We start from the raw sequence: 72,089 nt of genomic DNA, 5'->3' as shown, positions 1-72,089 counted from the left end.
GAAGAATTCGGGGCCGATGTTGATCTCCATGTCTCGAGAGGGAAAGTTTATCCGCTTACTCTCTTTGGGGAACATAATCGGGAACTCATCTCCATGTCTCGAGAGGGAAAGTCTATCCGCTTACTCTTGTTGGGAAATATAATGAAGGCGTGTCGAAACACCTGTGAAGAAACATCTGCTCGTTGTGACAAGCAAGGTCTTGGAAGCGATAAATAACGTATGATAGTCTGCTGTTGGCTTAGAAATACGGACTGAACGAAAGATAATCGTCAAACGGACCAAAAAGATAAAATAGCATTGGGGAAGAGACGCACCAAAGATGGGCCCACAAATAACGAACTCATAACGAATTTTTGAAAACTCGTATGGAGGGAACACCAGGAAGAGGCACAGCAAGAGCTGCGTCTCTTGGAATAGGCGCAGCGCCTGCTGCGTCTGTTCCCAAGGGTGTATTTTTTGCCTAAAAACGCGATAAACAGCGGGATTATTTCATTTGTTTCGAAACATAAATCACACAATGCTCTCTCAAATCTCAACTATTTCTGCCAAGGTTTGATCCAAAAGCTTGCATTAATCATGACTAATCGAGGTATGTGTCTCATTCTTGCATTAAACTTCTATATTTGCTCAATTTAGATCGGAAAAATTAGGGTTTTCAACCCAATTATTTCGAAAATTTGGGGCCTTTCCCCCAAATGCATTTGCCTTGTAAAATTGACATTAGAAATGGATAATTGGTAGTATAAGGAACATAACCATGTATTTGTTTTGAATTTTCGTTAAGTTTTGAGCATTTGAGTGAAATTGAGACGGTTTCACAGCTGGATCGTAAATTGCTTCGAAAATAGCCTTAGGATTGCCCATTTGCGATGAAACTTGATATTTGGGAACCTTGGATGATGGGTAAACTTTCTACCATCTCGGAATTTTGGTTTGTGACGGCTTTTTTCAGGAGACTTCTCTAGGGCATAATCGTCGTTATAACGAAATGCTGCCGAAATTTCGATTCGAACCCGGAACTAGGCTTCAAATTAGGCTTGACTTGACCCTAACTACCATATGAGTGATCGGGTTTGTGAGAATATAGCCAAAGATGGCGAGAAAGGAGCGATTTCAGGGCTTCTGAAGGCTCGAAAATCCCTTAACCAAGGCTCGTCGTCACGTGACGCGGCCTAAATTCGCTTTAATGTTGCAGGTGATGAGGCTTCTACTTTTGGGAGAGCTCCCATGGAGATAGACGCTGCTGTTGTTGAGGAGGCTTTGGAGCAGGCTTTCATCGCCGCGGTGATGGCTGCTGGGGACAAGGTCCACGAGGAGGAGGCTGTTGAGGAGGAGGAGGCCTCGAGGCGGGCCAACATCGGATGAGGAGGTCGTCAGCTGAGGGGAGCGCCCGCGTGGTCTGAGACCTGGGAGAGTAGGCACTTTCTTTGGGCTGCAGAGGGTCACCTGTCCTACAAGACGGTGAAGAGTTTGGTAATTTTGAATTCATTACTCATCACTCACCTTCTTTCATTTCATTTGCTCATATCTTATCCAACTTTCATTCAAAACTAAAGATAGCTTTTGTTTCAAATCACAATAGGAGGCCAGAAACATCAGGCCGTTCTCGGGTTACACGACAGCGATGGAGTGCTACGAGCGGCTGTCGGCGGAGGAGTGTGCCATGATCGAGCGTGGAGCGTTCGGTGCCTTGGTGCAGGCTTGGGGGGATATCGCGAGGAGGAAGTTGCGGGCTAACCTTAGCCTGGTCCGCGCTTTCTTGGACCGATTCTGGGATACGACTTCCACGTTTCACATGCCTTTTGGTGAGGTGGGAGTCACTCTAAAGGACTACGGCATGATTTCTGGTCTGCCGTGTGAGACTGAGGCGGTGGAGTGACCGGAGACTGCCATGAGGGTGGACTCGGCCGAGGAGAGGAGGTTGTTCGGTTGGAACTTGTCGCCGAAGGCTGTTATAGTGCCAGGCTTGGTGCCTAGTTCCTACGTTCGAGACTACTTTGCGGGAAAGATCCCGGCGCTGGTGAAGATTGACGGGAGGGAGACGGCTCCTCCTCCCTGTACAGCTGAGCAGAGGGCCCGCTTGTGGCTTTGGTCGTTTCTGTCTTCGATTTACCTCGGAGACAAGGGAGAGAGGCTGTCGACGGAGCTTCTTCCCTTCCTTTCTGACCTGAGCTCCCTGGGGCGTTGGGACTGGTTCACTGCTGGTTTTGCGGTCCTCATCCGCTTCATGAGGGACATGGTTCGTCCGGAGTTGATGGAGAAGGGGACTTCTCCTGGTGCTGTCGGACCTGGACTGCTGTTGGAGGTATGAACCTTCATCAATTTTTTTCCTTATCAAATTACGAAAGATCGTTATTGACTGTCTTGTTTCACAGGCGTGGGTGTACTCCTACTTTCCGAGCCTCTCGCCCAAGAGGACGGAGCCGCTGGAGAGGGCCTATCCCGTCGTGAGGGATTGGGTGATGTGCAGGACGAGGAGCAAGCGTTCCTCTCACGGTGTCTACCGGCGGGACGTGAACGCTCTTCAGGTGGACAGCGTGAGCATCTCACTTATATTCATTTTTCTTCTTTATTGCTTTTAATCGATCATAGACTGATTCCTTGTTTGTCTTATCCCAGTGGGTGCCCAGGCCTTGGGCGGAGTATGCGGGAGCGCCTCCTTTTGTGGCTGAGGTCCTTCGACCTAGGAGCTCGAGGCGGCTGCTGCTGAGGACGTCGATGGGTCCTGTGTGGTACTTGGGCGAGCGCTTGGCTCGTCAGTGCTCTCGGGACGTTTTGACGGTTCCCATCGATCCTCCTAAGACGATGTTCAGGGAGCCTTCCGAGGCACAGAGGGAGGCTGACTTGGCTGGCGTTGGTGGTGACGCTCTCGTTCTTCCTGGCGAGGACTACTCGGCGTTCCTCTACGGGAGGTTGGCGTACTAGCCGGTAGTGGTGAGCATTTTTACTCTTCTTCTTTACTTGATTTTAAAACTACGATGAAAGATCATCGATTAACAAGAGTCATTTAAGTTTGCAGGAGGTTGAGGCGGCGGGCATCGAGCCCCCAGAGTACCCCGAGACCCTCGAGTACACTGACGCGACCGGGAGGACGACGATCTCTGAGCTGCGTGACTTTGACGTGGCTGTGACGGATGCTGGCCTGGACGACTGGCAGCATCTGATTCGGAGGGTGAGCCTCTAATTTGCATAATTTTTGTGTAAGAACACATTTAGTTGAACCTATTAAATTATTGAGAACTTCTTTCTTGAAAATGCAGGTTGCGCCGTCTCGGTTCGTGGCGTTATGGAGGGTGGCCAACCGGCTGCGAGCTACTGCCGTCGAGGCACTTGTCGGCGGTCGAGGTCGTCAGGTATGAACCTTGTGCCTATTTCATTTTTGAATTTTGATTTCCCTTGTAATTGTTTGAAATGATTGATATGAGCCAATTTTATTGTTTACAGGGGGACCGCGAGCTGGAGCGAGAGTTGACCCAGTCTCGGGAGGAGACAGCTCGCTTGTTGAGGGAGCTCGAGGTTCGAGATGCCGAGATTGCTGCTCTCGCGGCAAGAGTTGCGGAGCTGGAGGGTGACCGGCAGTAGTCTCGTTTTGTTTTTGTTTGTATTTTGCACATTTTGGACCTTCATTTTGGACATTTTGGACTTTGCTTGGGGATCGAGCCCCCAGTTTGTTGTACATTTCCCTTTTTTGGTGTATATATGATGGCCTGAGTGCCATTGCTGCTGGGTTGTGTTACTCGTACCTGCAGGTTAGCTTTGAACAGGTTTGGTAGATGACGATTTACGCTGTCATGCTGCCGAAATTTACATAGAAATCACGCAAAACATACATTTGTATATAAATATGGCTTGAATTAGCGCAAAGCGAATGACTCAACAGAACGCAAAAATGCAAAAAATTTGCCGAAAATGACCGGACGGTAGGGAGGGTTACCCCCGAAAAAAAAAGAAAAAATAGAACCCTATAAGTTAGAAATGAAATGATGAAAAAGACGTAAAAGAAATATATAAATGAAATAAATATATAAACTTTGAAATGAATTAAATTGGATTTGAAAATTATTTTCTAAAATGAAAATGTACAAGTGTGATAAAATGACGAAAATGTCGATATCACCTCGAGATGCGTGCCCGCGGGATTAGGAAACACGAAATATGGTAATTTCCTCGTATTTACCAAAATAATAACCCGTAGGAATAGGAAATTCTTCATCACGGAATTAGGAAAGATCCAACGCGGAAAATCACAGAAACCTTGGTGAGGAAGAGGCGCAGCATGAGCTGCGTCCCTTTGAAGAGGCGCAGCAGGTGCTGCGTCTGTTCCCAGGTGTGTCTGCTCTGGCAGATTTTAGAAAACAGAAATTAGTATAAATAGAAACGTCGATAGAGCTTTTATTCACACAACTCTTCCGTCTCTTCTTCGTCTTATTACATAAAATTCTCAAAACAAGCACTCATCATGAATACTTTGGAGATTCGCCTAAAGGAGTGGACCAACGAGTTTTCCAACATGGAGAAACACGACATGGGCGCCTATAATCTTGGATCATTGTTGAGTTTGAAGCTTATCAAGGTTGTCAAACCGTTCTTGGATGCTTGTCTTGATTACTGGGACCCGAATTATCATGTTTTTGCGTTCCCTGGAGGCGATATTTGCCAATTTCCTGAAGAAATTGCTGCGATTGGTGGGTGGGACCCTGAACACTTGCCTGCTATTCCTTCTACTTCACAAGGGTATAAGAGCAAATTTAGAGACTTGCTTGGATTGACTAGACTTGAGGTGGACCGTCTAGTGACCTCGAAAGGAGTGCCAATGTTGGACTTCATTGACCGATTTATTAATAGGGCCGACCCCACCGTTTCTTATGTTGCTAGGCGAAGGGCATTTGGATTTTGCTTGTTGCATGTGTATGTCCTCCAAGGGCATGTTGATGAAGACTTGAGAGGTGATCCTCGTCTTTTGGGCCTAGTCGAGCAAATGGAGCTGCGCAGGAGCCCAGCTTGTTTATGCTTAGGAGAGATCTTGTTGGGTTTGGATAATAGGAAAGCCAACCGTGACCTACCGTATTTGGGAAGTCCCGTTATCTTGCAGGTAAAAGAACATTTTCTTTTTCTTTTTTTCTTTTTTTTCGTTTTTCGTTTTTTTTTCGATGTCTAATACCCGCTTTTGGTAGGTCTGGCTTATGGAATGGCTTCGATTGATCGAGCCCCCAGTTCATGTTCCTTCTTATCATGCTCGTTTGATTGCAATGAGGACACGGTTGTACATGGTGGACTTCACTCGAGTCTGCGATTACTGAAAGAATAAACTGAAGAGTGATGATGGCCCCTTGATTAGGTGGATTGTACCATGGTGGCACCTCAAATATATCATTGGAGTGTCTTCTTTGGATCCTACCCGATCTGTGCGCATTTCTGGCTTGGAATTCATGGTGTGCATCTTCCCGGAAAGGCTGATGAGACAGGTTGGACTAAAACAGACGATCCCGAAGCTTGATACCGTCCCGCAGACCGCTGTGGCGCTTACTAATGACAGTCGAAGGGAGTGGGCCATTAAATGGGCCCAAAGAAACATATGGTTCTTGAACTCTTCTGCTAATGCCTTATGGGTGTCGGATTCTTATATGCGATGGAGGAAATCTACTACTCCGGAAGCGTGCGAGAGATTGAGGAAGTGCAAGCCTGTTGACTACAAGGTGCGCGAGGTGGAAAAGGAGAAAGAGAAGCATCTGACCGAGGGAGAGGAAGAAGCCGGGTTTCGAGTTGTTCATCCTTCGAAGAAACCGAAGACTTCTCCTGCCGTGGAGATGGTGATGGGTAAGAATGGTAAGGCTAGGCCTCGAGAAAGACCGTTGGTGATTAGGTCTGAAGTGGCGCAAGAGCGTCCGGCTCGAGGTCGTGACAAGAAATATGACAAGAATGACAAGGGCAAGGGGAAGATGGAGGAATAGCCCTAGTTTTTATTATTATTATTATTGTTGTAATGAAAAGGTGGGGTTTTTAGAATCCTAGCCTATTTTTATTTTATTATGTGGCGTATTATTATTAGAAAAAGAATGAAATAAAAAGGTTAAATGGTTATGAAACCGTTGTGATTTTCTATTTATTATTCTTGTCGAATTCCAAATGCAATGCAAATGTCCTTCTATTTACATTTTAAAATAATGGGTTGTATCCCGTGAAGGATTGCCTACGTATTCATTAAAAAAATGAAATCAAACCCTTGCGCGTAGTTCGAGTAAATGTAAAAGAATAATTGTTCTAAGCAAGAGCTTGTAATGAACTTAGAAAATAAGCATGAGCTTTTGCTTACTCTAAAGGTGCGAATTTAGTTTATTTGATGATATGAGGACGACAAAAATTGTCAAAGTGCAAGAGCAGAGTGACATTAGCTTATTTCAGCTTGGCCAGGGGCCGTTTATTTAGTGCCACAAGAGCGACACGTGAGGTTACGCGAGGCGCGTTTTTGTTCCCATTCTAGGCTTAGTATCGTTTTAATTGGTCAAGGTTTGTCTGGTTGGAAAACTCATTCCCCATCTAGGTCTGTGATTCTAACCGCACCCCCTGGAAGTATGGATTTAACTAGAAATGGTCCGGCCCAATTAGGTTTGAATTTTCCCCGTGGATCGGCAGGTAAAAGAGCTCTAACCGATTTGAGTACTAAGTCTCCTTCTTTGATGTTCCTGGGCCTAACCCTTTTGTTGAAAGCGCGTTTGATACGTGCTTGATATGTTTGGACGTTGTGCATGGCGCGTAGCCTACGTTCATCCAGGAGGACGACTTCTTCATATATATCCCTCTTCCAGTCGGCTTCTGGGATTTGACTTTCGAGTAGGATGCGCAAAGATGGTATCTCTAGCCCGACTGGTTGTACAGCTTCCATGCCGTAAGTCAAATAGAAAGGGGTAGCCCCAGTGGGCGTCCTAATGGATGTGCGATATCCCCACAAAGCAAAGGGTATCTTGCTTGGCCAATCTCGATAGTTGTCAATCATTTTCTTGAGAATTGTGACAACATTCTTGTTTGCTGCCTCTACCGCGCCATTAGTCTGTGGTCTATATGGCGAAGCGTGGTGATGTCTAATTTTGTACTTGGCTAGCAATTTCTCCGTCTCAGCTTGGAAATGTGATTTGTTATCACTAATGATCTCATGTGGGCAACCGTATCGACAGATGATATTGTTTTTTATGAACTTTGCCACGTTTTTAGCTGTGAGACTAGTGTAGGAAGCCGCTTCTACCCATTTGGTGAAATAGTCAATTGCCACTAGAATGGAATAGTGACCTCCTATTCCGGCTGGAGTTATCTTCCCGATTATGTCGATACCCCAGGCAGAAAATGGCCAAGGAGATGCCATTGTAGAGAGCAATGAAGGAGGGACATGTTGTTTGTTCCCGAAGATTTGGCAATTGTGGCAATGTCTTACGTATTTGATGCAATCGGATTTCACTGTGGTCCAATAGTACCCCAAACGTGTGATTTTCTTTGCCATCATGGTGTAACACCCCCATACTCCAAGTGCCTTACCAGGACCACTCAGGTATAAGGATGCCACCATCTCGGTTACCCGAGGCATGATATTCATAAGACAATAACGAAACAACTTTAAAAGTAAATAAAGTTTAAAGTGATTACATAGCAATTCCAAACTGATAAAAAGAAATACAAGATTCTCGACGATCTCTGCTAAAACTATCAAAGCTATAAAACATCGTCTGACACAGCGGAAGACTTCTAACTGCCACGTGATGACTCATCCCAACTATCCCATACGCGTCATATCATACCTGCTCAATAACTGCTCACCACTCCCGAATGGATCACCACAGTTTTTAAAATATTTAAACGAGGTCAGTACTAATCACACAATTCAATATATATCAACAATAAGATAAACAGACAGCTTAACCGCCACACACACAACCACACCAATTCCAACAATCTCAATCACCGATCGTCCACTTTGGACCACCCGCGATGGGGGACCGCAGTCGTACCCACCAAATCCCCGCTCCTCATAATGAGCGATAACCCTGTCAATTAATGTGCACATCCCTTCTGTGGCGGGTTCCACAGAAGGAGAAACTAGGGCGTGAAGCCACTCCCGCAAGTGACCCCACTCAGCCGAGGGCACGCCTCGAGAAACATAGACAACCAATCACAATCACAATCACAGCCGTCACAATACGATTACTATAGCAAACAATCAATCTCAACACATCAACAATCATCCCATTATGGGACTAATACTGAGTAGGAAATCCTACCTGGAAAGCACAACAATCAGACGGTCTCAACAGCTGTATCAAAAAGCCTCTTCTACAAATCCTTCTCCTATCATACATACACATAATCACTACGAATCATTATCTACAACAAAACCCCCAATTCTCCATATTAGGGTTTAAACAACTTAAAGGAAATACTATAAAAACGGTACCCTCGACGCAAGGATCTCAACGGTATAAAGAAAGGTGAAATCCGACCTTCCAAACTCCGGGATTTGCTAACAATGCGATTAAGATGATGAACGTACTTGCTTTCTCTCTTTGACAGTAAATTAGGTTTTGCAAAAGTGTTTAGAATGATGACGGAAAAGGTTATATATCTTAATCGCATAATTAACAAAACCCGAGAAATAACTCCTCAGAATGGCGGCTACTCGATCGAGTAGCTAAGGTACTCGATCGAGTGCCCCCTTACTCGATCGAGTATCCTAGTTACTCGATCGAGTACCCAACAGGTCAGAAACTATTTTAAAACGCAACTCACCCTTACTCGACCGAGTAAGGCCTACTCGATAGAGTACCCAGAGACTCATAAATACGGAGTATTACAGTCTTCCCTCCTTAAAAAGAACTTCGTCCCTGAAGTTCAACCCATACATGAAACAACCATGCTAACTCGACGAAGACACAACAACATAACTAAGAACTCAAGAACTCGACCAAACATAAAAAATGAACTCTTAACACCCACTCCACCAACTATGTTTCCTTCCTTAACATGACTCACGATATCGTATCCACCACATATATATCTCTCACGACACCAATTCCATCCTCTAACGCTGCTAGCTCCATAGTATCATCCACTATCAAATCCAAAATCAAGACACTCATAGACATCAAACGGAATGTTACATTCTACCACCCTTAAAAGGAACTTCGTCCTCGAAGTTTACTCACACTCATAACCTCATCATCCAACTGTCAACACTATCGAAGTATTCTCGCATTCCTAACATCGAACTACTACAAGCACGTCCATGACCTTTTAACACTATCAACCACAACATATACAAATCCATATCTTATGCTACACCAACACTCTACTTCCAAATATACTACCATATGAACAACCATCAAAATCTCTGTTATCGCATCCTACTCCTCTTAAGGTAAATGTTACGTCCTCGTAACTCACTAATACTAAATCCTAGATATATCTTTTCATTATCCTCATCACTACCGCATGTCAAAGATAACCACCTATAATCTAAACACTCGACATGCATATATCCAAGGCTCTCTTACTTAAACATTTTTCATACCTCAACTCATACGGCACACCACCTAACCTATACCATAAAACTCGTAGCAAAATCACCATACTAACTCTCCATTCTTACTGCAAAACAACATACCTCTCTATGTAAGGCACCTATCTCCCAAAAGCATAACTCACGATCCACACTCGTTACGTACACTCACACTAGATCCTCAAGTTCTTTTCTTTATTACCGCAAAACTCATACAAAACTTAACATGACACTAATTCCCAACACCCTACCCTCACTGTCCCAAAATCTGATTATGAACCACCTGCAGCGTCCAGATCAATACAACACATGTTCTACCGATCACTTACCATGACTATGTCTAAAGCCTCATCTTAAAACAAGATCAAAAGTACTGTAACAACTTCTGACAACTGTGTCCCATCAACAGAATGTCACTATACCATGACAACAACGAAAACATACTCAACTTTCTCCCCTATCATACTCTACCCTCACACCCAAGTTGAAACTGGTAAGAAACATCAACAAACAAAACAACAGTCTACATGTTCAACCAAAACTCACAAAGAACAACAGCAAACAAAACAACAATCTATGTATAACTGGTATGCACTTTCGAAAACTTCTATCATAATCATCCCGCCTACTCCACCACAAACGGTGACGGCATCACAACACCGTCACCAACAACCGCACCGCAGTGCGAAAATGGCCGCATCACAACACGAAGTACCGTGCCCGGATCACCACCCGAGGCACCACAACCGCACCGATAGACATCACAACTTACTCAAACCCATAAACACTGACTCAGCATAACTTCTCAGACAAGAAAAACTTACTCAAATCCACTTTATTAAATCACAATGCAACATATTATATGGATAAACAGATAAGCACCTCATGAACATCATCTCTACCATTTCACGGAATACGCATGTGTTATCAATACACATAAAATTATAACTAGCCATGCTAAATCAATCAAATTATTACCTTTTTAGCCTCATTCCATCAGATTGTCGTACCCTACATATATCACAAACATTCGTATAACATCTTTATAACTATCACACCATACCGCTTCTCGTGAGGTCAAAACCTCACACAAACATTTATACACATCATAAACCCATAATCACATCCAACTAGTCAATCCTGATCACGTAAGTTACCACTCGATAAAGGTTACCTGTCGCCCGAGCTTAACTCATATGCCCCTCATAACATATTCTCCCATTCGCATAACCATCACCTCATGCCATACCATTAATATTCAACCACTAGCGCTCGCCTCATATAACCACATCTTATACTCTCCTACAACCATACATATCAATCCGGCCTTTATAAAATCAACCTCTCTAGGACTGCTGTCTTTCTTATCTATCATCACCCTTAAACACTAGTGACAACACCACAATACCACCACTGCTCGTATATCAAACCTCTTACACTCATATCAAAACAACACGGTTTTTCTCCTATCTTTGGTTAACATCCCCAAATAAAGAACATCAAACACATCAACAAAATTACCTCAACATTATTCCCAATACTATCTTAATTGTATCGTCATCTAACTTTCCACCACAAATCACATATCGTGTAAATACTCCACCAACTCTTACTCCCTTAATTCCTCGAAACTCATTATTAATCATGTTGCCCTGAAGCTCCCATATAACCATTAACTAACATCCTCAGGATAATATCACACCTTTCGATGATTCCTTACCTTTATATCACATAACTCCGGTGAAAATTTTCCTTAGCTTACTTTTATCCATCTTTTCTTTTTATACTCAACAATTCCTTTTAATATCTCAACTCCTTATTACTTCTACCTAACCCTTTAGTGCTCCAATTACCTTCTCATCGCTCCAAAACTCAAATCTCATTATTTCATATCGATATCATCTCACTCTTCATTACCATGGGTCCCCTCTCATCACTCCACTTACTCACACTTGTCACTAATTTGTCCATAAAAATCAACGTTTAAAGTTCAAACAATTACATCTCCCTTTTTACATCTCTAGAAATCAAAATTCTTTTTATACCGTTAATTGCCCAAGGAAATCACACATTGGTTTCGTCTCTCAACAACAACAACAACATCAGAGCCTTAATCCCAAAATGATTTGGGGTCGGCTGACATGAATCATCATTTCGAACCGTCCATGGGTGAACGCACGCCTCAAAATGTGAATAAAAAAAGGGAAGATGAAAAACAAAAAGGAAGATCGAAAATGTAATGGAAAGTCAAGGTAAACTTAGGGGTTTTAAAATAGAATTCCGTCTTTCTTTATAAAAACTTAAAATTTAAATCGAGAGAAAAGATTAAAACGATTTTTAAAAACCGAAGTAGAGTTAAGGCTCCGGAATGAACAAGCAAAATCTATAAGAAAGTGGTTGGTGAAAAAGTGTAATAAAGGAGAGAAAAATAAATAATTTAATTTTTAAATTAAATAAAAAACATTAAATCTGTCAAAAAAAACATCAAATACTAAAAATTCACATGTATCCTTTCCCTCCATTGTGCCCTCTCCGTCACCATACTCTCCTCAAGCCCCAGAACTCTCATATCGTGCTCTATCACTCTCAACCATGTCTGTCTCGGTCTTCCTCTGCCTCTAGGGACCTTTTCTGTTCTCCAAGTCTCCAGCCTCCTAACTGGTGCGTCCATAGGTCTCCTTCTCACATGGCCAAACCATCTTAGTCTGTTTTCCATCATCTTGTCCTCTATTGGCGCCACTTTTACCTTTTCCCTAATCGCCTCATTCCTTAACCGATCTTGCCTTGTATGTCCGCACATCCACCTCAACATGCGCATCTCCGCCACACTCATATTTTGAACGTGACAATGCTTCACGGCCCAACACTCGGAGCCGTAAAGTAGGGCAGGCCTAATTGTCGTGCGATAAAATTTTCCCTTTAATCTTTGGGGCATATATTTATCACATAGAAACCCTGAAGCACTCTTCCATTTCAACCAGCCCGCTTTAATTCTGTGAGCCGCATCTCCGTCTAACTCTCCATCTTTTTGAATAATAGATCCTAGATATCTGAAGAAATCCGAACCCTCAACAACATTCCCATCAAAAATAATACTCCCCGCCTCTGTCAATCTCAACCCCGCCACCTTAGTGAACTGACACCTCAAATACTCAGTCTTACTCCTGCTCAGCCTGAACCCCCGAGTCTCTAAAGTCTGCCTCCACAATTCCAACTTTTTCTCCACCCCCTCTTTTGTCTCAGCAATCAACACAATATCATCAGCAAACACATGTCTCCATTAAGTTCACTATATACCACTCTTCTTAACCCCTTTAAAACGAACTTTCATTACATATATTCTTGACCCACACGACTCCTAACCATCTCACTCCATAATTCTTTACACATCTCAAGTTGCCACTATCCAAACCTTTCTTTCAATCATTTCATTCTCACGTTCCTTAGACCCACATCATCCCTTACCCACTTTCACTTACTTTTACATCACTTAATTTCGCGAATAAATCACTCACCACGTCTCACCAAAACTTGCACCATGCCTCAATCAGCTCATCAATATTCTTTTTCTTTTTCCACTTCTCAGCACAACCACATATAGCTCATCTCCTCCCACCAAACTCATACTCACCATAAGGTGCCACTCACCACCCCATAAGATTTGGTAACTTACGTATCAAGACCAACTTACATGTAAAACAATGCATAAAGAAGTAAAATAACAACTTTGAATTAAACATAATATGCAACGAATGTCAAAAGATAAGCATATGACCCAAAACAGGGGTCACTAGATCGAGTACCGGCCACTCGATCGAGTAAGGGACTTACTCGATCGAGTAGGTGAAGATCAGAAGCACGTAAAACAAATCACCAGGGCTACTCGATCGAGTAACTAACGTACTCGATCGAGTTTCCTCCTTACTCGATCGAGTACAAAGGCTACTCGATCGAGTACCCCAATTCTCAGCATTGTCCAGTTTTCGTAAAACAGTCATAACTCACTCATTACTTGGTCGTTTTGGGCGTGTGACCTATCGTTAGAATCGTAAAAGGACAATATATCACCTCCAATTAGAATCACGTCAAAATCATTTATGCATCTCAAGTTATAACAGTTTAAATACAACCTCTTTATAATCGAAAAACACAACTACTTGATTTTACTTCCAAACAACTTAAACAACAACCAAGCAAACAAAACCAGTCCAAAACTCATAAAACCAGTATTCATAATCATATGTTACTATTTTCAAAAGCCAAGCAACAACATTAATCATGCTCATAGATTATTTAACTTGTCAATCACGATTTACCACATGCTTTTATTTTATAACTTTACGTACACAATAACATAATATACAACATAAAATCACCTATTCACATGTTACTAACATTGCAACATTATACAATCCATTACCCACATAAACATGCTCCACACATGAATTTCATATTCTTATGCAATTACTTACTTAATCTCTTCCAACCAATTCATCCATTACAGCTTCACACTCCTTACAACATATACACATGAACAATCGTGGACAAGTACATAAACTTATCATACAACTCTATGCAAACAAAATATACCTATACAACACAACATTCTATTCACATGTTATTATTATGTCACATTATGAACCATCCATCCCGCAACATTATTACTCATCACATATCCTCACATATGAACTACTTCCTTTTTCTACCACATCATTCATCATTCTCATATACTTTTCCTAACATTGTAAACCAACTATCATACTTTCAATCAATGGCTTACGAAATCACATCATCACCATCTTTTCTACACATTCCCCATTCTCCACATACATACATCCACTGATTCATGCCACACATCACCATATAAGTACACAATTCACAAGATAAACACATAGCGATCCCGACTCATATCCCATGGTGACCGGTTCAAAATTGTAGGGCGAGTTCGCGACTTTAGGACGTCTCCCAAGCCTTTGCATTAGCTCCTACAACTTTTACCCCGGGTTCATTTTAATTTGACTCCCTATATTCATTAAGTTCATTGGTTACAGGTTTCAGGATTGTCGCTCTGATACCATTTGTAACACCCCCATACTCCAAGTGCCTTACCAGGACCACTCAGGTAAAAGGATGCCACCATCTCGGTTACCCGAGGCATGATATTCATAAAACAATAACGAAACAACTTTAAAAGTAAATAAAGTTTAAAGTGATTACATAGCAATTCCAAACTTATAAAAAGAAATACAAGATTCTCAGACGATCTACTGCTAAAACTATCAAAGCTATAAAACATCGTCTGACACAGCGGAAGACTTCTAACTGCCACGTGATGACTCATCCCAGCTATCCCATATGCGTCATATCATACCGCTCAATAATCGCTCACCACCCCGAATGGATCACCACGAGTTTTTAAAACATTTAAACGGGGTCAGTACTAATCACACAATTCAATATATATCAACAATAAGATAAACAGACAGCTTAACCGTCACACACATAACCACACCAATTCCAACAATCTCAATCACCGACTGTCCACTTGACCAGCCCTGCCAGTGGGGAACCGCAGCCGTACCCACCAAATCCCCGCTCCTCATAATGAGCGATAACCCTGTCCATTAATGTACACATCCCTTCTATGGCGGGTTCCATAGAAGGAGAAACTAGGGCGTGAAGCCACTCCCGCAAGTGACCCCACTCAGCCGAGGGCACGCCTCGAGAAACATAGACAACCAATCACAATCACAATCACAGCCGTCACAATACGATTACTATAGCAAACAATCAATCTCAACACATCAACAATCATCCCATTATGGGACTCATACTGAGTAGGAAATCCTACCTGGAAAGCACAACAATCAGACGGTCTCAACAGCTGTATCAAAAAGCCTCTTCTACAAATCCTTCTCCTATTATACATACACATAATCACTACCAATCATTATCTACAACAAAACCCCAAATTCTCCATATTAGGGTTTAAACAACTTAAAGGAAATACTATAAAAACGGTACATAGATCTTACCCTCGACGCAAGGATCTCAACGGTATAATAAAAGGTGAAATCCGACCTTCCAAACTCCGGGATTTGCTAACAATGCGATTAAGATGATGAACGTACTTGCTTTCTCTCTTTGACAGTAAATTAAGTTTTGCAAAAGTGTTTTGAATGATGACGGAAAAGGTTATATATCTTAATCGCATAATTAACAAAACCCGAGAAATAACTCCTCAGAACCGCTACTACTCGATCGAGTAGCTAAGGTACTCGATCGAGTGCCCCCTTACTCGATCGAGTATCCTAGTTACTCGATCGAGTACCCAACAGGTCAGAAACTATTTTAAAACGCAACTCACCCTTACTCGACAGAGTAAGGCCTACTCGATAGAGTACCCAGAGACTCATAAATACGGAGTATTACACATGGGCCCACTCATGTGAGGACCGCATTCTCCATCGTGGACTTCTTCCATCACTTTTCGTGCCTGTGAATGATCAAGGCAACGTAGGATTACACCAAGAGGTGTTCTTTTGTACAACTCTCCTTGCATGAGAACGTATTGGGAAGCTAGTAGGCGTATAGCACGTTGTCCCCTTTTGTCCATATCCGGTGGATAGGTACCGTTGAGCTTGAAATTTAGGATTTCTTGGAACCAGGGTTCCTGTGCAATTTCCTCTTGATCGGTGATTTGATGGACATAAGCCGGCTCTGACTGTCGTTCGATACATAACGACATTTCCACCATGTCATCTGGCATATTAATCAAAGATGCGAGTTTTGCAAGAGCATCTGCAAATTGATTTTCTTCCCGAGGTAGGTGTAGATATGTCACGTGATCAAAGAATTGAGCAACTTGGTCTATTATGGCTTGATAAGGTGCTAGGCTTTCCCTTAGGATTTTCCAAGATCCCGTAACTTGGTTGATGATCAGGGATGAATCCCCATGTACTCGGAGGTTTTTAATGCCTAAGCTCACTGCCGCTTGTAGTCCAATGAGACAAGCTTCGTATTCTGCAGCGTTATTTGTCACCTCGAAGTCGAGTTTGACAGAGATTTGTGTATGCTCACCTTCAGGATAAATGAGCAACACTCCTATTCCAAATCCTCTTAAGTTTGATGCTCCATCAAAGTAAAGGTCCCAGAAGTCTATGTCAGTTTGAAGTATATCTTCGTCTGGAAATGACCAAGTGTCTATTGTTTGTTCATCATTGATGGGATTTTCTGCGAGGAATTCGGCGACGGCGCATCCTTTTATTACTTTCAGAGGCACATACTTGAGATCGAACTCTGAGAGCATCAAAGTCCATCTTGCTAGACGTCCGTTGAGGACGGATTTTTCGAAGAGGTATTTGACTGGATCCATTTTGGAGTATATTTTGACGGAGTAGCTAAGCATGTAATAGCGTAGCTTCTTCGTTGTCCACACAAGAGCGAGGCATCTCTTTTCGAGTTGTGAGTATTTGCACTCGTACTCCAAGAACTTCTTACTGAGGTAGTAGATAGCCCTTTCTTCGCTTCCTACAATTTGAGCTAGCATGGCACCCATGGCTGTTTCGGTTACTATGAGATATAAACCAAGAGGTTGATCTCGTTGAGGTGGCATGAGCACTGGTGGTTTAGCCAATATCTCCTTGATTCGATCAAATGCCTTTTGACAATCATCATCCCACATGGTGTGATCCGTTTTCTTGAGCTTCTTGAAGATAGGCTCACAAATCATGGTGAGTTTCGATATGAATCGACTTATATATTGCACTTTTCCCAGGAATCCTCTGACTTCTTTTTCAGTTTGAGGTTGTGGCATTTCGATCAGAGCCTTGATCTTGGAAGGGTCTATCTCTATACCTCGTTGGCTAACGACGTATCCCAGGAGTTTGCCAGATGTTACTCCGAATGTGCACTTCTGAGGATTGAGCCTCATGTTGTACTTTCGTAGCCTTGCGAAAAACTTGCGAAGGTTCGCAATATGACCTTCTCTATCCTTGGATTTGACAATCACGTCGTCTACGTATACCTCAACTTCTTTGTGCATCATGTCATGTAAGAGCGTAGTTGCGGTGCGTTGATATGTAGCTCCGGCGTTGATTAGCCCAAACGGCATTACCGTATAGCAATAGGTTCCCCATTGAGTGACAAAGACAGTCTTATGCATGTCTTGGAGTATGTGGTTGACCACCAAGTTGGAGTAGGGATCGTAGTATAAGGGTGCCAATTCACTTTCTATGACATTTATGCTTTGGAAGCCCCCAAGTTCATATACTGGGTCTACAAGGACTTGATTGTTTGACTTCTTTTCGATTATTGCCTAGATGGGTGACGAAGTGATCATCACCACTTTGCCATTTAGTGGGATCTGATCTTTTGATGAAGGGTGGATGTGACCGCTTTGGAAGCGTGAATCCAAGGTCTTCCTAGAAGTATGTTGAAGGAAGCTTCAATGTCCACTATTTGGAAGTTAACCTTTCGTTCAATTGTCCCTGTGGCTATGGTTAGGTTAACGAGTCCCACGACCTTTCGTCGTGTACCATCATATGCGCGAACACCTTGATTGGTAGGGGTCCAATCCGACTCTTTCATGCCTAATTTGTATGCCGTTTTGAGAGGTATGACGTTGACCGCGGAGCCATCATCTACCAAGGTCATTGGCACGTTCTTCTTTAGATAAATGACCGTGATGTAAAGAGCTAAGTTGTGACTAGCGCCAAAAGGTGGCAAATCTTCGTCTGAGAAAGTAATAGGATTACTTAGCTTCGGTGATTCTTGGAAGACCAAGTTGAATACATCTTCGGGTGTAGAGTTATGTGCTACATTTAGCTTGGCCAAAGCTTGCAGTAAAGCTTGGCGATGTGGGAAAGAACTTGCTACCAATTGCCAGACTGAAAGATTAGCCTTTGTCTTTTGTAATTGCTTGAGCAAATGATCAGTGGAGTCATCTTCATTATCATTTGGCGTGACAACGTTGGTTGGACCATTTTGAGTAGTGTTTTGATATGGACGGCCCGAACGAGTTAGGTGGTCCACATCTTGGTCTTCACCATTTTGGACTATTTCTTTGACTAGGGAGTTTTCAATGAGATACTCGTCCTCATCGTCATCGGCCCATACTCCGTTGATTGTAACTAGTTCTCTCATTCTCATGATCTCGTCTTCTAATCGTGTGATTTGGTCGACTAATTTATCAACCACGGCGACTATTTCTTGCATAGTAACATTTTGAGAGAAGATTAGTGGCACATGCTCCTTAGGTGTTGGTTTGGGTCATGTAAAGTTGTCACCACTTTTTCTAATTCCCAAGCTTGTCTATCCACACTCCTTGCCCATGTGATGAAATCGGAAATGGTAGGAGAGATAGTAGAGTAGAACCCTTCATTCTCAATCGCGTGGATCTCGTCTTCAATTGGAGAAATGAGGTGTGAACAATCTAAGGTAGATTCTTCACTTGTGATCACTAGAATCCCAAGAGGGTTCTGTGTGTTGTTGGGTTTACCTTCCGGCGGTATTGGTAGTCGACCATCTTCAATCATGTCTTGAAGCACATTTTTCAATTTGTCGCATTTTTCTGTGTCATGCCCCTTGCCCCTATGATATTCACAGTACGAGTTCTCGTCCCAGAACTTGGATTTCTTTTCGGGTTCGGGAGTAGGTCCTATGGGTTGGAGTTTGTCTTGCTTCATTAACCTCTTAAGAGCGTTGGAGTAAGTGTCCCCAAGGTTTGTCAATTTCCTTGGTGGGGTACTTTTCTTGGATGGCTCTAGAAGGTTAACTTCATCGGTCTTGCTAGTGGAGCCGTATGAACGACTTGTTGAGCCTTGATATCCTCGACCTACCATTTTGGACAAGAGCCCTTTACGGATGTCATCTTCAATCCTTGTTCCTAGTACGGTTAAGTCCTTGAAAGTTTTGATGTTTTGGTATCTCAAATGATTGGCATAGATGGGTTTGAGATTATCCACGAACTTCTCCACAAGGGTAGCCTCATCCGGGCGTTCAACTAGTTGGGTACTAGTCTTCCTCCACCTACTTAGGAAGTCGGTGAATCCTTCTTTGTCATTTTGGGTAAGAACCTCTAGAGTGCGCATGTTAACTTGGATCTCGGCATTATCCGCATATTGCTTAGCAAACTCGAACGCGGCTTCTTCCCAAGTAGCGATTTTCTTGTGTTCTAAAGAGTAGAACCATTGCTTTGGGATGGTGTCAAGAGATGAAGGAAAGATCCTTAAGAACATCTCGGGTTTGATGCCTTTGATATACATGTAATCCTTGAAGGCACGGATGTGGTTCAAAGAGTTTTCATACCCCTTGAATTTAGGGATATCCGTCATATTGAAGTTGGTTGGCAATTTGGAATTGACGGCCTCATACTTGCGATTGTTCTCCCTATAAATGTCATCCCCTTTAAGGTACATCAATTGCTCCTCTAAGTATTGGAGTCTTTTCTCAGCTACAGTCATTCCTATGAGAGGATTTTCGTCCTTGGATTCACTCGCGAAGTCACCTACTACTTCACTTTCGTGAGGAGGCAATCTCCCCTCTACGGCATAGATCCGGCCCTCGATGGTGTCAAGGCTATCATACACTTGATCTTGAGTAACTTGGATTTGAGCTAGTGCGGCTAGGATTCGATCATTACCATCTTGAAGTTGGTTGAGGTTCGCGTCACTGGTTCCAGGCATCTTGAATACTGGATAAGAGATCGATGACGAATCAAAACACGATCGACCATTCTAAGACACTTGCAAAGAGAAGAAATGTTTTGACTCTTGAAGTGGGTGTGTGCCACTTGTGTTGAGTAAGCTTTGAAGAAAAGACAAAGTTTTGAAAATGTGTATCCTAGTCAACTATAGTGTAGTTGTAGGAGTGGACTCGAAGTGACGTTTTGAAATGGGCTTGGGCCCGAATTTTGACTCGACAAACGGGCAGAATTTTGACTGGGTTTTGCGCTAATCAATGGCCTTTTTTTCGAAATTTCTGCTTAAAAAAGGGTTTTGATTTTTTTTTTTTTTTTTTTTAAAAAATCGTCATGGTTTCGTTTAGAAATGGTGATCACGTAAGGTACAAACATTCATACAAGCATTATAACGGGATGCTGTGTAACACCCCGATTTATAAAGGAGCCTCTAGCAAGACATTCCTAATAAACCGGACTGTTACCATCTCGGTTTCCCGAGGTAGTGAATAACAAATTAAACTCCAAGGCAAATTACATAATTTCTTTAACTTAACTTTTTACAAAACCTCATTTACATCAAATTACAAGAACTAACATAAATAAAAGTGAAAGTCTTCTAAATGATGATCTAGCTACTAAGTCTTCTGATCCAGTGTCTCACGCCCATCAAGCTCCCATCCTATCTCATAAACCTGTCAAGTCTGCTCCCCAATATTTGGATCGTCACAGGTGTTCACGAATACACAGGGTCAACCACGAGGTTGAGTAGGGAATACAATGAAACAACAAAATATGATATGCATGCTCCTCCGTCACCTCCACCTCCATCTCAACTCATATCTCATAACCCGAACGCCCTGACCATACCGATCCCGGTAGACTATATATATCGACCGTAGCCGATCTGCCATTTCGCTTGTTGAGGACACCAGGGCAAGTCTGCAGAACCCGCCTGGGCCTTATCACAACATCATCATCACTACACCACATCACCACAACATCCTCCATCTCCAATGCATATCAATGCGCAACATTAAACAATGCAACACAATATGTATATCAATGAATGAAATCATGCCAGCTACCAAAAATGTTGTGATAACATACTCAACACGATCAGATCAGTCAACCACATTCCAGTATATAAATCATAACATAAATCAACAACCACGAAACAAGTCAACGTTCACAGTTTGGTCATATGAAACACAACAAGTCAACACAACTTAACAACAACGCTGATAAGTCAAGTGTATTTCCCTACCTTTTCGCAATCCAAGCTCACACAAGCAATCAATTATGAACCTTCACATATCCATCACCTACATAACATAATTATATATAATTACCACCTACTCAATCAAATAATCATGCACATAACCTAGACTCATCATAACTTAATAGGAATATCAACTTAAAGAACAAACACGATTTTTCCTGATTTTCCAGCACATGACAGACTCGGAATAAAATACATAACTAATTCCAGAAAAATCAAATTGATACAAGGCCAATTGAATTGGAACCCCATGAGTCTTAGCTATAAATTATATCTAACGTGTTTTTCCCAAATTTCATACTTATCAAGGTTTTCCAGACTGATTTCCAAAAACTGACAGAAACCGTCGCATAAAAAGTATTGATTCATAAAATGAGCTTAAAACATTATTTTTCAGAAATTCCAAATCCTATTATCATCTAGACTATACAAAGATTATGTATGAAGAAGCCTCATAACTGAATCGACATAAAAATTAAGGTTTCAAATCATTTTCCACAACCAAATCAGATTCGCGGACTTTTCAGCGACATGTTCATAAATAAATCACCTAGGACAAACCACAAAGAATTTGACTATGAGATTTTATATGCATAAACTAGACATCAAATAAATAGGACTCTCTTTTCAAACTTTTCGAAAAAGACGACTTTAAAACAGTATAAACAATGGAATGAAATCGACTTACAAACAGGGAATCGAATTAGGTTGGAATCGATGAGCAATCATCAATCAAATGCAAGGATCGTGTGTGTGTGTGTTGGTGTGCGTCGAAAAGAGGGAGGCGGGTGAGATGAGGGTTGTGTAGTGTCAGGGTAAAAATTAGGTTAAGAATTAGGTTAAAACATGATGTTGGGTGTTGGGTTAAACATGTTATTGGGTAAACTCCAATGGGTCGAGGGTAAATGGGTTAGCTCACATCTCGAATTCCATGTAAACCCGTCTCAATTAACTTACGAAACAACTCTATCTTACGATACAATGCGAGTCAAGTAAAATAACTTAACGTAATTATCGTCTAAACAATTACCCGACTTAAATAGTAAAATAAAATACGGAGTATTACAGTCTTCCCCCCTTAAAATGAACTTCGTCCCGAAGTTCGCTCATCTATCAAACCTCCAAGCATCACCGTGGGTACCAAAACAGATTTTCTAGTATAAGAACTCAAGAACTAACTTTGGCTCATAAAACAAAATGTTACATTCTACCCTCCTAAAAAGAAAGTTACGTCCCGGAACTTACTTCATGCAAACATATCACCACGAATCATTCCATCATCCTACTACCGTTGTTCACCTCGACCTATTAGAGCACCATACCAGTAGTTTAACTACACGCTTCTCTTACACATCAACCAACTAACAGAAGTAAGAACACAACATAGAGAACTCATTTGCATGGGTACACCCAACGAAACATCAACTTAATCAAACCACAATCTATAAACAAGTGCAACATAACATTAAGATTTTACAATCCTACCCAACTAAAAACATGGTTACGTCCTCGTAACCTCTTTTCAACTTTCATATACGTATGCAACAAAATCACTGTCAACAACATGTAACAGAAAAGAACACATGATAAGAGACTGCGCATTAACATTAAAGTCGAAAACAAGGTTTTATTATGGAATTAACTGATTGTCAACAAGTAACACTTATTACTTAGCTCATGCTTAACTTAAAAACACAACATCAAACTAAAAGAACAACAAGAAAGGAGCTAAAGGTTTACACGGTTTCATAACAGATCGATCATGGTGTTACTAGCTCTAACCTAACAGTCCTAGGTCGTGCTTACTCGATTCTTGGTGACTTCTATGTCATTCCCTTCCTGGTTCACCTCTTCCCCAAAGTCTGGTTTGGGTGGTTCAGTCGTACTTTCGGCATCAGGTACATTAGCATAAAATTCGTATCTCAGGTCGCCTGATATAAAGTCAAAGGTATGCTCGGGCGGGTAACTAGCCCCGCCAGAATTGGGGTCACGGCATAACCTCATGCAATGGGTGGACAACTCTCTCATATAGAAGTGTTTGATGTCCCTTAGTATGCCAGTCGGGATAGTATCAATAAGGGTATACGCTCTTAATCGAGTATTAGTTAAGTACTCGGGGGTGCCCATTATGGCCATACTTGTCCATGGCAAAGACAAAGTTTCTCACAATGTTCATTGAAGTCGTATCAAGTGACATGTAACAGTCTCGCTGGTGTACATTGTAGGGATCCACCCTACAGAGTTGAAAGCTAAACAAATTAGGACACAAGGGTGATACCGTAGAAGGTGTTAAGATACAGGATTCATTCACGTGGTTTAAGTGTGCGAAAGTTATATAACAAGTTTTCAGAGTAGCTGTTGTAGTACCAGGGTTTTGGTCAACTCAAGATTATCACAGTTCGCATTATCTACTAGAGAACAACAACCTTAGAAAGATCAACCATAAGGATATACGTATACCAAAGATACAATTTTAACATTGACCCCACCAAATTCCTCTCTCAAGTCAAAACTATTACTAATTCCGAACAATTGATCCATATGCGCATTCATTCCGCCCTACCACTAACAATCACCAGGAGTATTAAAACATGTTGCACATACGCACTACTTAAACACTTTGAAACCACAGAAAACATAACATGTAATCAAAACCATTTGACTCATCAGCTATGCAACACGAATTAGTCAGTTTGCATGATGTAAATTCTGAAAACATATTTCCCAATAAAAGTAACAACATATGATCCATGACAACAACAACATTACTTCCATATCACACATGTGTTTAACCTTTTAGCAACCTTATCGTTCAATTGTGTCCAGCAACGTAGTATAATTCATTTTCAGCAAAACAAAAGATATCGCATAATTAGCTTAAACATACACATTTGCCTTCATATACTTTGTAGGACATTATCTATGATAAAATATTAGCAACTTGAACAACTTCTCTGATTTGCACGATTTGGATAATTAGGCAACTCGTAGGCTCAACTAATTGTATCTATAACGACTATCATTTAAACCAACGCATATCATGTGAATCATAAAAGGGTTATCCCATTATAATTGGCCAACATAGCTGCATAAGAAAATTTCCGTCAAAATAATCACCTTAGCATTTCGTGACAATACAACTATGAACATATCCAATAAGGAACAACGACACTATTTTATTATCATATCATAAGTTTAGGTTCAACTGAATAAATTAATGCAATGAAAGTAATAAATATAACTATAGGCACACAGACTCACATAAAAGACATTAGAACCCAGATGACATCCTACATGTGAACATTTAGACATACTCATTACTACCATCCATGTGTAAACATTTAAACATAATTATTATAAATATTCACGCGAGTATATTAGAACAGTCAAGTTAACATTTAACGCCACCAATTTTACCAAGATATGACAATATAGTTTTATATTTATATATATCCGACCACTATACAAGTATGATGAACACACCAGAGATATTACAACATGCCAAACATATATAAAATATGCAACAACTGGACTCGTATAAAATATTTCACCTCGATTAAGGATCGATTAAGCTATTCAATTTCACTCATACTATCATGCCAACAATGTTATAAACTAAACTTTAATTTTTTTTTTATCACTTGTTAAGATACATAACCAATGAATATGTGTGCTACTATCATCATATAAGGACACTATAATTTCACATTAATAAGGCTCATGAAATAATCGAACAACTGTATGAAAACTCAACATAGAATTCACATTTTAAAAGTTATGATTCACGTGGTAACTTCCAAAAATCACGAATAAATAACCGTTCAACGAAAACTTGAGTTATATTACATTTTTATAACATACAGAGAGTTAATAATTCGTGAGAAAAAGAATGAGGTCCAAAGCTCAAGAATTCAATTTTTAAAGGATTTTACAACTCAGTTGGTCCAAACAAGTATGTGACAGCAATTGGTCCGAAACTTGGGTCAGTTTGCAAAACTTACCATTTAATATAGAGACATCAAGAATTTTCGTGGCTTATCAATTTGAAAACATATGCGAATCTTCTGATCGATGGAGTTGGAATTATGCAAAAATTATTAATACAATTTAAATGAGGATTTTTACAAAATCGTTGGTCAAAACATCACTGCACAGGAACTTCCTGACTACAGCCCACTAAAATATTTATTACTCCTAATCCTTATATCCTATAAGTATGAAACTAACGCCAAATGAACATAACTCACGAGGCTATCTCTCAGAAAATTTTCATCCATAGGCGACAAACAGAAAACGAATGGCAGTAAGATCAATTAGAGAGTAAAATCAAACAAAACGTGTTTCAGCACTAGGTCATTCATTTACTATGTTCCAAGCTCTTACAACCACACTATCGATACTAACCCATCCTAACTTAAATCTCACACTTTTTACTTACGTAAACATCTATCCCATAGCATCCCTAAGCATCTCGATCTACTCCTTACATCTAAATCACGATTGCTATGACTAGAAACATGCAATTCAATAGTGTTTCTCATTACTATCACAATACTATACTAGCATGGCTTCGGAATCACATAACCGCATATCACGAGACATAATAGCACTATTAACACGTCATTCGACATCCATCCAGATAAATATCATCAATTCGCAATTATTTTCACGCTCACGATTACCACAATCCAACAATTATCAACCTGAACACGAAAATTTTAATTCTCATCTCCACAACATCACATGATCACGCCATCATTCATACAAAATACTTACCGTAACGTTGTCATGCAGCATGGTTAGAATATATGGGTCTCAAGGTGTACATCCACTCGATTATATCCAAGGTTTTCCTTCTAACTACCCCATTCACTCAATTTCTCTCGGGTTACCTGGTTCAAAACTGAGAGGGCAAAAGAGCACGTATTAAGGGCACCTTCTTAACCGCACTGTGAGCTCCTAACAGTTTATTCCCAAGGGTTCATTTTATTTAGACACATCCTACGTTCATTGGGTTCATTGATTTAGGCCTGAGGATCGTTCGCTCTGATACCACTTTGTAACACCCCGATTTATAAAGGAGCCTCTAGCAAGACATTCCTAATAAACCGGACTGTTACCATCTCGGTTTCCCGAGGTAGTGAATAACAAATTAAACTCCAAGGCAAATTACATAATTTCTTTAACTTAACTTTTTACAAAACCTCATTTACATCAAATTACAAGAACTAACATAAATAAAAGTGAAAGTCTTCTAAATGATGATCTAGCTACTAAGTCTTCTGATCCAGTGTCTCACGCCCATCAAGCTCCCATCCTATCTCATAAACCTGTCAAGTCTGCTCCCCAATATTTGGATCGTCACAGGTGTTCACGAATACACAGGGTCAACCACGAGGTTGAGTAGGGAATACAATGAAACAACAAAATATGATATGCATGCTCCTCCGTCACCTCCACCTCCATCTCAACTCATATCTCATAACCCGAACGCCCACCATACCGATCCCGGTAGACTATATATATCGACCGTAGCCGATCCGCCACTCGCTTGTTGAGGACACCAGGGCAAGTCTGTGAGAACCCGCCTGGGCCTTATCACAACATCATCATCACTACACCACATCACCACAACATCCTCCATCTCCAATGCATATGAATGCGCAACATTAAACAATGCAACACAATATGTATATCAATGAATGAAATCATGCCAGCTACCAAAAATGTTGTGATAAAATACTCAACACGATCAGATCAGTCAACCACATTCCAGTATATAAATCATAACATAAATCAACAACCACGAAACAAGTCAACGTTCACAGTTTGGTCATATGAAACACAACAAGTCAACACAACTTAACAACAACGCTGATAAGTCAAGTGTATTTCCCTACCTTTTCGCAATCCAAGCTCACACAAGCAATCAATTATGAACCTTCACATATCCATCACCTACATAACATAATTATATATAATTACCACCTACTCAATCAAATAATCATGCACATAACCTAGACTCATCATAACTTAATAGGAATATCAACTTAAAGAACAAACACGATTTTTCCTGATTTTCCAGCACATGACAGACTCGGAATAAAATACATAACTAATTCCAGAAAAATCAAATTGATACAAGGCCAATTGAATTGGAACCCCATGAGTCTTAGCTACAAATTATATCTAACGTGTTTTTCCCAAATTTCATACTTATCAAGGGTTTCCAGACTGATTTCCAAAAACTGACAGAAACCGTCGCATAAAAAGTATTGATTCATAAAACGAGCTTAAAACATTATTTTTCAGAAATTCCAAATCCTATTATCATCTAGACTATACAAAGATTATGTATGAAGAAGCCTCATAACTGAATCGACATAAAAATTAAGGTTTCAAATCATTTTCCACAACCAAATCAGATTCGCGGACTTTTCAGCGACATGTTCATAAATAAATCACCTAGGACAAACCACAAAGAATTTGACTATGAGATTTTATATGCATAAACTAGACATCAAATAAATAGGACTCTCTTTTCAAACTTTTCGAAAAAGACGACTTTAAAACAGTATAAACAATGGAATGAAATCGACTTACAAACAGGGAATCGAATTAGGTTGGAATCGATGAGCAATCTTCAATCAAATGCAAGGATCGTGTGTGTGTGTGTGTTGGTGTGCGTCGAAAAGAGGGAGGCGGGTGAGATGAGGGTTGTGTAGTGTTAGGGTAAAAATTAGGTTAAGAATTAGGTTAAAACATGATGTTGGGTGTTGGGTTAAACATGTTATTGGGTAAACTCCAATGGGTCGAGGGTAAATGGGTTAGCTCACATCTCGAATTCCATGTAAACCCGTCTCAATTAACTTACGAAACAACTCGATCTTACGATACAACGCGAGTCAAGTAAAATAACTTAACGTAATTATCGTCTAAACAATTACCTGACTTAAATAGTAAAATAAAATACGGAGTATTACATGCTGAGTGCATTTAAAAGGATTTTGGTTTAAAGGGTGGGTTGCCATACCGAACAATCAAACCCGAAGTCTGTGGAGAGGCTCGTACCAAACAAGAGTAAGGCCGATTACTAGTCCATTTCCTCAAGTAGTGAAGGTCCTTGATACAAACAAGAGTAAGCATCATGGTATGGATAGCGTCAATCGTTATCCATCCTTAGGCCCAAATAAGAATTAGGACCGTTTAGACGGGACGATTGGTCGAATGGGTTGGGTTGGGCCTAGGAATGCCGAATAAAACGGTCTAGGAAGACCGAGTTATGAAAACCGACAATTGTCTTGTACAAATTATTCCCTAACCTTGTTCAAGTTTCACCCTTGCTACACGTAAGTTTATCCCCAGCGGAGTCGCCAAACTGTGGACAACGGGGGCCCACGGGGGCGCTTGGGAGGAGAGAACAAGCGTTTGCATTTGTTGGAGTCGCCACCAATTTTTATGGGAAATTAGAACCGTTCGAATACTTCGTGCCATGTCAAGACACAAAGTAGTGACATGAACACTAAGCAATCGTTACCCTTAGCGTTCTATGTCTAGAATGACTCTCGTGGATGCCAATGAACACGGATGTTCACAGAGATCTGGAGTAAGGGGTGCGGGTACGTATTAGGAAGCTCTTTTGATCGAACACCTAATCCCGCCCGCCTCGATAGCGGCCTCTACTAATGATTAGGGACGTCGTCTATACTCGATATATCGTCGATTATATGCATGCAATGCAACATCCAAGTTTTAATCCTCACATGTGAGAATTAGACTAAGTCGGTTAACAATTAGTTTAGCATACAATTGGGTCGAAGTAGGATTTAATGCTCAATTACATGTGAAAACATACAATGGATACAAAATACAATGATAAAAACAATAATGAAAATTACAATAATTACATCGGGTTTAATGATTTATGTCGAAAATACCTTTAAAACGGATGATTTGAGGAAAAGGATAAAAGGAAGAATTAACGAACAGATCAGCAGGTGATAATACGGTTAATAGTCAATTATACGTAAGCTAATCAAACTAAGTCAAGCAACAACGGAGTTCAGAGACAGAACTCAACCTGGAACAGGCGCAGCAGGACTGCGCCCTTTGGAAGAGGCGCAGCAGTTGCTGCATCTGTTCCAAGGGTGAGTTCTGGCTGTGAAGCCGGAACTGCAAATCGTTATGTAAATTGGTGATTTTAAGGGTTGATTACGATATTCGACTCGGATGGAAGTGATTAATAGGTTGTTTACATGTGATTAATGGTCATAAAAGCAATAAAACATGGATGAGACGGATGCAAACGGATTATTTACATGAACGAAAGATTGATTAGTGACATAGGTGAACAAAATAGGTTAAACAAGACAAATTAATGACAAAAACGACAAAAGACAGATGAAAATATATCAAGGATCGAATTCCAGAAACCCGATATGAACAAATAGAATCCCTACAACCCGGATTGAGTTTAATGACGAAAACCCGCAAATATGAGATTATAAGGGATTTAAGTCGAATCTAATGATGAATTATACATATGAATGAATGATAAATAATATACATGAAATTATTAGACTATTGTATCGAAGAATTAAAGAAAACAAACGAAACAAAACAAAGACGAACGAATTACAGAGGACGAAGGAAGAAGAAAGGAAGCAGGAACTGCGGCAGCCTCACGAAGAGGCGTAGCAGGAACTGCGTCCTTTCTCGACGGTTTGTCTTCTGGAAATCCGTAAAAAGAGGTTTTAAAGCACGGTTTTAGAAATCGGTTTTAAGAGGTGTTTTCGACATAAACCTTACATTAGTGATGACAAAAAGTAAAGAACAATAAATGAAATAGGGATTTACACCCTCAGACTTACATGTTTGACGAAACGAGATGAACTAAGTTATCGATTAGTGATGCTCGACTCGAATGTAGACGAAAGTGCCCTCGTAAGAGGAAAACGATTAGATTAATTAAGTTGATTGAGGTGGAGTTAGTCAAATTAGTCGGTCATGCAAACGAGGCTGGTACTCAGAAGGATCCGAGCTTACGTGGTCGAAAGTTCAAGCACGTAGACGCCAAAAGTAAGAACAAAGGTCTAGAATGCAAAGGGAGAAGAGAAGGGCGGACACTCGCGTGAGAAATATGAGGAGCGAAGGCTCCTATTTATACTAATCACGTGAAGGAATTAGGGTTTCGGAGAGACTTTGGAAGTGAATCTCGGAAAGATATGAAAAAGATACGAAAAACACGCAGAAAAGGACCTGGGAAGAGGCGCAGCAGTCACTGCATCTCTTGGAAGAGGCGCAGCACCTGCTGCGTTTGTTCCCAAGTGGTTTCCTCCTGCGGAAGAAAGATTTCCATGTTTGAGTTATAGAAGGACGGAATAATTTGGTTTTCCTTAATATCTTGTATGAATATTACGGGAAATTGTTTACCAAAGAATAAATATTGCGAAATAATTATAAAATATGGAATAGAAATATCCGAAACATTCCAGAACATTCTGACTCGGGATTTAACGGTTATCAGAAAATGAAGACGGTTTTAGGCCCGGACTCCAAATGTACTCTAATTACTGTCAAAACGACCGTATCGGCACGTAAATGACAACTAAGAGGTAGACATTAGTATTTGAGCAATCACTTGACGATAAACTTACGAACTGTCACAAATCGTTCCGCGTACCAAACATGCGGCCAAAGCATCACCGGGTGGTTTTCGAGAGTTGCAGAAATTAGGTATCTACAAGTGGTGCAACAAGGGTTCCAAACTTGACCTGATCGCGTACGAGTGCATGTAATATCACCCTCTCATACGGTCTCTACAAAATGTCCTACAAAGAGAAAAAATAGGTTAAGTTTACACATGGTAAAAGTAATCTACATTCTACAATCATCAGTAAAAACATTAATCACATTCATCTAATATTCAGTAAATAGGAATTTTACTATTTCACTACTTCACCAGACGCTACAAGAGTACAAGCCTACATAACCTGCGAGATAGAAAGACTAAAATAGAAAGAGTGAGTTTTACCTCATCAGATAGATTATCAAGAATTTCTTTCACATCATCCAAGTATTTGGGTTTCTTATTTTTGCTAATGGGCGACACTGCATCGACCAATGAATTCATGAGAGGTGCCTCACCAAGATTTATCTCTATTTTGAGGGCGGCTTGGAGCTTGGGGATCCGGATAAGGAAAAAACTCTGCACATGAAAATTAAATAAACGATTAAAAAAATAATTAACAAAAGAAAATAAATAAACGATTAACAAATAAATAAACGACTAACCAAAACGATCCAAATGTTTCCGTCTAGCGTCCTTTTCGAACTCTGTACATTTTTTGTTATCCCATGGTACAAATAGGACAACAACGTTGCCCCCATGCATATGTGTCCACATCATCTAGCTTTTGGAGAAATTGCGCAAATGTCGTATTACATATTTGCCCATTTTGGTTTGGGCAAATTATGCAATCGACAATGAACAAGAGGATTGCTTTCTTTCTTTTTTCTATATCCGCGCCGACATCAATTGCAGTAGATTTCAATTTTTTTATTGAAACTTTTTTTTCATAAATATCAAACAAATCAACAAAAGCTTTTAGGTCACGACATGTTTCCGAAATGACTGGTTCCCCTTGAATGGGCAAACCAGTTAAAAACAAAACATCTTCTAACATAATGTTGAGAAGATTTTCATTAATTTCAAAACAAAATTTATCAGGGTTGTATTTGGCCATTAATTTCTAAGTCTCTCTGCTGAACTTTCTACCAAAGATGTCCACTTTCTAATGGATCTTAAACCGTATTTTATTTTGATTTTCCTCTTGTAATCATATTTTCCAGATAATGTTACCCTACCGACTCTGCGGTCGCAACGTCCATCCTGTCTCATCATTGGCGCTACCGATGGACTCACGTAGCCCGCTTTCACTTGACCTTTCTTAATTTATCCAACTACCACTAGTTTCACTCTTTTTTAACCAGTGTTGACAGCATTCTCCAAAAACTCAACTTTACCACTGTATACAAAAATATCAGTGGTACCAAAAAGTAATGACTGTGCGTAAAAAGAGTGAATAAACTTTCAAGAGAAATTCTTCAATGATTTTATCGAGAAGATTTACGAGGCAACAACTGCCGAGAAAGCAAGTTTGAGATCATGCAGCAGCAGGAGCAGAAGAAAGTTTCATTATTTGACTTTAAGGATTATGCTATAGATGCTCTTGATTTCCTAAGAACATGTCAACCAAAACTCGACATTAATGCAAGAAGAGAACTTGTTACAATTAAAAATTTCATCAGCTCGCCTATATACCCGACTGGGAATATAATATAACCGATTGGGAATATAATATACCCACCTGGAAATATTATTTGGAAAATATGATTACAAGAGGAAAATCAAAATAAAATACGGTTTAAGCTCCATGAGAAAGTGGGCATCTTTGGTAGAAAGTTCAGCAGAGAGACTGAGAAGCACAAAAATTTCCTCTTTGTAAGTTCTGCAAACAGTTGCTGATAAATTACCTGTAAAAAAAGCGAACAGGAGAAAATAGACATCTGAAATATTTACCACAATCTTTAGGATCACAGAAGAAAATAGACATAAAAAATGACTTCATATACAGAAGTTACCTTCAGTACAGAAAAACGACTGTTTGAAACGACTGTTCTGCAAACAGTTGCTGATAAATTACCTGGTAACATAAGGAAAATGAGGTTATTTAGGAAAAGGTGGAAAAGTGAGGGATAAAGTTGGAAGCTTTGAATGAGTCCACAAGAATAATGTATTGTGTAATACTTTAAATCTGTAATTAACATTGAGTGGGGGTGAGTGAGTTATTTGATGGCAAACGTGTAAATAGGTAGTGGGGTATAAAACTAACTTAGTCATTTTTTAGACCAAATAAGGTATGTTACCATTGGTGACTTGGTGTGGATTGTCCGTTTTAGGTAAGTGTTATCATTTGTCTGAATCGGAGGGACTACGGGAGTAATAAAAAAAAGTAAAAAACAATAAACATAGAAAACTAGCAATTGTCAATTTATGTGTGCCTAGCTTTTGAAAATTACCTCGAAATCAAACAATCCCTAAATTCCCAAAATCAAACAAACAATCTCCAAGTTAAAAACCCAAAATTTAACAACAACAACAACAACAACAACAATAATAACGATTGATTTTGATTTATATGATTAATTAGAACCTTATTATTATGCAGAGATTAATATAGAAATTAAACCTTGATTGAGAAATTAGAGAGAAAAGTGAAAAGTAAGGCACCTGGTGAGCACTGAGTAGACTTCGCTGACGAGGAAAGGCGGCGACAAAGAAGACCGGCAGTCGGAGGAGGCAAGGGAAGGCTGACGGTGTGGAAGGAGTAAGGGGAGAAGTGAGATCAAATTGATTCTTCTAAATAAATGTTGATACCCAAGTATAAGATATTTGCACGGTGGTCTTCATTGTTTAAGCGGATGAAATTTGCACGATTTAGGAATTCGTGAGGGTTTTAAGTTCTGAGTTTCCGACGAAGGGGAATGAATGTTTGTTTTTCTCAAGTCTTTGATTAGGGTCTAAATGGTCTTCACCAAATTAGTTACTTCGTATTAAACTATTTGTCACTAGACTGGTCAAATGAGTCGGTGGATCGGGTTCGGGTTACACGGGTCGGATTAGAGTACGAGTCGTCAACGAATGGGTTTTGGGTTGGGTTAGGGTCAGAACACGGGTTGAGAATATTTTCGCGCCTTTTTATTTTCTTAATTTTTTTAATGAAAAATAATTTATCAATATTATTTTTTTAAAAAAATTATTGTATTTATTTTAATTTATAGGGTTTGGGTTTATTTAGATTCTAAGCCAATCACTGGACCTGAAAGAAATTATTAAATCTGAATGCTCCTAGCTCGAATTTTACTGAGCCTCAATTTGATTCGACCAAAAACCACCGGGTCCCAGTTATGACTCGGTCCAAAACGACCAATTTATTATTACACCCAAATTTTATACATAACAAATGATACAAATGGTAATAATCAAAGAATGTTATGTCCCATTTTAGAACCAGTTTGCGTGATTAAGAATTATTCGATATGAAATGACTCACGCCGACCTAAAGTGCTTAATATAACTGAAAATGACGCGATACTGGGAGGGAACTTAAGACTTCATTTATTTTTCATATTTCACCCCTATAGTTATATTACGAGGAAAAAAGTGAACCGGAATACTATAAAAAGAATTGAATGAACTGACGAAATGTATATTTTAATGATTTTTTAGCACAAAACTAATGATTTAAATTTATAATTATTACTAAATAATTTTTATGATTTTTTTTTTGTCATGAGACTAATAATACCGCTTTTTAGTTCTTTTTATACAAAGTTCGTATATGTTAAACATTCTCTAATATTGAATAATAACATTACTAAAAGATTTACGGATTTATAATTTTTAGATTTATACCACTTTTGTTTAGTTTTAATTAAATGATCATAATTTATAATTTAGAAAAGATTATAGTTATTAAAAAATTATTTAATGAAAAGATGATGATAATTTATTGAATGAAAGAATTGTTTCTTTTTATTTATTCGGATTCCTTTTGGAGAAAAAACTTTCGAGAATTTTTATTCTCTTAGTATATAGGAAATTATTTGCGATCACTATATTTGAGTTTTATTTACCTCAACATGGATTAGAAAAATTTAAGATCGTTATTGTGGAAGCCTATGATGCTCAGACTCTTCACCTGACCCCGAGGATCCGGTGGACGGGATCCGGACATGGATCCTTGACGGATCCTTCTATGAGAAATTGGTGTTAGAATGTTTTGTTCTTACCCTATGTTTTGTACAACAGCCCTATATTAGGAGTGACCTTGACATGAATTTTGATGCGTGTCTTTTATATGATGTTTTACATCCCATTTTACACGCATTTCAGAGCTCAAATGTGCAATATATGCCAATATTTCTCTATTTTCCTCTACTTTCGTGTTTTTGTACATTATTGCAGAAATGTGAAGAATTCAACGGGAAATCAAGCCAAATCCGTCCCCGAGTAATCTGCATTGCAAATGACGTAAAGGAATTGCTTAAGGAACGAGCCTGGTGCGCAATCCAAGGCCCAAAAGACAAGTCCACGAGTTAAAAGAAGTCAAGTAGCAGCTCAGCCAGTCGATCGACTACCACCTTCAGTCGATCGACCAATGCTCGGGTTCCAGAAGCTACTGTTTGCTGAGGCGCAGTCGATCGACCAGCCTTATCAGTCGATCGACTAGATTTCTATTCCAGACGTGAATTGAAAGACCGTGAATCTTGAAGCCCGTGAGGTTTAGGTTTAGGAAATAAGATGTTACGTTGATTGCTATATAACGTAACATAAAACCATCAGTTTGAAGGAGTTTTTTTATCCAAGTTCCTATCACAATTTCATATAGTTACTTTCAGTTTTAGATTATTCGAGTAATTAGGGTTTGGGATATCGATTTTAGCATTGGAATTCTGCCCTTGTTCTTAATCTTTCCTCTTAAATCTCGGTATTCATTCTGCCCTAATTTTAGTTTATTGTTTTACTTTCTTTATTAGTATAGATTTGATAGTTAGTGTCCCGGAAGCCAATTATCGTATTATCATTGTTGTTATTTACTTTAAGCATGAATTCAGTAATTATTATTAGTTTTATTGTTGTTTTTACCTTTAGCATGAGTAGCTAATTCTTTAGTGCTAGGATGTAGGCGATTTATGGCATAGGCGGCATTAGATCAGAGAAGGTTGTTTCGCGTGTTGGTCGATCGACTGACATTGCCAGTCGATCGACTGACCTCGTAGGGTTTTCCCTCGTTTTAATTGAATTTAATCTTATATTTAACGAATCGAATGCATGCGACCAGTTAGATACCTATTTCGTGACTGACCCATTAGATCGAAAGGTAGGGGAGGTTATTAGACCATCAATTAAATCGACTAGACTATGGTAAGATCGAAAGATAGGTATAGTTTAGACCGTTAGTCACTTTTCAGGACGAAAGTTAGTATTAGTGATACTAGGGACCCATAGCGAGATCGAAAGATGCTCTTTGTTAAGAGTGGACCGAGAGGACCTCTTTATTTCCCGCCTTACCTGTGTTTGATTCAGACCGACTTAGTTTGCTGCCGCCAAAGCTATAATGAACCGACCATCCTAGTACCCTTCTTTTATCTGTTTAAATCATTTATTTAGTTTACTGTCTTTATTTACTATTAGCTGTAGACCAATTCAAACCAACCCCCACATTTGTTACCTTAGACTAAATATAGAGCAACTAGAATTTACAACTGCCTCCTTGTGGTTCGACCCTGTTACCACTAGCCTAGGTTAGTCTTAATAGGAATTATAAATTTTATCTTTGGTACTCACAATGACGGGTATCAAATTTTGGCGCCGTTCTTGGGAGGCAATAGTCCTAATTTTAGTTGTTTTTATTTTTAGTCTTTCTTAGTTTAAGGGACATCTGTTCCTTAAACTTTTCTTATATTCTTTTTGTAGTTTCTTCTTATGCGCAGGTCACAGGGTGGAGAATTAGTACCGTTGAACCCTGAGCTTGAAAGATCCTTGCGCGAGTTGAGACGAACACAAAGGGTATTACCGACGAGGAGGAAGAGCGAGTACTCTGTCAAGCTATTACGAGAACGATCTGTTCAAGAAGACCCACGATCTTCACCGTTTCCACTTCTTCTTCCCGCGACGATTACTTCTCCGGAAATTCCGGTCATGGCCGAGGAAGCAAGTATAGCTAGTTATTCGAGCCGACCCAGCCGATAACTTATACAAGTGGTTCGACCACGGAGATGCGGGAAGTTCGAACCAAAGCCCGCCTACATTACTATGGTCGAGAGAAATCGGTTGGGAGCTGCAAATGAAGATGCAAGCAAGGCATATGGAGACCTTTATTGACTCGCTGCTCCATTCCCCCACCGGTGGCGTGACCCAGGATCAAATCAAGGAGACGATGTTCATCTTCTCCCTTCGTGACGCTGCAAGGGAGTGGTATAGAGATTTGGACCGGACCGCTCAGGAGATCACTGATTGGAATACATTGGCATTGGCGTTCTACAAGAAGTACTTTTCTGCTTCAAGGACGATCGCTATTAGAGCTCAAATCACGGGCTTTAAACAAGGGCCAGATGAGAATTTCCACGAGGCATGGGTCCGATTCAAGAAGTTGGTGCGAACCATACCGCACCATGGGTTCGAAAAGTGGAGTTTGTGCAATCATTTCTACAATAGGTTGTACGACGATCAGAGGGACATTTTGGATGCTGCAGCCAACGGAAGATTCGCTGAAAATTTGGGAGCAACAAAGGGGTGGAAGATCATTGACGATCTAGCTACCCACAAGGCCGAGTATGGGAATTCGAGAGGGAACCAGAGGAGAGCTGCTGAATCTTCCTCTGTTGCTGCACTTGAGGCTCTCACCGCGAGATTTGACAAGTATGAGCTAGGAGGAGCTTCTAAAGGTGGGATATACCAAGTCAATCTTTGTGTCGACGGTCCCTTCGTCTGTGAAAGGTGTGGAGTTGAGGGCCATGTCTCGAAAAACTGCCCTAGTCCCTTTGAATCTTGTGCTGCCTTTCAACACTATAGGCAGACAAACACTTACTACGAGCCACCGCATCCAAACTTGAGTTGGAGAAGCCAGAATGTTTTGAATCCAACTCAACCTCCGCCACAGCAGCAGCCGTATGTGCCTCCTCATCAAAAGCAACAGCAATACCAGAAGCCTCCTTATGTGCCGCAGCAACAACAAACACAGAATTCTGAATTTTCTGAGCTTAAGAATCTGTTGCTAAAGGAGTCCCAAGCAAGAGAGGCCGGGATGAAGTTACTAGAGAGCCAAATTGCTCAACTGGCTAGTAAAAGTAACACTCGAGCTCCCGGACACTTACCCACTCAACCCGAACAAAAGGAGACCCTAAATGCCATCACTTTGAGGAGCGGGTCCACCCTTGATGGTCCTGCCATGGTTGAGGATGTTGTTGAAAAGAATGAGGCAGATCCGAGTCAAAACAAAGCTTCAACGAACAAATCAAAGGAAAAGACGTCTGCCAGGTACTTCAGTCGATCGACTGATATACCTAGTCGATCAACTGAAGCACGGGTTACAGGAGCTTCTGGAACTGTACATCTCAGTCGATCGACTGAGGACAGTGGTCGATCGACTGAGATCGCTGCTGATGCTGAAGAATTTCGTCCTTTGATGCCAAATAACCTACGAGACCACTTGTTTCGGGGAACCACCGTGCCGAAAATTTTGGGGACAGACCCGAGTGCTGATGGGTCGGTCGCAGCCACGAAGTTCGACCCAATGACGGTTAATGGTTCTCATTTGAGACGATCTGAGGAGGGGTCTAGCTTCAACAAAGAGAAGGTGACGGACTTTCAGCCTAAGTCCCAGGATGCCGGTGCGCGTGAATTGGAGGAGAGGGCTAAGGTACTCCTTACAGCCCCATATCCGGAGAGGCTCGTGCCGACCAAAGAACAGGTATCTTTCAGTAAGTTTGAGAATGTTATCCGTAGTCTGAATGTGCAAGTCCCCTTCCTTGAGTTAGTTAACCAAGTACCCGCTTTCACTAAATTTATGAAACAACTGTTGTCCAAAAAGCGGTCACTTGAAACAGTGCACACTGTCGCACTCACCAAGGAGTCTTGCTCCTATCTGTCTCACACTGCGCCCCATAAGTTAGAGGATCCGGGTAACTTTTCCGTTCCTTGCAAAATAGGTACCTTCTCAATTGAGAAGGCGTTATGTGATCTAGGGGCCAGTATAAGCGTCATGCCCTTGAGTTTAGCTAGAAAACTCAAGTTGACCCGGTTTGCGATCACCGACATGACGGATTCAGATGGGCGACCGTCTGCGGTCGAGCCTATAGTAGTCCTAGAGGACATACCCGTCCAAATAGGGAAGTTTTTCTTCCCTGTTGACTTTGTTGTCCTTGACATGCCTGAGGACGCCCATATACCGATCATCTTAGGTAGGCCGTTTCTGCACACTGCTGGTGCAGTTATTGACGTAGGCTCTGGAACTTTGACCTTCAAAGTTGGGAAACATTCCATCAGTTTTGCCCAACCCGCTAAAAAGAAGGATCCCATGTGGCTGTTATTTGTAATACGGTCTCGAAAAGAGATCGTACTTTGTGCTTCCCGAATCGACCGTCCCTATTACTCTCTTTGTGTTAACCCCTCCGCCCGGATTGGGAGCAAGAAGGAGGAAGAATCTGTTGTTTTAGATAATGCAGGAGCTGGTTTGGGGAAGGAAGTGCTACAAGTTGTGCCAGCTGTAAAGAAGCCTATCATTCAAAGAGGAGGCCTTGGTTGCTTAAGCTATGGGACTGATGAGGTAGTGGAAGATGAGCCAGCCAAGGTGAGATGGGCAGATTTGGATTCCGACGATTCCGTGGGAGTACTTGATTGGGGAGATGACGAAGTTGATCCATTGAGCTCTCCGACCGTCGACGCTAAGAAGGGTGCAACTGATAAAATGAGCACCATTGAGGCTACCTCTAGTAGCCAGAAGCCGACGAAGTGGGCCATACCGTGGTCCTTCTTGATCAACTATTAGTTGATCAATCTCGTTACGAACTTCTCTTTATTTGCTTTGTTAAGACAATTTTATTGCTTTTTGTGTGCGCGAAAACTTCGCTTTTATTTTATTTGCTTAGGATTTTTAAGTACTTTAGGCTTTATTCTGGGTTTTGCGTAAATTTTGGGCGCGTACTATTGTGCATTTGCAGGTATTTAGAGCTTGTTAGCTCAAATCATTGAGCAATTACGAAGAAATAAGACGCTGCAGCAGTGTTTTCAGTCGATCGACTGGCACAATTGGTCGATCGACTGAATTGCAGGTTTACAGGAGCTACTGTTCACGCCCACCTGGTCGATCGACTGATCTCCGTGCTCGATCGACCACTGCTGCTACTATATTCGTTCACGACCTCTCCCCTGCTGTGTTTGGTCGATATGCGGACCTAAGGGAGTCTTCTACTCCACTTTATTTTCCGTCGAATTATCTATTTCTTCTATTGTCTCATTTGTGCACAATTTTTACGCTTCAAAATTGTTTTCTCAGTCTTATGCGTGGTTTTTAATTGTCTTTTCAGGTCCTTATTGGTAGCATCTGCGCTCATCGAAACCTCCTAGCTCACGCTGGTTTGGGGAGGTTTCCTTTGCTGCGCTTAAAGTCTTGTGAGTTCCATATCTTTCCTTTGTGTCTTGCTTATTTATTTCTCGCAAATTCCCACTTCTCTTTTCTTCATTATATGATTTTGCACAATGGGAACATTGTGCGATTTGGTTTGGGGAAGGGTTTTGCGTCGCACTTGCATTGTTTTTATTGCATTTCAGTTACACGTTTATCGCATTTCAGTTTGCATTGTTTATTTCATTTCTCTTATATATACAAAAAAATCCAAAAAATTTTGAAAAATTTCAAAAAATTCCCATAAAATGCACGTTTTATTTTAGCATATAGGTCGAGTCGGAACGGTAGTATTTCTATGATGATTTTGCATTTGCACCTGTTTCGCCTGAGCCTTGCTAGATTGACATGTTATTAGTTGAATCGTAAATGCATACCTACGAGTTTTCGTTAATTTATTTGCTGAACTTGAGACTTGACTTTAATAATTGGCAACCTACATCATATTTCTGAGATTTAGAGCCTATAACTGGTGACATTCATGACCGGTTTATCTAGGGATGTGAGTAGTACTCCTTATGAGACATGTTTCCTTAATTTGCATGAATATGAATTTGATCTACTTAATACCTGTATGCATTCGGTTTGTGGTTTGTTGACACATGTGGTAGAGTTTTCCCTTTATTCATTTTGCCCATAAGCTCCACACTGCCAAAAATATCCTTTTTGTCCCGATTACTACATCCTGCACATAGCCTGCCTTTGTCAAGCTAGTAGCCTAGTTTTTGGGATTGTGACTCGTTTTTGGTGGCATATGCTCTGTTGAGACGATGGTTGGGAAATGAAATGAAAAAAAAAGAAAGAAAGAAACAAAAGAAAAAAAAATGAAAAAATGATTCGAAAAAAAAAAAGAGGTTCTGTACTGTTCAAATGAGTCGATCGACTGCCACACATGGTCGATCGACTGAGATTCGAGAAAAGAAGAAGTCAATTCGCATAATTTAATCCTTATCTTTTGGCGATTTTTGCTCCCATGTTTATCCTATTGGGAGTTTATTGATTTGATAGTTTGGAGATTGTGAGTTTTGTGCTTGCTATAGCACCGTTTCATTTGTTTATGAGAGAGAAGTTGGATGTTGACACTTGGTTCCGTTTTGGTACTAGCTTGATCACCTGTACCTCCACTTTACCATAAAATGTTTTGCCTCTTCTTACCCATACCTCACATATCCCATATATACCTCGGCATGTGTCATTGGTCATCTGTCCGGTTGGAATGCATATGTACGGTCGTAGAGGTCACTTTCATATTTTATTGCTGGCATGTTTTCATAGGTCGTAGTTAGGTGAGAGTCACTACAAAATTACTTCTTTCTATCTTTTACATATATTCACCTGTGCTAATTTGAGTGATTTGAGCGACCCGTGAGAGTCCAATTTGATAAGTCTCTATAGTTGGCGGTTCAGCATGTTTTTGACGGCTTCATAACTCGTTTGCGTGATTCATTTGCTAATTGATTGTTGGTTAATGCATTAAATTTGGTTTAGGCTTTGCATGTTGCAATTCGCTCTGAGATTGAACTCGTTCCATTAGGTCAATAGATCGAGTCTAGTTCTTGCTTGGGGACAAGCAAGGGTTTGGTTTGGGGAAGTTTGATGCGTGTCTTTTATATGATGTTTTACATCCCATTTTACACGCATTTCAGAGCTCAAATGTGCAATATATGCCAATATTTCTCTATTTTCCTCTACTTTCGTGTTTTTGTACATTATTGCAGAAATGTGAAGAATTCAACGGGAAATCAAGCCAAATCCGTCCCCGAGTAATCTGCATTGCAAATGACGTAAAGGAATTGCTTAAGGAACGAGCCTGGTGCGCAATCCAAGGCCCAAAGACAAGTCCACGAGTTAAAAGAAGTCAAGTAGCAGCTCAGCCAGTCGATCGACTACCACCTTCAGTCGATCGACCAATGCTCGGGTTCCAGAAGCTACTGTTTGCTTAGGCGCAGTCGATCGACCAGCCTTATCAGTCGATCGACCAGATTTCTATTCCAGACGTGAATTGAAAGACCGTGAATCTTGAAGCCCGTGAGGTTTAGGTTTAGGAAATAAGATGTTACGTTGATTGCTATATAACGTAACATAAAACCATCAGTTTGAAGGAGTTTTTTTATCCAAGTTCCTATCACAATTTCATATAGTTACTTTCAGTTTTAGATTATTCGAGTAATTAGGGTTTGGGATATCGATTTTAGCATTGGAATTCTGCCCTTGTTCTTAATCTTTCCTCTTAAATCTCGGTATTCATTCTGCCCTAATTTTAGTTTATTGTTTTACTTTCTTTATTAGTATAGATTTGATAGTTAGTGTCCCGGAAGCCAATTATTGTATTATCATTGTTGTTATTTACTTTAAGCATGAATTCAGTAATTATTATTAGTTTTATTGTTGTTTTTACCTTTAGCATGAGTAGCTAATTCTTTAGTGCTAGGATGTAGGAGATTTATGGCATAGGCGGCATTAGATCAGAGAAGGTTGTTTCGCGTGTTGGTCGATCGACTGACATTGCCAGTCGATCGACTGACCTCGTAGGGTTTTCCCTCGTTTTAATTGAATTTAATCTTATATTTAACGAATCGAATGCATGCGACCAGTTAGATACCTATTTCGTGACTGACCCATTAGATCGAAAGGTAGGGGAGGTTATTAGACCATCAATTAAATCGACTAGACTATGCTAAGATCGAAAGATAGGTATAGTTTAGACCGTTAGTCACTTTTCAGGACGAAAGTTAGTATTAGTGATACTAGGGACCCATAGCGAGATCGAAAGATGCTATTTGTTAAGAGTGGACCGAGAGGACCTCTTTATTTCCCGCCTTACCTGTGTTTGATTCAGACCGACTTAGTTTGCTGCCGCCAAAGCTATAATGAACCGACCATCCTAGTACCCTTCTTTTATCTGTTTAAATCATTTATTTAGTTTACTGTCTTTATTTACTATTAGATGTAGACCTATTCAAACCAACCCCCACATTTGTTACCTTAGACTAAATATAGAGCAACTAGAATTTACAACTACCTCCTTGTGGTTCGACCCTGTTACCACTAGCCTAGGTTAGTCTTAATAGGAATTATAAATTTTATCTTTGGTACTCACAGCGACGGGTATCAAATTTAATGCTTTAATAAAGTCTTCATTCATGTAAAACAAGAAGAAACTACTTTTCCTTTCTTTCTTTGATTTTTTTAACTAATAATCAATTTTTTCAGAAAAAAATATAAATTAGCCGAGTCTGAATTTTAATTTTGATCGTCGTATCCGAGTTCTTGATTTTGAGATTTTAAGGATCTGACACTCAAATCCGTACCCATGTCGGAACCTCGTATCCAAGTCCGAGCATCATAGGTGGAAGCTACAAGTAATTATCGCCTTTATGATTACACTTCGTGACTCGAGTACCGGTACTTTTCTTCGTAGAAGTGGTCCTTACAAATAATAATGAAATTGAAATTAATTCGTCTTATACAAAAATAAAAAAATTGACCCGGTTTTGCTAGGCTCATGAATGAGTATAGCTTCTATTTACAAACGGTCGTCATCAAAGTTTACAAATATTGACTAAATCATAAACTCGGGTTTAACTAAGATCAATCAACGGGCATCAATGTGTAACTGATTTTGTTCTTGTTCTTCTCCGGTACTGATGCAGAAACAATTGACTTCTTCTTTACGGCTTCAGCAACATAACCTGGTCGTCCACGGTGAAGACTCTTTTCTGATTAATATGAAGAACACTGAAGATCAGTTGGGTGCGTCAGATGTTTGGTTCGAAGAAACATCATGTTTGTATGTGCTACAGTTTTTTAAAAAAAATATGCAGTAGAACCATCATATTTCTATGCAATGTTGTTCAAATAAAAAAAAAATGGAAGGGGGTGGTGGGGTTCCCCTGCTTACCTGCTGCACCTGCTCCCGATTATGACTCGGTGCAAACCGAGGCCGCTTCCTGATGCCCTTCTGAATCCTTTTCAACATATTAATCAAGGGAGAGCTCAATTCTTCATCTGATGAAGAGGGTCCGTTGACGTCACTGTTGTTTCTCGAGTTCGTGCTGCTGCTGCTGTAACGCCCCGTAATTTTGGACCGTTAATATATTTCGGAAATGATTTATTAATCAAATAAAAGTTAATATTTAAGTATTTAAAGTAAAAATAATTCAAAGAAATATAATTTTATTATATTTTGAAGAAAAGTATTTATTTTGATAGTTTTGAGATGTTTAAAAATAGTTTAAACCGTGTAAAATCTTTTATTTCGAATTAGGGGCGTATCGGGGGGAAAATGACAATTCTTTTGAACGTTGGGTAAACGAATTTGGAAATGGGTAGTATGAATATTCAATTTTCTTGTAATCTCGTGTTTAAAAACTTTGGTCTTGACGGAATTTGCGTTTGACTTACGGATTTAATTATTATCAAAACAAGTCAAACCCGACTCGTAAAAATCCCGACTAAAAATCCCGCACCTCCTTTCCTCCTTTCCTTTCTCCCTTACACGGCACCCCCTTCCCCTTACCTTTCTTTTTTTCTGATTTCTTGTTCATCATCATCTTCAACATCCTAACATTTCCCAAAACACATTTCATATACATTTCAAGCTGTTTTGGCCATAATTCCTTCGTTTCTTATCGGATTTTCACGAAATTTACCTTTCCGGAATCCCCTCGCCGAGATCTACAACTTAGTATGTTCTAATTTCAGTTTTCATTAAGTTGTTTTAAGACCAATTTTCGGAAATTTCGGTTTATATACTTATCTTTGTGTTTTAATTGTTTATTTAGGTGAAGAATTGGAGGACGAGTTCGGGGACTCGTATATTGTAGAGGATAGCGGCTAGTTGTTGTTAGGGTTTCGGTTTTGAGGTGCTAATTGCTCATTTTCTAGCTTAAGGTAACATATTTCGAGTTACTCGACGAAAGATCGTCATATGTTGTGTTGTTTTTGTATGTTTTATGATTTTTGTTTGTATAGTAATTTTCACATGTTTAAAATGGTTGCATGCATGTCAATTGTTAGATTAAATTATCATAATAGCATGGAAATGATATGGGAACGATTAGATAATGCTTAAAACGAGTTAAAATGAAGAAAAACGGTAAAAAAAAGAGGGTGTAAGGGTGGCGGAGGCGGCAGGCAGCCGTGGAGCCCACGGCTAGCCCACGGCTGGCCCGGGTCGGTCCGTTACTTGTTTCGCGGTTTTCCATGCAAAATTTGTCATTTCAGGTTTATTAATGACATAGTTAGTATGAGTACACTTTAGGAATTGAATCAGATTAGTAAGAAAAATTATGTTAATGGTAAAACTATGCTTATATTAATAGTTATCACATGTTAGGATAGTTTACAAAATGAAATTGTAAATAATAGGCTCAAAATGAATTGTATAGGGATAATTGTAATGTTTTGTTGATTGTGCCGAAATCTGAGCCTTAGTCCCTTTGACTGATGCGATGTCAGTTAATTGAGTGATTGGTCACCGCAATTTGACCTGCACGCCGCAGGTGGGGTTGCGGGTAAAAATTCGGTTGAATGAATTAGATAATCGGCCTTTTTCTTGTTTTAGGCCATTTACTATATCTCTTTTTCACATGTGTAGTTAGTTGAATTTAAATAGCTTCTTATTTAGTTAGTTGAATTTAAATAGCTTCTTATTTTGTAGTAATGGCCCTAGATTCCCCTAAAGCCTTTAATATTGTTAAAGTTGCTAGAATTGGAAGTTAGTATTGAATTCTTATTGAGGACACTTTGTTGGATTTGTATCTTTGAATAGACAATTATATAGCCTTTCACATGATAGAATGTTAGAATTTATATTGGTAAGTAGGACTGTTTGCCCTCTTTGGTTAAGTGGGTGTCTTACTTGACTTGTGTGGTGAGTCTTGTGTGGTGTGGGCTAAAGTATTCAAGTCGGGACTAGTGGGACTAGGTCCTAGGTGAGTACTTCGGCCTTCATCATAGATAGGTCTTTATAGTCTTTGACGAGTATATGTTCACTGCTTGATAGCCTTTGTGTTCCTGACTAGTGGATGTTTATCCAAGTTGGGGCATGACCTCAGTTACTTATTTTGATAGTAAGGGGTCAGCTTAAGTACTAGCCAACCCTTTGGTGGACTCCTTAGGGTACTCACTTCACTTTGTTTTAAAAAAAAGTTGTGGGTCTTGGGTGCGGTGGTGTGTATCCGCATGTCTAGGTCTGCGCAGATTTTAGGCTAGGGTTGTGTTGTCTCTTGGCCATGTTTTATTAATATTAACCGCTGAGCCAAGATACCGGTTCGATTACCTTCCCTACCTCGTGGTATAGACTCGAGTTACAAAGTGACTATTGACCGTGCTAAGAACTTATGCCTGTCTTTGATATATTGCCCTTTCTTGTATGGTGATTTTATGAATCGTAATAGGTGAGATGTAAGCGGTTCTGATTGATAAAGTTTGGATTACTATTTGTTATATGATTCACATGATAGTTTAGTTTGGTCAGTTTAGGGGTCATTTGTTAGAATACATGATAAGTAAATGGTTTATCAAATTGTTTACATGTTACATTAATTTTGACGATTCGTGGCTGGGAGGACTCGAAGTTACTCCCCACTGAATTGTGGCTTTCGTGTTTGTATAAAATGCGATTGACAGGTTGTTGATGCTTTGTTGGGGGTCACAGACGAGCTAGTGAGCAAGGAACCTTGGACCTAGTTTGGCTTTCTTTTGTAGAAACCTTTTATCTTTTGGTTATGTATATAACCTTTAACTTTTGGTTTTGTATAAAATTTGAAGGGACATATGTCTCCCTTTTCTCTTTTGGGTTGTATCATTATGTACTTTCTTACCTTTAGCGGTGTTAAGTAAGTTAGATCGTTAGCAATTGCAGGTTTTGGCACCCGTCTAGTGGGAATGTTGGAGATGTTGCAATTGGTTTAGAAAATTTTTTTGAAATTGCAGGTTTTTGGCTAGTTGAACCAATTACAAACATATCCTACCAGTTTTTCTGTAGAATTTACGTATTTAATTAAGGCTTGATTCAAGGGTGTCACAGTTGGTGCTGTGATTGGTGGCCGTGCTGCTCTGATCTGTATCCCGAGGTATCATATGGCCCTCTACCAGCTTCTTGTCTTTCCACATAAGGAGCTCTTTTTGATAGTGGTCCATGAAAGCAATGCATCATGACCCACGATTATGCTTATACTTGATTTGGTGAAAGGTGTGATCAAGGCTATCCACCAGAAGCCCATCAAACACCTTAAATTGTTTGGGTACAAGATTGGGTCTATGATGTACCACCTTGTCGACGGAAAACAGTGGTGCAACAAGGGTCCCAAACTTGACCTGATCGCGTACGAGTGCTGGTAATCTCACCCTCTCATACGGTCTCCACAAAATGTCCTACAAAGAGAAAAAATAGGTTAAGTTTACACATGGTATAAGTAATCTACATTCTACAATCATCAGTAGGTCATGCATATAGTCGGTGTTAAGATATGAGCATTGGCTAACATGAGTAAATGAAACTCCTGGATAATTTTGTCACAAAGATAATTCATGCAATTCATGGAGATATCAGCAGTAAAAACATTAATCACGTTCATCTAATATTCAGTAAATAAGAATTTTACTATTTCACTACTTCACCAGACGCTACAAGAGTACAAGCCTACACAACCTGCGAGATAGAAAGACTAAAATAGAAAGACTGAGTTTTTACCTCATCAGATAGATTATCAAGAATTTCTTTCACATCATCCATGTATTTGAGTTTCTCATTTTTTGCTAATGGGCGACACTGCATCGACCAATGAATGCATGAGAGGTGCCTCACCAAGATTTATCTCTATTTTGAGGGTGGCTTGGAGCTTGGGGATCCGGATAAGGAAAAAACTCTGCACATGGAAAATAAATAAACAATTAACAAATAAATAAACGACTAACAAAAACGATCCAAATGTTTCCGTCTAGCGTCTTCTTCGAACTCTGTACATTTTTTGTTATCCCATGGTACAAATACGACAACAACGCTGCCCCCATGCATATGTATCCACATCATCTAACTTTTGGTGAAATTGCGCAAATGTCGTGTTACATATTTGCCCATTTTTGTTTGGGCAAATTATGCAATCGACAATGATCAAGAGGATTGCTTTCTTTCTTTTCTCTATATCCGCGCCGACATCAATTGCAATAGATTTCAATTTTCATATTGAAACTTTTTTTTCATAAATATCAAACAAATCAACAAAAGCTTTCAGGTCACGACATGTTTCCGAAATGACTGGTTCCCCTTGAATGGGCAAACCACTTAAAAACAAAACATCTTCTAACGTAATGTTGAGAAGATTTTCATTAATTTCAAAACAAAATTTATCAGGGTTGTATTTGGCCAATAATAATGTAAGGAGTTCTCCTAAAGTATCTGAAGCATTTACTTTTATTAATCTAAAAAGACAACTCCCGGGACCGTTGGTTCTGATGATTTCATCAATATATGTCCAAAAATCCATGTCAAGAGAATCGAACAAGTCTGCAATGGTATTAATTTTTGTTGTCCACTTCGTCATGCTAACTCTTAAGTTAGTTCAGGGGAAAGACAACAGAAGACAATAAACTTCACAGTTGCTTACCTGTTATGAAATTCAAACAGCCTCATTAGCCTGACATTCCTTTTAAATTTAATTAGGTAGTGTTTGGGATTAACAGGGGCAGAACTAGGAATGAATTCTATCTAGGGCTAGATTTATAGACAATTGAAAGTTTAAAATGTATTGGTTAAGGAAAAATTCAAATCGTTGGCAGATAATATCCACTAATACATAATCAAATACCTATTCCAGCCAGTACACCATCTTTTCACTGCCTAGTAATCACCTGATAAGAAACTACTCAAACATTTAATTAAATCAATCTCACACTATGACAACACTGTTTGGGAACAAGAATTTGTTTCAAATCATCATTTTAAAATTAGAAATGTGAAATAATGAATCACAAATCATTTCATATCCAAATCAAACAATAGTAATATCACTGATACATAATCAAATCAACTATATAAACAATCATATAATTTGAACAATAGTCATTTACAAAACAAGGTGAATTAAAATAACAAAAAAAAAGAGGATTAGGGAAAAGCCGATGATGAAGAGGATTGGGGAAAAGCCGATTTGGGAAAAATAGAAAGGGGGAAGGAAAACAAGAAAAAGAACATACCTGTGGTGAATAGCCAATGATGAGGAGGACAACGGAGGATGACGAAGGAGAACGACGCTGGAGGACAACGTAGGATGACGAAGGAGAACGACACGGACGAATTTGGGTTTGATTAATTTGGGGTTTTTTGAAAGAATGAATAAGGGTGTTCAATGTGCCAAAAAAATTGATTGATAGGGGGCGTTCGACCTAAGAAATCGGGTCAACGGGCCGGGTTTGAAACGGTCAAATATATATATATATATATATATATATATATATATATATATATATATATATATATATATATATATATATATAGAGAGAGAGAGAGAGAGAGAGAGAGAGAGAGAGAGAGAGAGAGGCAAGTTCTAATGAGTCCACCTAAAATGGTGAGTCCATTAAGTCCTAATCCTATCCATTGATCTCTAAAATTGATGGTTGAGATTTTACAATTTTAAGATGAAAACTTTAATGTTTTATAACTGAAACTTTAATTTATTAGTTTAACTTTAATTCTTTAAAATTATAAGTTTAAATTTTATGAATGAAATTTTAATGCTAAAAATTAAAACTTTAATTTTTTTGGCCAATTTCTAATATTAAAATTTGAATTTATTTAATTTTACAGATTTATAAATATAACTTTAATGTTTTACGAATGAAACTTTAATGCTAAAAATTGAAACTTTAATTTTTTTAGCTAATTTTTAATATTAAACTTTGAATTTATTTAATTTTACATATTTATAAATATAACTTTAATGTTTTACGAATAAAACTTTAATGCTAAAAAATGAAGCTTTAATTTTTTTAGCTAATTTTTAATATTAAACTGCTAATTTTTTTATTTTAACAGATTTATAAATATAACTTTAATGTTTTACGAATGAAACTTTAATGCCAAAAATTAAAACTTTATTATTTTTAAACAATTTCTAATATATAAATTTGAATTTATTGAATTTTTCTAATTTATAAATTCTATGCAAATATTGTAATTTTATGAATGTAACTTTAATGTTTTATGATTGTAACTTTAGTCATTTTTTCTGAAACTTTATTTTTTTGTTTTGTAGAATTAATCCATATTAGAGCGTAACTTTAGTCATTATTTCTGAAACTTTATTCTTTTTTTTTTTGTAGAATTAGTCCATATTAGAGCGTAACTTTAGTCCACATAGGTGTAACTCTAGTTCATATGCATTGTAACTTTAACCCATGCCACTGAAATTTTATATTAATAACCATCCACAACCACCACAACCTTCACCAACCACCATGACGTTACAACCGCCGCCGCCGCCACCACGCACCACTAATCTGGGAAAAAAACAATCTGAAAAAAAAACGACATCATCACCATCCCACAAAAGACCCACCACCAACAACTATAACCACCATAGATTTGAAAAAAAAAACGAACAGGGAATGTAGAGAGGTAATAGCCACAAACGCCACCAACACAACAACCACCAACCGTGGCAGCAATAGCCACACAACGCCACCACGCCCCCCGCCAGCGGCCTCCCCCACACGACACCCTTTTACTCAGATCTGAATTCAAAAAAAAAAAAAGCAGAGATGAAGGCAGTAAAACGGCCACCACCACGGCATCATCCAACAACAACTAAAAAAGTGATAAGAGGCAGCAACAACCACAAAGAAACCGAACAAAAAAAATTCAGTACACGCCGTCTCATCACCATACCCCGCCGCCATTTTCGTCAATTTTAATTAAAACTTCGAAACAAAATGAAATTTATAAGCCATTTATATGTTTAGATCTGAAATTTTCAAAACAAAAAATATATTTATGTGTAGATCTAAATTTTTCGAAACAAAAGAGAGAAATGAGACGGTGGTGCCGGCGAGTTGTTGTAGTGTTGTTGTCGTCGTTTTACGGGAATAGACGGCAGAGGAAGAAGAGGGAGAGGCGGCGGACGAGGGTGGCTGGCAGATGACGAGAGGAGGCGGCAGGGGAAGAAGAGGGAGAGGCGGCGATGGTGGAGTGAGGCGTTTAATTCGTGGTGGTTGTGGGTGACGGGGTGGTGTTGGTGGGTGGTCGTAGGGGTGGTTGGGAGAGGTAGGAGAAAGAGAGAAAAATGGAGGTAGAGAGAGAAGTGGGAGTGAGGGAGACAGAGTGAATGAATAATGGGTGAGGGAGATTAGGGTTTTATGTTGTAAGATTTAATCTTGGCCCTTTATTTTGTTCTAATCTTGACCATTCATTTTTTTAATCTAATGGCTAAGATGAGGACTCATGGACTCATCTATTCTAATGGGACTCATTTGAACTCGATTTATATATATATATATATATATATATATATATATATATATATATATATATATATATATATATATATATATATATATATATATATATATATATATATATATATATATATATATATATATATATATATATACGAGAGAGAGAGAGAGAGAGAGAGAGAGAGAGAGGTGTGTTCTAGTAAGTCCCTCATATCCTCTAAGTTCCTAAGCCCTTTTAAGGACCTTTAGATGAAGGAGATGGAGGGATGGGATTGAATCAAAATGGATGGCCATAAATGAATCTCTCCTAATCACCTTCCTAATCTTCTCCATCCCTAATCACATCCTCCTCTCATTCTATAATCCTTCCACTCCCTCTCTCATCTCATAATTCACACAACTCACTCCCTCTCTACCTCACTTCTCTCCCAACAAAATAAAAACCTAAACAAATCAAAAACAAAAACAAAACAAAACAAAAATCTTCCTCCACCTTCCCCCTTCGCCACCGGCCGGATCTCCACCAACCCGACACACCACCACCATCCTCCTGCCGCCCTTACCGACAACCACCCAGACACGCCACCACAGACCCCCTCCACGCACCACCAACTTCTCATTTATTTATTTTCAGATCTGACCCTCTGCACCACTCCGGCCGCCGTTCTTCTGACCACCACAACACCCACGGCCACCTCCTCCTTCGACCCCACCACCCGACACCTTTAACAAACCCGACATCTCGCCAGATCTACTTGCCACGCACTACCACCGCCATATGCCACCTTTCTCCCTTTCTCCTTTTATTTCTCGAGATTGAAGTGGTTGTTGCGGTTGGTATTTGTTGTATATTTCACCGCCATACCCGTCCTCCTTTCGTTGCTTTGGTTTTTTTTGTTATTTTTTTTTCTGATTTCTTTGTGTTGTTAGTTGATAATTTTGGTTCTTGTTATTGTTTTATTTCAGATTTCGGGATGGGGTTGGGTTGTTGGGGTTTTTTTTTTTTTTTTTTTTCAGATTCGGGAATGGGTGTTGTTGGTTTTTTCCTTTATTTTTTTTGATTTTTTGATTTTATTTCGTTTTTTTGATTTTATTTATTTCGATTTTTTTATTATTTTAGATTTAATATTTTTGGTGTTTATTTTAGTTTTTTAAAAATTTGTGGTTAGTTGTGGGGGTTTATGTCAGTGTTGTTGTTGTTGTTGTTGTTGTTGTTGTTGTTGTTGTTGTTGTTGTTGTTGTTGTTGTTGTTGTTGTTGTTGTTGTTGTGTGTTGTTGTTTAAGATATTTTTTTAATTATAAATATCTACTTTCTGCATATTTTGTGAGTGGACATATAATATCTACTTCTTCCTTTTTTTTCTTATTTCAAAAATCGTCTTGTGTGTCTTCGGATCAAGTTTTTTCTCAGATTTAATTTTATTTTTATTTTGTTTTGAACTTTATGACTAAAGTTACGCTATTTACATCTAAAGTTGCTCTTTTTCAGATTTCTCATTTAAAATACATATTATAGTCTTTTTTTTGTCTTGTTATATGAAGTATACAAAAAATTACAATATTTACGACTAAAGTTATACTATTTACGACTAAAGTTATACCCTTGAAACATTAAACGTTACACTATTTATGACTAAAGTTATACCCTTAAAACATTAAAGTTATACTATTTACGATTAAAGTTATACCCTTAAAACATTAAAGTTATACAATTTACGACTAAAGTTATACCCTTAAAACATTAAAGTTACACTATTTACGACTAAAGTTACACTATTTACGACTAAAGTTATACCCTTCACAAATTAAAGTTATACTATTTTGGACTAAAGTTATACGATTTTCAACTAAAGTTATAAATTTGTTGGACTAAAGTTATACGATTTTGGACTAAAGTTATACGATTTTGGACTAAAGTTACACGCTTTTGGACTAAAGTTATACAAAAAATTGGACTAAAGTTACATAAAATTATATAAATTCCAACTAATTTATCGAAAATGGCTAAAAGTTATACAAAAATAGACTAAAGTTATACAAATATAGACTAAAGTTATACAAAATGGACTAAAGTTATACAAATATGGACTAAATTTATACAAACAGTACTTATATAAATTCAAATTTGGACTAAAGTTATACAAAAAATTGGACTAAAGTTACATAAAATTATATAAATTCAAACTAATTTATCGAAAATGACTAAAAGTTATACAAAAATAGACTAAAGTTATACAAATATGGACTAAAGTTATACAAATAAGGACTAAAGTTATACAAAAATGGTGTAACTTTAGTGCATAATTGTATAACTTTAGTCCTCTTCTGTATAACTTTAGTCCAAAATTGTGTAACTTTAGTCAATAATAGTATAACTTTAGTATTTTTTTGTATAACTTTAGTCCAAAATTGTGTAACTTTAGTCCATAATAGTATAACTTAAGTCCTTTTTTGTGTAACTTTAGTCCAAAATTGTGTAACTTTAGTCCAAAATTGTATAAATTGTCCAAATGTAAATTCAGATTTGAAACTAACACATGAGATTGAAGTTGCACAAATGCCATTAATGTCCACTAAAGTTGCACACAATGTCATTGAAGTTGCACATAATATGAATTGATGTTATACATAATGTCAGTGAAATTATACATAATGTTGATTGAAGTTATACATGATATCGGTGAAGTTATACACATTGAAGTTTTAATACTAAATCCGAAAATTTTATATAACAACACAAAATTTCTTGTTTAGTAGATCTAAGATTAAAATTAACTTATTATATGAGATTTATTTTTGTAGATCTAAGATAAAAATAAAAGAATTTTACAAGGTAAAAAGCAGATTTAAAAACCCAAAATCTTAAGAAAAAAATGTATAAAAAATGAGATTTAAGAAAATAAATAAAAAAATGAGAACTAACAAAATAAAAGACAATTAAAAGAAAATAAAAGACAACAAAAAAAATGAATGGAAAAAACAACTCAAAACATAAAAATTAACACCAAAACGGAAAAAAAAAAAAAAAAAAAAAAAAAAAAAAAAAAAAAAAAAACCGAAAAAAATATTCCGAGGTGGCGGCGGCGGTGGTGGTGGGTGGTGACTGGTGAGTTGGTGTCAGGTGGGGTGGTGGTGGGTGGTGGTGAATGAAGATGAGAGGAGTGGGTGATTTTTTTGGGTTTTGGTTTTTTTGGGTTTTGGGTTTTTTTTAGAAATGAGAGAAAAGTGAGATGTAGAGAGAGGAGAGGATGATAATGATAATGAATTAATGAATGATGGATGAATGATTAGTGAAGGAGATGATTAAGTTAAGGAGGCCATTAGAGGGGATTCATTTCTAGCCATTCATTGAGATGAAATATCATCCCTCCATTCCCTCCCTCCAATGGCCTATATGAAGACTTATGGACTTATATGTATATAGGGGACTTAGTTGATCTCTTCTATATATATATATATATATATATATATATATATATATATATATATGAAAAGGGTTCTAGTAAGTCCATCATATATATTGAGTCCCTAAGTCCTCATAAGAGCCTTTGGATGAGGGGAATGGAGGGATGAGATTACATCTCATTTAAGGGCCACAAATCTCCCACCCTAATCTCTCTCCCTAATCCTGTATAACTCCTTCTAATTATGTACAACTTCTTTGACATTCTAATCTCTCTACTCACTTCCTCATTATTCTTCTCTCTCACTTCTCTCATTCCCTCGTTATCTCTCTTTTTTCTCTGATTCTCTCAAAACAAAACAAAACAAAATCAAACAAAAGAACCAAAACAAAAAACCATAAAAAACCAAAACAAAAATTTTAAAACTGAAAATCCTCCCTCTCTCCCTTAAGCTTACCACCACCACACCCGACCAACACGACCGCCGCACCGACACCTCACCACCCACAACCACATCTCTGACACACCACAACCCCACACACCTCACGACCACCCTCCTTACCTCACGTCCACCGGTCGGAACTCCACCACCCCAACACACCACCACCATCCTTCTGCCGCCCTTACCGACAACCACCCCTACACACCACTACTGCCGCCTACCTCCTCCACATGACCGCCTTTCTACTCTGCCAGATCTACACCACCCCGACACACCACCACCATCCTGCCGCCTTTACCGAACCGACGTTCGCCTCGCTGAACCCATGACAATCACCCCCTCGTTGCCTCGCCGAACCCACGACAAAAACCAACCACCAGATTTCCGCCGCCACCATTCACGTGTCACCTCTGTCTCAGATCTGATATCTTGTTACCTCCTCAATTTCTTTGTTTTTCTTCAGTTTATTTTTTGTTTTGTTTTGTTTTGTTTTGTTTTGTTTTGTTTTTGTTTTGTTTTTGTTATTTGTTCATTTTTCAGATATTTTGTCACCTCCTCAATTTCTTACCGACAACCATCCCTACACACCACTACTGCCGCCTACCTCCTCCGCATCACCGCCTTTCTACTCTGCCAGATCTACACCACCCCGACACACCACCACCATCCTGCCGCCTTTACCAAACTGACGACTGCCTCGCTGAACCCATGACAATCACCCCCTCGTTGCCTCGCCGAACCCATGACAAAAACCCACCACCAGATTTCCGCCGCCACCATTCACGCGTCACCTCCGTTTCAGATCTGATATTTTGTTACCTCTCAATTTCTTTGTTCTTCTTCAGTTTACTTTTTGTTTTGTTTTATTTTGTTTTGTTTTGTTTTATTTTTGTTATTTGTTCATTTTTCAAATATTTTGTTACCTCCTCAATTTCTTTGTTTTTCTTCAGTTTATTTTTTGTTTTGTGTTGTTTTTGTTATTTATTCATTTTTAATTGGTGTTGTTATTGTTATTGTTGTCGGGGTTGTTATTTTCGTTGTTATTATTTTCAGATTTTTACATTTTTTTTCTTTTTTAAAATATCATATTTTCAGATCTAGTATATTTTTTTCATATCTCTTATGTTAAATATCGTCTTATTTTATATTCTCTCATTATGTATAGTTGTCGTAGATTTAATATAGTTGTTGTCGTCGATTTTTGATTTTAGTCTTGCTATATATTTTTATATAAAATTATGAATTAGTGTAACTTTATTTTAGATTTTAGTCTTGCTATATACAGTATTAATTTGATAATTTTTTTTATTTTAGAACTTTGTTGGAATTAAAGTTGTACTATTTTCGACTAAAGTTGTACTCTTTACGATTAAAGTTATACCATTTACGATTAATGTTATACTATTTAAACATTAAAGTTACATTATTTACCACTAAAGTTATAAAATTTTGGACTAAAGTCATACAAATTTGGACTAAAGTTATACAAAAAATGACTGAAGTTATACTATGCAACTTCACTGACAAATTTGTGTAAGTTATATAATTTTGGACTAAAGTTATACAAATTTGTACTAAAGTTATACAAAAAATGACTGAAGTTATACTATTGTGGACTAAAGTTATACAATTTTGGACTAAAGTTACACAAATTTGGACGAAAGTTATACAAAAAATTACTGAAGTTATATTATTATGGACGAAAGTTGTACCCTTTAAATATTAAAGTTATAATATTTAGGATAAAAGTTATATCATTATAGATTAAAGTCATAAATTTATAATACTAAATCTCTTATTCTTCTCATTTTTCCTTTTTATTTAGACTAAAGTTGCACAATTTTTTACTAAAGTTACCTAATTTTGTATTAAAGTTACAGAAAAAAACTACAATTACAGTATGACAATTTTTATAAACTTACCATAGTATAACTTTAATCCTTTTCTGTATAACTTTAGTCTATAATAGTATAACTTTAGTCATTTTTTGTATAACTTTAGTCCAAAATTGTGTAATTTTAGTCCATAATAGTATAACTTTAATGAGTTTTTGTATAACTTTAGTACAAAATTGTATAACTTTAGTATAAATATAAATTCAGATTTGAAACCAACACAATAAGAAGATGAGATTGAAGTTGCACATAATGTGCATTGAAGTTGTACATAATGTGGATTGAAGTTATACATAATGTCAGTGAAGTTATACGCGCTGAAATTTAAATACTAAAACTGAAAACTTTATAAAATAAGACGAAAATTTAACAAGACGAGATTTTAAATAATTTTATAAAACAAGAGGTTGAAGTTATAAACATTGAAATTTGAGAAAAATAAATAAATATACATTTAAATTTAAATACTAAAACTGAAAAATTTATATAACAAGACGAATTTTAAAGAAACGACATTTGAAGAAATATAAAACAAGACGATATTTGAAATGTCAAAATATGCATTATAATAACTTTAATATGTCAATGATTAATACTAACAAATAGAAAAACAAAACTCCAAACAACTAATTTACCAAAAAACCGGAAAAAAAAAAATACGAAAAAGAAAGACACATTCTGAAGAAAAAAAAAAAAAGTTAACTGAAAGTGAAACGAGATCGGGTGGTGAGACGGTGGCGTTGGGTGAGGTAGTGGTGTATAAGGAAGCAAGATTTTGATTTAGTTGGATTTTTTTTTTGGGTTTTTTAATTTATTTGGATTTTTAGGGTTTTTGATTTATTTGGATTTTTTGGGTTTTTTTATTTTTTGGGTTTTTTATTTATTTGGATTTTTTGGGGTTTTTTTATTTTTTGGGGTTTTAGAGAGGAGGTGAGTGAAATGTGTGAGATGAGAGAGAAATGAGTGAGTGGAAACAAATATATAGCAAATTAGTGTTTAATTAGGTGGATTAGTGAAGTGTGTTTGTAATACTACGGTTTTATGAGTCTATGGATACTCTATCGAGTGAGTCTTACTCTGTCGAGTAATGGTGTTTTGATTTAAGAAACAATAGTCTGCCTGTAGGGTACTCGATCGAGTAAGTGGCACTCGATCGAGTACGTCAGTTACTCGATCGAGTAGCTCGGTTTACGGGTAATGTTTTGTCAGGTTTTGTTAATAACACGGATTAGTATATAAATATTTCCGTCATCTTCATAATACACTTTTACAAACCTAATCACATTGAAAAGAGATTCAAGTTACGTTCTTCGCATTCATCCGTGTTATTGACAAATCCCGGAGCTTGAAAGGTCGGATTTCATCGTTCTTTACATCCTTGTGATCCTTGCGTCGAGGGTAAGATCTAAGTACCAATTTTATAGTAATTAGTTAAGTTTGTTTAAACCCTAATTTGGGGAATTGAGGGTTTGTGTTAGTTTTTGTATGGTTAGTGATTATGTGTTAGGAGGAGGATTCGTAGAAGAGGCATTTTGATACAGGCATACAGCTCTTGAGACCGTCTACGTGTGTTGCATTCCAGGTAGGGTTTCCCTACTCGGTATTAGTCCCATAATGTGTTGGTTGTTGGTTGTTGGTTGTTGGTTGTTGGTTGTTGGTTGTTGGTTGTTGGTTGTTGGTTGTTGGTTGTTGGTTGTTGGTTGTTGGTTGTTGGTTGTTGGTTGTTGGTTGTTGGTTGTGATTGTTGCATAATATCATACTCGTATTGTGACGGTTGTTGGAATTGGTTACTATTGATGGTTGTGATCGATTGTATCTGTCTGTGTTCTTCAGGGTGCGTCCCTGGCTGAGTGGAGTCACTTGCGGGAGTGGCTTCACGCCCATTATTCGCCTTCTGTGGAACCCGCCACAGAAGGGATGTGCACATTAATGGATTGGGTTTATCGCTCTGTGGTATGAGCGGGGCTTAGGTGGGAACGGCTGCGGTCCCCCACTGGCGGTGTGGAGTAACCTGTTGCGATGGGTACTCTGGCAGAACTACACACCTTAGTGTGTAGTCAGTGATGAGGAGTTGGTTATGGAGTTTGGGTTATGTGACGATTGAGATGTGTTGGTTTCTGTCTTATTGTAATTATATATGATTGTGTGATTAGTACTGACCCCGTCTTTGTTTTGAAAAACTGTGGTGATCCATTCGGGGATGGTGAGCAGTTGTTGAGCAGGTATGAGTCAAGACATATGGGCTAGCTAGGATGTGTCACCACGAGATGATAGAGTCTTCCGCTGTAGTTTTGATTAGTTGTTAGACTTTTGGTTTGAGATCATGTAACCCGTATTTTATCAGTTGGTTTTGAATTGTAATCACTAAACTTTATACTATTTAAATATTGTTTCTTTATTGTCTTTTGATTATCATTGCCTCGGGAAACCGAGATGGTGACATCTTTATACCTGAGTGGTCTGGTAAGGCACTTGGAGTATGAGGGTGTCACAAAGTGGTATCAGAGCGACGATCCTGAAACCTGTAACTAATGAATCTAATGAACATAGGGAGTCAATTAAAATGAACCCGGGGTAAAAGTTGTAGGAGCTAATGCAAAGGCTTGGGAGACGTCCTAAAGTCGCGAACTCGCCCTGGAATTTTGAACCGGTCACATGGGGGCATGTGTCAAGCTCGTAGGTGTTGTCTTTTGGTTAAAATGTGTACATAACGGTGTGTATTGTGAACTGTTGGATGTTGGGAGTGGAGGATTGAAAGTATAGTTAAAGGTTGAAAAGATATGTTTTATATGTGAATTGAATGAGGAAGCATGTTGGGTGTTTATAATGTGGCATTTTGATAATATGAAGTAGATTGCTTTAATGATTATATGAAAAATTGTGTAGATTTGCATGCGTAGTTATAATTATAATGCTGAGATTATATAGATTGCGTATTATGTTGGGGTAAGTTAGATAACATGCGGGTAGTGTATACGAGTCTGCATGACTCGATCGAGTGGGGGGCACTCGATCGAGTAGGGGAGGTACTCGATCGAGTGGGCTTAACTCGATCGAGTGGATAGTTTGACGCTTTTATGATCAGAACCGTGTTTTGGGGTACTCGATTGAGTACATAGGGGCACTCGATCGAGTAGGGTGCCACTCGATCGAGTGGCTTGTCAGCTCGGTCGAGTATGTTAGAGATCAGAAGGTCTGTTTGGGGTCTGGAGTCGGGGCACTCTATCGAGTATGTTGGTCACTCGATCGGGTAGCCTCCACTCGATCGAGTGGGTTTTGGTACTCGATCGAGTGGGGTCTATGCAGACTGTTTTCGTGTTTTAAGGTATAGTATGTATGTTTATATCTACCTTTTCTTATATAGTTTCAAGATGCCGCCAAAGAAAACCTCCTTGTATGCGAGAGCTGAGAGCAGGCTGTTTAAAGGTATAGTATGTATGTTTATATCTACCTTTTCTGTGCAGGCTGTTTTCGTGTTTTGGTTGTTGTGTCGGGAATATGGTAGTATGTCTTTTCTTTGATGTGGTTTGAACTTCGGGGACGAAGTTCTTTTTAAGGAAGGAAGACTGTAATACTACGGTTTTATGAGTCTCTGGGTACTCTAACGAGTGGGCCTTACTCTGTCGAGTAAGGGTGTTTTGATTTAAGAAACAGTAGTCTGCCTGTAGAGTACTCGATCGAGTACGTTAGTTGCTCGATCGAGTAGCTCGGTTTACGGGTAATGTTTTGCCGGGTTTTATTAATAACACGGATTAGTATATAAATATTTCCGTCATCTTCATAATACACTTTTACAAACCTAATCACATTGAAAAGAGATTCAAGTTACGTTCTTCGCATTCATCCGTGTTATTGACAAATCCCGGAGCTTGAGAGGTCGGATTTCATCATTCTTTACATCCTTGTGATCCTTGCGTCGAGGGTGTAACACCCCCATATTCAAAGGAGCCTTAACTAGGCCTTCCTTAGCATATAAGGGCGTTACCATCTCGGTTGCCCGAGGTAAGTAATCATCAAAAGTCGATAAAAGAACATTTATAGTTATATTACAAGCGTTACAACCGACTTAACAAATAAAGATACAGCTCGTGAGCTACACACTATCTCTATCAGAACTCGTGAAGACTCATCCCCGCCAGGACTCCAGCTATCAACGACATCAGCACCTGCTAAGACTGACTGCTCACCATAAGGGATACGACAGACACATAAAACAACAAGACAACCACACAAGTTCAGTACTAAGATAAGACACGACAGAACCAACGACATCTATCAACACAACATAGCACAAACGGTCACACATATAATCACACCCACTCCAATCAATCTCCATCACCGACTGTCCACTGGACCAGCCCTGCCAGTGGGGGACCGCAGCCGTACCCACAAAATCCCCGCTCATCATACCGAGCGATAACCCTGTCCCATTAATGTGCACATCCCCTCCCGTGGCGGGTTCCACGGAGGGCGAAACTAGGGCGTGAAGCCACTCCCGCAAGTGACCCCACTCATCCGAGGGCGCGCCTCGAGAACCAGAGACCACCAATCACAGACAGCTGCAATACAAAAACAACCAATAAACTGAATACACCAACCGACTACCGCATGTACGCTTCCACGCAAACACAATGCAACACAACAACCACGACACAACAATCGATACACTAGACCATCCACAGAAACTGAGTAGGCGAACCTACCTTTAAGCAACTGCAACCATTCCATGTCCACACACGCAACATCCAGCAACCAAGCAACACCTATATATATAACACAACCATCTATCACTACCAAGCAAACCCTAACTGCAAAGACAAGGATACGGATGATGATGACGACATACCTACAAGAAGAAACCTGGCAAAGGACCGCTACCCGACTCAAGCTATGCTCTCCTAAGGCACAAGGACCTTCAAAGGCTTTCATGGAGGTTATATGGTGAAGGGAAGGGAAAGAGGCAACCTAAGGATCTAAAGAAATGAGGAAGAAATGATTGCGGGTATAACAAAACGCGATTATAAACCCTCGCTGAAAACCCGATACTCGATCGAGTGGCCCACCTACTCAATCGAGTGTCCCCTACTCAATCGAGTATCAAAGCTACTCGATCGAGTAGCCTCTACTCTATCGAGTACCACCCCTAACTCACAGCATAAGATCACTTTAGCACGTACTTCTAAGGACCATTACCACCCCCGAGGTCGGTTAACGCTGGTCAACAGGTCTATAAAAGGGCGGGTATTACAGTCTTCCTCCTTTAAAATAACTTCGTCCCCGAAGTTCAACTCACCTATCTCAAAGCACAAGACACGGGAACAAAACGACATCACTACTCTTTCGACATAGGTCACTACTCCTTGAAAATACCATCCCCCATGTCATCATCATCAACTGTCTAACGCTCCATATAGATCGACCTTTACAAGCCACTACTTGAAATATCAACCTCACAACACAAACCGGCACGACCAACGATTACTCACACATTATAAGATTACGAGATTACGAAACATGTCTCATATCAACACACCGCATGACTATTCCACCATGTTACTCAACAACTCGATTCTATTCCAACACATGACATCATAACTATCTCTTTATGACCGTCTTTTAAAACATGCTATCAACACACCAATGTAAACCATAACGACTTCACACAAGAAATGTAATCAAAGTAATAGAAAACTTTATAAACAAACAACAAAATAATTACCATATCAGCCTTTTTATTTTGCGACATTACTCTTCCCTTCTAAAAGGAATTTCGTCCCCGAAGTTCATCACCAAAACACTACACATGTTATGTACTACTTACGTTTGGACACATATATCTAACCCATATCATTCCTTGTTGACATTACTCATTAGCTTGTCGACGTCAAGAGTGCCTGTTTATATCATTTGTACATTGAGATAGGAAATACACCATTCAGGTGAATTATAAATAGCAAACATGACGGATGTAAAATGAATGTTATAAGAAACAATTACAACTTCACTATTTGTTACAAATACGCCTCTACAAACCAAGCACGACTTCCAACATATGAAATTAACGGTTCAAATGTGTTACTAATCATCAATAACCATGTTAAACACCAAACATGTAATTATATAACCATTAAACAATTTTAATTTTACGAAAAGTTCCTGTAACAGTGCTACTCGATCGAGTATATAGGGTACTCGATCGAGTGCCCTCTACTCGATCGAGTGTCTTGGCTACTCAATCGAGTAGCCCTGAGATCAGAATACCTCACTTCCGTCACACCTGCAGCTACTCGACCGAGTGTGGGGCACTCTGTCGAGTAACCACAGGTCAAACCTTAGAAAACACCTGTCATAACACCACATATATAAACGTCACATAACACGAGTCAGGATGACTTCCCGACCCGCCCCCCCCCCCCCCCAAATCCTGCAACAAGGTCAAACTAGCAAATCCGGCCTTATGGCCATCCGTACAAACCAAAATAAAAGTTCTAACTAACAACAACTACCATCGTCCAAAACCATCCACCATAAACAAGGATAAAGAAAAGGAGTATCACTCCTGCTGCTGCTGCTGCTCATCCATCATCTCATCTCCACCAATATCCCCTCCCGAGGTGCCCGCTCTCGATGACCCGATACCCGCATCAACCCCCGCTCCAGCTCCAGGACTCACATACCATGGGGTCAAGCGACCATAAGCAAAGGACTGAGGTGTCCCCCAAGCTGACTGATCCACCCCGTAAGAGTGGAAAATCCCACTATAGTCCCCAACTCCGCTCCACCACACCGGATGTGGTCCCTCGGTCCCAATCCCCTGAGCATACGCCATCTCATGTATGTTCCGGAGTGTCAAAGTAGATGACACTCTCTCTGCCAAGTAGCTCGAACGCGTCTCCGGGGTGTCGAGGTAGGGGTAACAAGGAAAAGGGTGGTGCTGCCGGCCGTGGTCTAGTCTCAACTGTCCTCTCCCTCACCCGACGAGGTCCTCTCCCCAACCTGGGTCTCTCCTCCACCACCGCCACATTCTCCCCCTTCTTCGGCTCGGGCGTCACCGGAAGGATTGTGTCATCAATGAGGTAAGTCTGCAACTGCCGAGGTGCATCGTCATCCTCCTCATCGGAGTCAACAGCCACCACCACCGGATCTAACGGCTATGTCGGTGGGAGGTGCTCAGGAGCCGGGATCCTCATCCAGCTCATACCCCACACCCTCCAAGCTAGGCCACCATCAGCTAAAGTTCTCAACCATTTCAGGTCGAGGTAGTAGTCTCTGTCCATCGTAGGCACCGGTGTAGATAGAGGCACGTACTCAGAAGAAGCCTCAAAGGAGGCTAGCTTTTCAACTAGCCGAGTGGCGATAGCACCACAACTCAGGTACCGGGTGGTGGAAGTAGGCATCAAAGCAAGGCTAGCGCAGACCATGGCGGGAGCATTAAAGACCACCCTCTCGGTCCGCTCCGGGTTCAGATAAGACATCAAAAGCAACAGTTCATGATTGTTCAGCTTACTCATATCCGGCCTCTCGTAAAGGAGGTTTGACAAAGAACGAAGGAAGATCCTCAAAGTAACATGTTGAACATCATTAATCAATATGTTGCTAGAGGTGGGAGCTGGCTTTCCGGAAAGACAAGGCATAAGGCGGCAAACGCCGCACTCAGAAGGAATTTCACTGATGAAATCCTTGGGAGGCTTGGCCAACCCAAGGTGAGAAGCAAAAAGGTTCATGGTCAACAAGAAACTTGTGTTCATCAAACAGTGTGGTATCCACACAACAGGTAGGCCTCATTTTACGTTTCTGCTACGCCACAAATATCTCCCTTTGTTTAAAGTCCACAAACACCACCGAAGGGTACTCCGGTACAGCGGGTACTATGGGTCCACTACCTTCCCCAACTTCGGGCTGTGAATCCCTACCCCTCTTACTCTGACGGGTCCCTATGTTTAGTCTTGGCATCTGTTTCAGCATACGATTTAAACAAACTTGCATAGGCATATAAAGCACATAATTCACACAATTGAACTTTGAATACTCAGCTAGGTACACACTTTCACCAACAAATTCCCAATTCGGTATATAAATTCAGTTTATAGTAACTCAGACGATCTCTATAGCTGTGAAAAGTTTAGCATGATAAACACAATCTACTCAACCAATTCGGATATCATGGCATGGCTCAAATGCTACCTCATATAATTACTTGATAACATGTGAGATATTCATATATGTTCATAGAAAGGAAACTTAAAACATGTCATCATCAACCTTCAACATTAGAAGCAATTAACTCAACTAGACTATTCAGACGGTCTCTACAGCTGTAACAAATTGACATATCCTTCAGCAATTAACTTCACCATTACCATATTAAAAGTTTAACCCTTGCATATGCATTCATATCCAACACAAAATCTCAATTATAGAAAACGAATTTCAACTTGGAGCACTTTTAAGACGGAGTTTTAAGGCAAGTTTTAAGGTAAAAATTACAAAAATCCAATTGTCAACAAGGTATATACAACACATAGTACTCAATTTCACCATCCAACATGTAGAAATCAACCAATATCAATTTTGATTTTTGCAAACCCTAGAAAAGTCGTCCCCAATTTGGTAATTTCTATTCAATTTTTGGAGCAATTAATCATCAACAATCATGAAAGGGAAGCATATGAATCGCATTACAACAATTAAAAGCAAAGATTCGTCCGTATGAATCGAAATTTCAGTTAATTCTACCATTCTAATAAGTTCAAAGTGATAAAACATGTAAATAGGGAAGAAATTCATACCTTGATTAGATAGGAAAGTAAAGGAACGAAATCAAACAAAGAAAGCAACCCCAAATTAGTCACCACCAACACAAGGATAGAAGAGTTTTGAGAGAGATTTAGGTCTTAGGGTTCGAATAGAAGAAGAAAGAATAAGAAGAATGAGAAGAAATAAGGGTTTTAAGAAACCCGTAAGAGCCTCTATACTGTAGCCTACTCGATCGAGTGCCTAGGGTACTCGATCGAGTGCCCTCTACTCGATCGAGTAGGTGCTATTTCGTCGAGTATCTGCAGAAAATTTCCACATCCCGACGTCATAGCTTCCTAACTAGATCGAGTGAGGTCTACTCGGTCTAGTAAGCACTCTCACTCGGTCAAGTAAAGTTGAGTACTCGGTCAGAAATACAAAGTAAATTGAAGGTTCCTGCAAAAACAATATCGCGTGTCGATTCCAAACTATGTTCGGAATTCGTCACTAGTTATCATAGTCACTCATGTATTACCATTACTACTCAAGCATATCATACCGTCTCATCAGATAATATTTATATCATGTTACGCTATAAAAAATTCACACAACACGGTTTACCTGTTACCGAGTCATTCGTATACACAATTACGTCATTGTATCATATCTAAACTCGTCTTACCACATAGCTGTAGCTTATTCTCATGTTAATGTAAAACATATAATTAACGGTAGTTATTCTTCCATATGTCATTCAAATGTATTACTATCATGTTCCAATTTCAATCATAAGCAAACTATTCTACGCTAATTAATCATTACACAGCGGAAACTTTCAACCATTAAACATTGCACAAAAGCATCATTACCTGCTATTTCTCATATTATGACTCAACACTTCTTTAACTATCATCACTATAGCTACCGTAAGACTTATAAACTCATATAGGATCACCATTACCAACAACCTTATGCAAACACCAACATGATCACTTTTCATATTACAGCATACACTTCCACACTTTTCACGCATTTCTATTAAATAAAACCCTTTTACGTTTCTCATAAACATCGCATAAGCTCACTAGTTCTACTAAAACTTCACCATACACAATCCAAATGCAACTATCATGCCCATACCAACTTTAACAAAGACTCAACCACGGATAGTTCCGACGCAATCAACATACACATTAACATACACACGGACTCCACATTCCCATACCCAGTGACTGGCTTAAGTACAATGAGGCCAAGATTTTGAAATGAGGGCGCCTACTCACCCAAAACCTAGCATCATCTGGGGCTCCCATCGTACATACACCAGGTTCATTTTATTAGACTCACTACGTTCATTATGTTCATTGGTTACAGGTTCCAAAATCGTCGCTCTGATACCACTTTGTAACACCCCCATATTCAGAAGAGCTTTAACTAGGCCTTCCTTAATATATAAGGGCGTTACCATCTCGGTTGCCCGAGGTAAGTAATCATCAAAAGTCGATAAAAGAACATTTATAGTTATATTACAAGCATTACAACCGACTTAACAAATAAAGATACAGCAAGTGAGCTACACACTATCTCTATCAGAACTCGTGAAGACTCATCCCCGCCAAGACTCCAGCTATCAACGACATCGGCACCTGCTAAGACTGACTGCTCACCATAAGGGATCACGGCAGACACATAAAACAACAAGACAACCACACAAGGTCAGTACTAAGATAAGACACGACAGAACCAACGACATCTATCAACATAACATAGCACAAACGGTCACACACATAATCACACCCACTCCAATCAATCTCCGTCACCGACTATCCACTGGACCAGCCCTGCCAGTGGGGGACCGCAGCCGTACCCACCAAATCCCCGCTCATCATACCGAGCGATAACCCTGTCCCATAAATGTGCACATCCCCTCCCGTGGCGGGTTCCACGGAGGGCGAAACTAGGGCGTGAAGCCACTCCCGCAAGTGACCCCACTCAGCTGAGGGCGTGCCTCGAGAACCAGAGACCACCAATCACAGACAGCTGCAATACAAAAACAACCAATAAACTGAATACACCAACCGACTACCGCATGTACGCTGCCACGCAAACACAATGCAACACAACAACCACGACACAACAATCGACACACTAGACCATCCACAGAAACTGAGTAGGCGAACCTACCTTTAAACAACTGCAACCATTCCATGTCCACAAACGCAACATCTAGCAACCAAGCAACACCTATATATATAACACGCCCATCTAACACTACCAAGCAAACCCTAATTGCAAAGACAAGGATACGGATGATGATGACGACATACCTACAAGAAGAAACCTGGCAAAGGACCGCTACCCGACTCAAGCTATGCTCTTCTAAGGCACAAGGACCTTCAAAGGCTTCCATGGAGGTTATATGATGAAGGGAAGGGAAAGAGGCGACCTAAGGATCTGAAGAAATGAGGCGGAAATGATTGCGGATATAACAAAACGCGGTTATAAACACTCGCTGAAAACCCGATACTCGATCGAGTGGCCCACCTACTCGATCGAGTGTCCTCTACTCGATCGAGAATCAAAGCTACGCGATCGAGTAGCTTCTACTCTATCGAGTACCACCCCTAACTCACAGCATAAGATCACTTTAGCACGTACTTCTAAGGACCATTACCACCCCCGAGGTCGGTCAACGCTGGTCAACAGGTCTCTAAAAGGGCGGGTATTATAGAGGGTAAGACCTACGTACCAATTATATAGTAATTAGTTAAGTTTGTTTAAACCCTAATTTGGGGGATTGGGGGTTTGTGTTAGTTTTTGTATGGTTAGTGATTATGTGATTATGTGTTAGGAGGAGGATTCGTAGAAGAGGCGTTTTGATACAGCTGTTGAGACCGTCTGCGTGTGTTGCATTCCAGGTAGGTTTTCCCTACTCAGTATTAGTCCTATAATGTGTTGGTTGTTGGTTGTGATTGTTGTATAATATCATACTCGTATTGTGACGGTTGTTGGAATTGGTTAATGTTGATGGTTGTGATTGATTGTATCTATCTGTGTACTTCGGGGTGTGTCCCTGGCTGAGTGGAGTCACTTGCGGGAGTGGCTTCACGCCCATTATTCGCCTTCCGTGGAACCCGCCACAGAAGGGATGTGCACATTAATGGATTTGGGTTTATCGCTTTATGGTATGAGCGGGGCTTAGGTGGGAACGGCTGCGATCCCCCACTGGCGGTGTGGAGTAACCTGTTGTGAAGGGTACTCTGGCAGAACTACACGCCTTAGTGTGTAGTCAGTGATGAGGAGTTGGTTATGGAGTTTGGGTTATGTGACGATTGAGATGTGTTGGTTTCTGTCTTATTGTAATTATATATGATTGTGTGATTAGTACTGACGCCGTCTTTGTTTTGAAAAATTGTGGTGATCCATTCGGGGATGGTGAGTAGTTGTTGAGCAGGTTTGAGTCGAGACATATGGGCTAGCTGGGATGTGCCACCACGAGATGATAGAGTCTTCCGCTGTAGTTTTGATTAGTTGTTAGACTTTTGGTTTGAGATCATGTAACCCGTATTTTATCAGTTGGTTTTGGATTGTAATCACTAAACTTTATACTATTTAAATGTTGTTTCTTTATTGTCTTTTGATTATCATTGCCTCGAAAAACCGAGATGGTGACATCTTTATAACTGAGTGGTCCTGGTAAGGCACTTGAAGTATGGGGATGTCACATTGTTAATTAGGCTTTTAACCACCTTTGGGTGAGTTCATCTCATCCCTCCATCTCTCTCCATCCAATGGCTCTCTATAGGACTTATGGACTCAATATCTATATGTGGACTTACATGATCTTTCATATATATATATATATATATATATATATATATATATATATATATATATATATATATATATATATATATATAGAGAAAATTGTTGATTCTGACCTTTTATAAACCTCATTTTGAAAATTACTGATTTTTATATAATTTTTTTTGAAAATTACATCCAAAATATTACTTTTCTTCTAAAATTGCACCAACTTGAGTTTTCCGGTGAATTTTTATGATGTTTTTATGATGTTTGGGGTGATTAATTGGTTTGTGTTAAGGAGAGGTAAGAAATTTGGGTAAGTAGGCTCTCAAATAATAAAGGGTACATCATAAAAAACATCATCAAAAATCACCAAAAACCTTAAGTTGGTGCAATTTTAGAAGAAAAGTAATATTTTGGATGTAATTTTCAAAAAAAATTATATAAGGCTGTAATTTTCAAAATGAGGTTTATAAAAGGCTGTAATCAACAATTTTCTCATATATATATATAGTGTAAGGATCATCAAAGTCCCCTTATATGACTTGAGTCCATAAGTCCACATCTAACCCATTGGATCTTGAAAAATGGATGGCTGAGATTAAAACAAAAAAAGGTCATTAAGAGGCTAATTAAACACTCTCTCATACTAACCATAATTATTCACTAATTTACTATATATAAATTTTCTCTCAACCACTTCTCTCTCATCTCACACATTTCACTCCTCTCATCTCACTCAAAAACCCAAATAATCCTCTCATCTCTCTCAAACCCCAAAAACCAAATAAATCAAAAACCCAAATAATTCTCAAACTCATCTCTTCCTCACTTACCACCACCCACCACCAACCTACCCGACACCACCACGCACCACCCGCCACTACTATCACCACCACCACTACCGCCGCCACCTAGCCAACCACCACGATGTATTTTTTTCGTTTTTTCGTTTTTTTTTTCATATTTGGTGTTTGTTTTTTATGTTTGGGGTCGGCTTTTCTATTTGTTATTTTTGTTGGTCTTTATTTTATTCATATATGTCATTTTTTTCGTCTTGTTATTTTTTTTCGTTTTGTTATTTATTTTTTCAAATCTCGTATTGTCATACATTTTTATTTCAGATTTTGGGTCTTTCAAATCTTTTTTTTTTTTGTAAGAACCTTTTATTTTGATTATAGATCTACTAAAATAGATCTCATATAATGTGTTGCTTTTAATCTTAAATCTACTAAATGAAAAATAGATGTTTGAAAAGATCTTATAATTCAAATTTTTATATAAAAATGACTAAAATTATACCGTCATGGACTAAAGTTATACTGTAATGAACTAAAGTTATACTAAGACTAAAATTATATAAAGTTGTCTAAAAAAGGACTACAGTTACATTATTATGGACCAAAGTTACATCGTTACGGACTAAAGTTATGATCAGAAAAACTAGAGTTACATAAACTAAAAACAATGTATAAAATGGACTATACGACTGAAGTTATATTATTAATAACTAAAGCTACACCCTTTAAACATAAAGTTACATAAAAAATAGATGTTTGAAAAGTTATTATAATTCAAATTTTTATATAAAAATGAC

General features: G+C 39.1%; 1 long non-coding RNA gene across 1 annotated transcript; it reads left to right on the top strand.

Moving 5' to 3' along the window:
- The first annotated feature begins 45,256 nt into the window (after positions 1 to 45,256).
- On the top strand, positions 45,257 to 47,594 carry LOC141613480 (uncharacterized). The gene is made up of 3 exons (XR_012529247.1): positions 45,257 to 45,438; positions 45,536 to 45,644; positions 47,385 to 47,594. It is a non-coding gene; the product is annotated as an uncharacterized LOC141613480 (long non-coding RNA).
- The last annotated feature ends 24,495 nt before the right edge of the window (positions 47,595 to 72,089 follow it).

The sequence above is a fragment of the Silene latifolia genome, chromosome 11 (assembly GCF_048544455.1).
Source record: "Silene latifolia isolate original U9 population chromosome 11, ASM4854445v1, whole genome shotgun sequence".
Taxonomy (NCBI): domain Eukaryota; kingdom Viridiplantae; phylum Streptophyta; class Magnoliopsida; order Caryophyllales; family Caryophyllaceae; genus Silene; species Silene latifolia.
This window is presented reverse-complemented; position numbering and strand designations above follow the sequence as displayed.